General features: G+C 37.0%; 5 protein-coding genes and 2 non-coding genes across 12 annotated transcripts in view; 2 read left to right on the forward strand and 5 right to left on the reverse strand.

Moving 5' to 3' along the window:
- Positions 1-9,391: 9,391 nt before the first annotated feature.
- LOC146135591 (uncharacterized) lies at positions 9,392-16,718 on the reverse strand. The gene is made up of 2 exons (XM_083395328.1): positions 16,148-16,718; positions 9,392-14,246 (listed from the first exon to the last, which is right to left on the reverse strand). Exons 1-2 carry the CDS (start codon positions 16,587-16,589, stop codon positions 14,200-14,202), a joined length of 489 nt encoding a protein of 162 aa, XP_083251454.1. The 5' UTR covers positions 16,590-16,718; the 3' UTR covers positions 9,392-14,199.
- A 3,098-nt stretch (positions 16,719-19,816) lies between these two features.
- LOC146135592 (pumilio homolog 1-like) lies at positions 19,817-38,623 on the reverse strand. Of its 5 annotated transcripts, none has more exons than XM_083395949.1 (22): positions 37,965-38,623; positions 35,832-35,939; positions 35,219-35,437; positions 34,759-34,853; positions 34,272-34,435; positions 33,314-33,501; positions 32,766-32,913; positions 32,307-32,467; positions 31,656-31,800; positions 31,041-31,166; positions 30,569-30,646; positions 29,918-30,067; positions 29,528-29,791; positions 28,875-29,001; positions 28,546-28,689; positions 28,173-28,314; positions 27,474-27,590; positions 26,918-27,055; positions 26,436-26,540; positions 24,118-24,260; positions 22,823-22,988; positions 19,817-22,491 (listed from the first exon to the last, which is right to left on the reverse strand). In XM_083395949.1, exons 1-22 carry the CDS (start codon positions 38,034-38,036, stop codon positions 22,285-22,287), a joined length of 3,207 nt encoding a protein of 1,068 aa, XP_083252075.1. In that variant the 5' UTR covers positions 38,037-38,623; the 3' UTR covers positions 19,817-22,284. The 5 variants fall into 5 exon arrangements, with proteins under 5 accessions (XP_083252075.1, XP_083252077.1, XP_083252076.1 ...); XM_083395951.1 differs by having other exon boundaries at positions 28,875-28,998; positions 29,606-29,791; positions 34,272-34,438; XM_083395950.1 differs by having other exon boundaries at positions 29,606-29,791; positions 34,272-34,438.
- Positions 25,870-25,938, reverse strand: LOC146135593 (small nucleolar RNA SNORD72). Its single transcript, XR_014501646.1, has one exon. It is a non-coding gene; the product is annotated as a small nucleolar RNA SNORD72 (small nucleolar RNA).
- Positions 28,028-28,096, reverse strand: LOC146135594 (small nucleolar RNA SNORD72). Its single transcript, XR_014501647.1, has one exon. It is a non-coding gene; the product is annotated as a small nucleolar RNA SNORD72 (small nucleolar RNA).
- A 2,021-nt stretch (positions 38,624-40,644) lies between the features above and the next one.
- Positions 40,645-53,383, forward strand: LOC146135595 (selenoprotein N-like). Its single transcript, XM_083395091.1, has 12 exons — positions 40,645-42,362; positions 42,541-42,649; positions 42,733-42,905; positions 43,207-43,388; positions 44,210-44,362; positions 45,150-45,287; positions 47,648-47,800; positions 48,478-48,598; positions 49,120-49,301; positions 50,401-50,536; positions 51,356-51,423; positions 53,106-53,383. Exons 2-12 carry the CDS (start codon positions 42,613-42,615, stop codon positions 53,197-53,199), a joined length of 1,437 nt encoding a protein of 478 aa, XP_083251217.1. The 5' UTR covers positions 40,645-42,362; positions 42,541-42,612; the 3' UTR covers positions 53,200-53,383.
- Positions 53,384-56,957: 3,574 nt separating this feature from the next.
- LOC146135596 (multifunctional protein ADE2-like) lies at positions 56,958-60,182 on the forward strand. The gene is made up of 5 exons (XM_083395415.1): positions 56,958-57,411; positions 57,537-57,725; positions 58,052-58,171; positions 58,702-58,839; positions 59,371-60,182. The coding sequence occupies exons 1-5, from the start codon at positions 57,034-57,036 to the stop codon at positions 59,959-59,961; spliced, it is 1,416 nt and encodes a 471-aa protein (XP_083251541.1). The 5' UTR covers positions 56,958-57,033; the 3' UTR covers positions 59,962-60,182.
- A 1,591-nt stretch (positions 60,183-61,773) lies between these two features.
- The window catches only part of LOC146135597 (adenylyl cyclase-associated protein 1-like), a 10,481-nt gene continuing 987 nt past the window's right edge, over positions 61,774-71,267 (reverse strand). Inside the window, exons 2-11 of one of the 2 annotated variants that reach the window (XM_083395146.1) lie at positions 71,255-71,267; positions 70,875-70,949; positions 69,804-70,036; positions 69,207-69,318; positions 67,457-67,634; positions 65,436-65,611; positions 64,707-64,830; positions 63,997-64,079; positions 63,408-63,557; positions 61,774-62,713 (exon numbers count right to left, since the gene is read on the reverse strand). The exon at positions 71,255-71,267 is cut by the window's right edge and continues 82 nt beyond it. In XM_083395146.1, the coding sequence (XP_083251272.1) occupies positions 62,624-62,713; positions 63,408-63,557; positions 63,997-64,079; positions 64,707-64,830; positions 65,436-65,611; positions 67,457-67,634; positions 69,207-69,318; positions 69,804-70,036; positions 70,875-70,949; positions 71,255-71,267 (1,234 nt within the window). In that variant the 3' untranslated portion in view covers positions 61,774-62,623. Of the gene's footprint in view, positions 62,714-63,407; positions 63,558-63,996; positions 64,080-64,706; positions 64,831-65,435; positions 65,612-67,456; positions 67,635-68,525; positions 68,797-69,206; positions 69,319-69,803; positions 70,037-70,874; positions 70,950-71,254 lie in introns of both variants that reach the window. The other variant, XM_083395145.1, reaches the window with a different exon arrangement.

Consider the following 71,267-nt stretch of genomic DNA (forward strand, 5'->3'; position numbering starts at 1 on the left):
TAACTTCGTCTCCCAAATGTAAACCACCTTAAACGTTGAAAAGACAATACTATAACCTTAACCACACTCAACTTAACTGTAACTCCATAGCTCATCTGATGTAACGAACACATATCCAGGAATTAATAATATTCAACAACCACCACAAAAAAATATTTTCAAAAATTATGCAAACAAAGTCGCTGCCTATACTGCTCGTGCGCTGCTTCGGGCTGGTGCCTATTGTGTGGCTCTGAGGCACGCCCTCTGAGGGCCTAAGTTTTTCGAACACTGTTGCCAGCCCGAAGCAGCGACTTCTTGCCTGACTAAGCTGACATAGGAACCTTGCGGCTACCTAACCAGTGTTCTGACCTGTGTGCATTGAGGGTTTAACGTGACATGCAAGAAATTTTACCGGGCTAACCGAATCCTTCCACAGGCTGGGACAGGATTCGGCGACTCCTTGTTCATTGTGAGGTTGTTTATGGTTAATTCTACCATTAACAGAGATACGAAATTACAGTTAAGTTATCAGGTTCGAACCCATAGAAATCTATCGGCTACCGGGGAAAGATTTTACCTGTAACCGGGTTCGAACTCGGGCGTAGCGGTTTCTATCCAGAGTGCGTTTCCGCTACGCCACAACAAGGAGCTGAAAAACTGAGTTTAAGATGTTTAGATAAAAGCAATTTTAATGCTCCTTAAAGTTTAAGATTTTCACCTGGCCACATAAGCTTACTACAATTAATATCAAAGGTTCTAATAACCGATGAAAGGTTAGATCGGTTAACGTGATTTTCCATTACGGGCGATGGAGTTAGAACATGTGAGGTATGGAGTTCAGTCAGCTTAAGAATAAATTATAAGGAAATTTTACGTAAGGTGCTGTATATCGCATAACAATCACGCTGCGGCTAAGTACATCAGGTTTGATTATTCAGCCATTAAATTGGCAACTGAAGGGAATCGAACCATAGACCAATGAAACATAATGTTAGAAACCTACCACTAGGCCATACGAAACATAAAGCGCTGGTGAACCTTTTTCGGAATCTGACACCCTTTTTACGTTCACTCAAAACTTATACACCCCCAGTCCACGCAATACATCTGTAGTAATCCTAATCGGAATAAGGATAAGCAGGGCTGCAAGTATAGGAAATCCGTAGCATATATTTGTACAAATACAAATTTTCATCAGTCGGTTAATGCGCGCGTTGCTGTTGAATTTTTTTAGTCAGTTGTGTGAAGCGAAGTAGTAGCCTTGTTTCGAGTGCTCCTCTCATAAGCGTATAAGTTTTTTGCTTTTAAATTGAGGAAGAACAGAAAATCCTTGCTCGCAAAGGTATGTCGTCGGCATGCGAACAAGGATGGAAGTCGTTTTTTCATTGAGATTTTGGTATTTAGGATTGTTGAGGAGTGATGCCTAAAATTCAGTATAGTGTTTAAACCAGGGCTGCGGAGTCGGTTAAAAAAAAAACGAGTCCGACTCCGGCCAAAAAAATACACCCGAGTCCCGAGTCCGACTCCGGCCAAATGTAAGATTTTGTCGAGTCCCGGGTCCAGCTCTGACTCTACAGCCTGTATTTTACCCATTTACGCAACTAAATTAACGTGGATTTTCTGCAATCAACTCATATTGGTGTCATAATTGATCCGCCCGCGTTACATGGTTTAAAAATATTTCACCATTTGCTATTACACTTATACAACTTACATTTTGCCGTCTTAACGGTTCCAAAATTTGTTACTGCGCATGCGCACGTCGGAGTCGGGATTAGGGTAGTTTTACGCAGTCTTACTCGAGTCCCGAGTCCGAATCCGGCGAAACAAACGGACTCCATCGAATCCCGAGTCCCGAGTCCGACTCCGACTGCGCAGCCCTGGTTTAAACTATTTAATCTCTGCCTTTTAAAACAAATATGATCGTTCTTCAACAAGTTTACTGGTTGAGTAGCCCAAGTTACTCTTCCAAATGCGGGTTGCGGAACCAAAATGTTTTGGCCGCGGTGTTCTTAGGTTTTTACCCGCACCACAGAACATTCAGTTACAGGCATTTGAAATTGCTTCAGTGCATCGTTGCAACCATATTTTACTCCATACTTCAGATGAAAGGTACTATTTTGTGCTGGCAAACCTTTAACATGTACAGCAAAAAATGCAGATGCTTACTTTAACATGGTTTATGGTGAGTAGTTAAAAGGTCACGTCAAAACAACAGGTTACTACAGGTCAATCTGGTCGCACGAGGCACGATTATATATTATAATAGGAATATTACCTCATAATGGTCAGTGAGAGGCGCCAAAGAAGCGCAACTGCCCATCAGATAACTAATCATCGGCCTATTGTCATGCGTTATCTGGTACACCCCTGCAGGGCTCCGGAGTCGGAGTCGGACTCGGGACACGGGACTCGAGGAGTCGGTTTGTTTTTGCTGGAGTCGGACTCGGGACTCGAGTAAGACCTTGTAACTACCCGAGTCCCGAGTCCGACATGCGCATGCACAGTACCGAATTTTTAAACTGATATGGCCGCCAAATGGAAATTGTAAAGGTGGAATATTATATAGCGGAATATTTTCCAACCATGTATTGTGAGTGAATGAATTATACGACACCCCTAAAGTGGATTGCTGAATATCCACGTTTTTTTAGTTACGTAAATTAGTGAAATACAGGCTGTAGAGTCCGGGCCGGAATCGGGACTCGACAAAATCTTTTTGCTAGAACTAAGTAATACGAGCGAATAAACTTATTTCCAGAGAACTGTGGCTACATATGTGCACCAAAATGATTTCTTTCAGAAATTTTATGTAAAATAAGAATTCGAATTTAGCACACGAACGAACACAAATTTTTTTAATGTCTGCCATGCAGTTTTCGAAAACGGGGCTCCACTTTGCAAAGCATATAACTGTCATGATCTACTTTCGATTACGATGTTTTATTTTTAATATGCACATTGCTCTTAAGAGTTAAAAACACCTATTTTATGTAGAAGAAACAAAAGCTTATCTTTTCTATGTAATCAGTCACGTTTATTAGTATGACGTCTTTGTAAAGAAAACAAAATACGTAAATCGCACTACAACAGCAAAAAATATTGTAAGTTATGGCGACCCCATACAAATTTTAGGGGACCATGCTTGAGGTCGCGACCCACAGGTTGTAGACCACTGCCCTAAGGTGTACGATACATCCGGGTGAAAAGCACTGTGATAGACGACAGTGAAAAATACGTTAGAAACAGTAAACTATCTCTAATGCGATACGCAATTTTTCAACTCAAAAATCACTTATATACGGTGTTGGTGGGCGCTACAACCCCTGAAAAAAGTACGGGTACCGTAAGTGACAGGGTGACATCCAGGAAGTCAAAATTTTTTTTTTTCCAAACCTGGTCAATTGTCCATCCAAAACACAAATTATTAAAACAGTCTTGGCATTTGGACGAACGCTTACTAGCAATAAATTTCAACCTAGTTTCGATATAAGGGCAGTAAGAAGGCAGAAATGCAACAAAATAATAGGTAGGCCTACTGAGTTTTAGTGAATTTTTCAAGGAGATAAAGGCAGGTAAAAAACAATTTTTACGTTGAAACTTGCATAAAACGGTTAGTAAAAAATACTGCCTCGTATTTTATGAAAAAAAAAACATCTCGTCTCGTTAGACCGCTCTCTGCTTCTTTTTTGCCTCAAGTCTCTTAATTGTTTTAAAATCAGTCCGCTTTTTTTCAAAAGCATTCGTAGCTTATTTGCGCATATATAGGCCTTTTGGGTGTGAAAATCTATGAAAGGCCTTTCGAGTGGAACACTGGCCAATAACGCGCATTCATCGAGCGCTGCTGATATGTGAACCAGTCGGGCAAGTCCAGACTTGTCATTTTTTCTGCGTCATTTCGTTGCGCCATAATTATGCAAGTCAATGGGAAGCCGACTGGCGTATAGCTCAATAGTCGATTCCGGACTTAATTCCTGTTCCCGGCTAATCGTGCTCTACTGTATTTACTTAAGTAGCTCAATATGGTAGGCTTAAATAGCCTAATTTAAAACAAATACTTAATAAAAAAGGACACCAAAACAATCTCACACTATCAAAAAACACGAATCAACTGAGCTCTAACGCAAAGCCTATTTTGAAATGGTAAGCATGGTAACCTTGTTCGATTGTAGAGTTGCTGTTTTATTGCGTTTCTTGTCGGGTGTTAAATTTAATCGATTCGCTTTCTATGAATTTTACGATTTAAAACTTTGTTTCAACAATATATTTCTAGATAAAGCGTAAATATTGCATAGGTATTGTATTTTCGACATTTATTGTGAACCAATATACTATACACTTCTTGTGGTAAAGGTAAAACAAATGTTTGTTACACAATCGAAATTTAAAAAAGTAAATGTTAAAAAATAAACAACGCAACTAACTATTGACCCATTGTGAGAGAACAATCAATTTAAGTTCCACGTGAGGATTTCGTAATACTGTTACTGTGCATTGCTGTTTAGCAGTTAAGGGACAAATGAAGACCAATAAAATAAAAAGTATATAGACTGAGTATTGTTGTAAAGAGTATAGTGATTGTGTGTAGAGCAAATTACATTAAAGGGTCTTAAATGGCACGCATCCACATCGCTACAGTGTTTAGGTTACTGAGCTACTTATAGTATAATCAGCAGCTGTTTTACGCGTGTTATTTTCAACCACCGGTTTTTAACTTTCCAATTTGTTTTTTACCGCGGGTACGAGGATGATACTTTGTTGCGAAGACCTAACATAACTGACACACTTGGTTTTATACCTGAAATATAGACATATATCTTTGTAGAGCAGTCATAGTAGACAAACTGCTAGTGTGTAATGTCTTAATACACTGTTTTTAAACGACTTGGCTGTCTTTTAGAGTTAGACAATTACTGGATTTGACCAAAGATACTATATTATATAGTAAGTCATTTGTGTCAAATAACTTGGTTTAAAACGAACTGTTTCTTCATGAATAAAATCGGGTTGTTTATTTAAATTTTTGCAAGTAAAACAATTTGCTTGCTATAGGTTGCGTATTTTTTGGTTGAGGTATTGTTCATACACGGACCCGTTTACCAAATAAAACTGTTTAACGTTTTATTTTTAAGTCAATAATTTGACTTCGGAGTTGACTTGTTTCAATTATGACTTGACTTGTTATTTTTTGGCAAAACACTTGAATTGTTTAAAATGCCTCGACTGGGACTAAATTATTTTAAAGTGACTAGTTATAACACGACAAAGTGCGGCCTGTATGTCAGACGCGAAACGTTTCTTAATCAAGTACGGCTCGTCGACCATTTTACAATATCAAACATGGATGTGCTTTTTCAATTTCAAATTTCGCCTGTGACTTGGTATGAACCAGCGAGTTACTAAGTTGCAGTAGAGTTCAGTAATTTTTCGCACTTAGTGAAAGGAAGATTAAATTGAGAAACTTTCGATTTTCCGTTCATCCATTCCGCTTACAATATGAAACACAATTTTACCGCATCGTAAAAAGTGTGCCCACGCCTGATGTAGAGTGTAAACAAACTACTGTCATAAGGGTGCTTTTATTGTGGGCCCTGATATATTTTTTATGGCACACGCTAAAAAAGATGCCATTTTATCTTTCACGATTCTCTTTCAAGTTTTGCTTTTAGTAGCATTCGCAAAGTGAACATGCTTACAGCAGTATTTTAACTGGCAGCGGTCATTCGCAACGAAGATAGTACAGTACATAAATCGCCACACTTCCCGCTGTGCACAGTGTGATTAGATCTCCCGTTTTTTCGCAATTTTTTTGCGTGGTCAACAAAATCGTTAGCAATTTCCAGACAGTAGATTGCCGTGCAACGGATACCAGCGATATATTTGCAGACAAGTTTTACTTAGATCCGACTTAGATGTGTGTCTGTCGTCATTTATTGTTTAACTTTCGGTTCGAACAATAATCGTAACACAGCTATTTTTTGTGGACCTCACGAGATTAATATAATTTGGAAAAAAGTTTTAAATGTATCAACTAATGTTAGTACAACATGTTATAGCTTTACGCAGTAATTTCCTTGGCTACCAAAGGTTAACGACTTTTATTGGTACCATATTTTTATACTGACTTACTCTACGTACGAAGTCAGCAAACGCTATAGAAGTCGACATATTTCATGAGGTGTTATAAACAGTGTTTTAAAAACGAATGTCTAGCTTTAACTTAATTAAAGACCATTAAGCACCGAAAAAATGCGGAACCCAATTATTAAATGTACAAAAATGCTGGAGTATTTTTTTTTTTTAAGCTTTGTTTAGTTGTGCAGCTGTACGGCAAGGGCTCAAAGCACCTCCCATGTCTGTATATTGTACGCAAGGCGCATAAACTTACGCGTGTGTCTTATTAACCCATTTTCTTTGCAGAATTAAGTGTTTTTATAGGGTTTTACTTCTTCTACAGCAGAATGAGTGGCTTTCTATTGGGCGGCGGAGGGGCGCAGTCGGTGTCCGAGACGATCGAACTGACGATTTTGGGCCAGGACGGTGGATTGGTCAAATTCAGCGTCAACAAACGGGCTAGGTTGGGCAAAGCCATGGAGGAATACTGTCGTATGCGCGGCCTTGACATAAAAGGTTTGAGGTTCCGCTACGACGAGGCGGCTTTGCTGCCGAAAAGCACACCGCTGCAGATGAAAATGGAACCGCAGTCGACTATTGAGGTGTTTAGCGCTCAGATAAGCGGGTGCGCCATGATTTCTGATGGCGAACGGCGTCGCTTTTAGCAACTTTCGCTTCGGTCGCACGCATTTTGGAAGGGAGAGATAAGCTGAAGTTTTTTTTTTTGGATTTCATTTTTATCGTGACGGGCCTTTACCTTTAAACCCGGGCTCTTTTTCAAGCTCGGTCAAAATTTTATTGCCGTTTATGCTATGCTTTTAATTGGCAGATCAACCTACCTTTATTGGTGGATTGCTGCAAGCAATGGTCGTACCGCTTTTACAAGCGCGGATGTAAATTAGCACCGTAGGCCTTAACTTTTAACATTATAGCGAAAGGATGTTTTTCCAATTTGTATGTTTTGTCCGTTTTTTTGGTTTGTAGTTTAGTCAAACTCTTACGATTTTTAAGTTTAAATTGATTTTAGTCAAACTTGGGCCTATGCTGGCGTCTCTCTTGTTTTATTATATGGCATCCTTCATTGTGAAACTTTCTCGTGTTCGGTTTCTTTCACTGCTGCATAACTGCCTTTTTTCGATTTCGGTCATTAAATTTGACATCCAGTGTCATAGCGCAATAACTTGGATCAGCCAAACGCAATAGCTTAGACCAGTGGTTCTTAAACTGGTGGGCGCGCCCTCCTTGGGGGGCGTGCGAGGTTCACAAGGGGGGCGCGAAAATTGACAAAATCTGTATTAATTATAACTAAACTTTATGGTGATCATTGAATGGACAACATCGAGTTATCACACATTAGTTTTTTCTGTCGTGTAGAATATTCCTGTTGAGTTTAAGGTTAGTATTTTCGTTTTGTGAGGAGATGATTCCACAAAAACTTTATGCTAACGCATTAATCACGTGATTAAGTTACCCGCTCTGATCGGCCATTCGAGAAAAACACGGTGTGTGCCGCACGCACGCATGCGATTAAAAACGATAGCCTATTTGTTAATACCAAAATTTGTTTAATTTTTCGTACTGTTTAAAAAATAGCTGGAATATTCACAGAGAAAGTGCTAATACTGTTAATTGTTTGAAAATACCGTTCATTGTTACGTCACACACTACCAGGTTTATGGCTTTTTAATCATTTTGTTTTCGCTTTTGTAGAGTTTTTGCGTGTTTCAGATTTAACTTTTTTTTGAAAAATTATGTTTTCGGCTTGATTTCCTATTATGTGTCACATAAAAATCAGTTTCATAAGTTTACAAAACAATTGGACAAGATTTAGGGGCTCCGCAGACACTCCAAAATTACAACACTAAAATTGCTAAAATCTGGGACTAACACGATACTGTACGTTTTTCTTGAAAAACACAGAAACTTTGTAATTTTTATATTAAACAATGGCAAGAAAGCATCACTAATCTATTTTTCAGTTTTATGTAACTTAAAATGTATTCTAAAGCCCCCAAATCCATACTCCATCCCATTTTTAGAGATTTTTGAGTGTTTTTAAGGTCCCTGATCTGGAATTGGCCACTGAAACCGCGGTAAATTTGTCAGAAATTCCGCGTTTCAAAATATGGCAACCCTAGGTTAGGCTGGGTTAAAAACATTCTTTGCATTAATGCAACTTACCTAGAAATAAGTTGCTGTTATGCTTAATGTTTTTTTATTTAAAATTGTAAAAGGGGGGCGTGTCTCAAAAAGTGTAAGAACCACTGGCTTAGACCAGGGATGTCCAACATTTTATTATAGTGGGCCGCATTGACACTTGAAATAATTTAATGGGCCGCAGAACTGATTTTGGCCTTTAGAGTTATATATATATATTTTTACCCATATTATACTATTAGTGCGCCCCTAAAAGCTGACTGGTACATTTTAATTAGGCTAATATTGAACGTTTAAAATACTACTTGGAAGTAAAAATGACTAGCGGGCCGCACAAATATTTCAGGCGGGCCGCAGGTTGGACATCCCTGGTTTAGACCATCAGGGCTCAACAAACTTTTTTTTGTAATGGGACGGATAATTATAAATATTAAAAGTCGAGGGACGAAAATAAGATTTTGTATTGACCTTATTTTTTGACTTGGTTATTATTAAACGAAGAAACCAAAAAAGTAACAAAAAATAGTGAGTTTATGAAATTAGCTTTTAGTTTGAAATATTATTAAAATTTAGGTAAGCTTTGTGTTTGACAAACTTTCCTGTTTAAACATATATTAATAAATTTGTTTTTGGGAAATATGCTGCGGGCCGACTAAATCAAACTGACAAGCCGTAGCTTAGTGACGGCTAGCTTAGTAAGTCAGTGCTTTACACTTTTTTTTCGGTTTGCGTTTTCGGTACAAATTTAGCCTGTGCTGAAGCAACTTTAAAAAAATACCGGTACGGAGCCGAAGTCATTGGTTAAATGTTTAATGACTCCCAAAATTAGCCGGAGCCATTCTGTTTTACTGTGAGCCCTGTGTAAAAGGGTTATTTTTCTTCGTAGTGTGTTCCTCAAAAAAAGAAAATATAAAAATAAATTGGAAAAGTGGGAGGGGTCCAAGCTACACGTCATAAATACGACGTATTTAATCAAAAGTAGACTTTTTAACGTAAGGCTACATGACGGCTTAAAAAAGTAATATTAAAAAAACTCCGCTAGGGCAGTATGGCGCTGTGTTAAAGACGTTTAGGCAGACGGGACAAGAGCCTATCTATTGAATAAATAAAGAATAAAACACGCGTGATTTGGTTTATGTGGTGGTTGCATGTATAAAAGCACGGTCATCTGATTAGCGTACAACGGCGATAGATGTCACGACACAGTCGAAAGTAAAAGACGAGCGAACGATAAAGCGGAAAAAAGAAAGGCGCGTCATATCACAGTGAATCAAAACGACGACTACTATACCACGCAAATAACACGCACACGAGTAGATAGTAAGAGATGGAAGCCACAGACACTGTACGAACTTATAGTAAAGATATGTGCGGAACGCCGCAAAGCAAAAATAACGAAACATGGTCGGATTTGCACTTAACCTTTACAAAGCAATAACTAAAGTATAGGCGTCTGAATTTTTTTATTTAACCTGACTTATTTTGCGGAACATTTTCAGCTAACGTAGAGCGCCAGTAGATGAAAATTTAATAGTTTGTTTTTGAACATATTTTCTATGTAAAAAATGGGTCACACGGTCGTATTTGTACGTCGTGCTGAAAAAAAACGTGAGCGTCTTAATATTGCATCGGTCAGACGGGAAAACAGCAAAAAAATATCAAACGGGCGTATGGGATAACGCAACATGCGAAGTCGAATGCGCGATTTAAAATCATTGCAATCACCGGTAAAATACTGCTAAAAAGAATCCAGTCGACAAAGGAGTATGGTGCCACGTGGCTTGGAGGGCCAGATCACGCTTTCGTGGCGAACCGGCTAAGTTAGTGGAATTTTTTACGATTTGCACTAGAGATTGACCGATATATCAGTTTACCGATAACATTTTTAATTACTTTTTAATGTTTAATATTTATATAAAAAAACGGTATCGGGTATCGGTTGACAAAATTGTAAAAAATCGGGTATCAGTATCGACCAAAAAGTGATATCGGTCGATCTCTAATTTGTATACATGCCTCGATTGAGAACTCGTAGCGTCAATTTGCCCCTAGTTCAATGTGAAATTCCCCACAAGTTCAACTATTTTGAAACTTTAGAACGACTCTTGGAACGACTGTATGGTTGAGCTGGACTTGTTCACGCCGTTTAATTACTCGCCTTATTACACGCAACAGACGAATCAAAACTGGCGAAAGTAATTAGAACAAGCTGTATTAAATACAGATTTTTTTGTAAATTTTAGTCATTTTTCGACAATAGTGTCTGCAGGTTATTTTCTAAACATCTATACGAGGCGATAAAACTTTGCCAAGCTGCGTTTAAAAAATGATAAAAAAAATCGAGAAGGCGCAATTAATCCACTAACGATTAACTTTGGCCTAAAGCGATCGGAACATTACATATCGCAGTAGTTGCACTTTGTACAGGTTTTCATCGCAGTTTTTACATTTTTGCGTAATTTAACTGCAACTGGCTTATCATTATTTCGATCTGTTTTCGCTACACGCGTTGAACGCAATAGACTCGGCGCTGTCAGCCTCATCCGCCAAATTGCCTTGTAAAACAAGGACGCCAGCCGTGGCGCAGTAATCCGACGCGTTTCTTGCAATTTTGGCAGCGCGGAAGACGTTGGTTTACGGTGAGACTACCGCGGGAAACGACAGCGGGATTTCTGCGAAAGCGAGTTACACGCTTAAGTCTTCCTGTAGGAGAGCGCCCGTTTTTGGCGTTCGCGACAACAGAACAGGCGTTGCGCAAAACAGACAGGCACTCGGGATGCGTGCCAGGAAAATCCGTCCACAGTAGATCTCTGTACTGCAGGGGTCGGGAACCTTTTTATCTAAAGGGGCCATAAAACATCTAGTTATAGGTTGGCAAAAAATGTTATAGGTTGGCAAAAAAAAACGTTTTATTTTGTTCTTATTCAAAGGGCAGAACATGATATGCACCAAAAATAAATTAGCTAAGTTCGCACAAATTTGATTACGGAGTTCCGTTAAAAGAACAGGGCCTTTTGGATATTAAGACATTTCTTCCAATGGGATAACAGTCTAAAAAGCAAATAGGATTCGCGCGAAGCGCCGAAAATTTGCTACGGTATTATGTGTAATAAAAGGGAAATAAAAGGTTAGGAAAGCGGCCATTGACGCGTGCAGTTGTATTTAAAATCAGACTGAGAAATGATAACTAGGTTCCCGACCCCTGCTGTAGGGCACGAGAGCAACATAAAGTATCGCGCGGCGTTGTCGTACGCAATTTGAACGCACTTCACTCCAAGCGCGCACGTGTGATCGATATATTCGAGACCCTCGTCCCTAAAACAGCGAGCTAGCGCCAAAGTCACTAGCTTATTTAACTTCCAGCTCAGCGGCTTAAAAAAGAGCGTGTAGTAGGAGCGACGCGGGCTGAATCATGGCAAAGCACGGTTGCGGTTGGAATTGGTTGACATAATGGCGACACGCTTCCCAGTGATGTGATCGATCGTTGATGGGAGGTGCTAGCTCGCTTCGTACGCTCAATGCGCACTTGCGACACGTTTTTTGTTCAATAATGTGCAATAGTAGGGTACCGCAATGCAGGCACTGCTTGTATTTATTGTTTGCAACGCTTTTACCGTGAAGCTATTTGTTGAACCGGGTTGCAACCAAAGCAGTTGACAAATCACCAAACAGATATATCCGCGCAAAAAAATATATATTATTTTATTACACGATTTAAAAATCTATTTTTCTATAATATGCATATTTTGACTTAACCTACATTTTGCGTTCGGCAATTATAAAAAAAAAAGCCCAACAAGGCTTAATTATAGAACAGAATATGTGCGCCGCACGAAGTGTACAATTCTTTTGTCATAATCAGGATGTCGGACAAGTAACATATTGGGCATACAGCAAAACAAAATAAACAACAAGCGAATTAATTTATCGCTGAACACGAATGTTTTAATCAGCAAGCGTAAACGGACAAGCAATCCAGGCAAAATTCATGGTTTGCAAATAAAAGCAAGCTTAACAGATCGAGGCTTTATAGCTGTGTTCTACGTGGGCAACGCGTTCAACACACAAGTCTGAAAGGTTTCAGTTAATTTACGTTACCGCGAAATAATTAAGCCGGTAGCCCAATGAAAAGAAACTAATCATTCATGCGCTTGGCTTGTGACGATTTATATGTAATTCTAAACGCGACTCTATACTCGCTTTTAAACGTGACTTATGCGTACGCATTAATCGATATGACACTTCCTTGACATCGCTCAGCAATTGCAACACCGTCGCCCATATTGCCATGGTTTCGCAACTGGTTTGATAGGGTTTAGCTCATTTTAATACAACCGCGCTTTCGACCTTTTCGATCTATTTTGAAAAGCCTCCCTTTTGAGCGAAGAAAAAACGTACACAGATAAACGTAAGTTACTCAGCTGCTGTCCCCAAAACGTTCATTCGGCCGCTTAACGCTAATTCGAGGTAACGTTATTTATATTTTTACCACTATTACACGATTAAAGTTGTGACTAAACAGCACTGAAAATGCGTTTCCGCCAGACGAAAAAAACGGTGTCGCACTAATACTTGGCGCATATTGCAGAAGGCAAAACGAAACATGCGATTTGGGCCCGGCGGACACCAACACTGTGTTGTAGAAGTTATGATGACTGCGACAGCTACCATTCGCCGCGCGATGCTCAATACACTGAGCGCATGATGATCGACAAAATAAAAGCATAAATCAAAGCACATGAAAGTCACGTAGATCTACATGGATTTCTGCTATTATTAAAAACACGTAGGACACCCTTACGTATTCAGTCTTACAATGAAGCAAACAGTAACAATATATAGTCATGTAGTGAAAATCTGGTTAATGATTTTTTTTCCATGACTGGTTCTCCACTGTCTAACGAAATATATAACGAAATTATATTACACATATATTAATATATATATATATATATATATTTACTCACATTACATTTATATATAAAAAGCAAAAACGAACTGTACACATATCAAACGTCAAGCTCTAAAAAAATTAAAAGTTAGCTTCTTCGTTTTAACGAAAAGTCGCTGTTTAACGTGCAACGCCCTTCGGCCAATATACCACGGAGAACATTACAGTTATCTGGGTTTTTTCGAAGGCGTGTAGCATTTTTTACTTGTAAATGCACATATTTAAACGCGTATTCCCCATCGATTATACGGGATTCCCTAAAACATAAGTCGTTACTCTTAAAGGTGCAAAAAACAAGACGGGAAAAATGTACAACGTAAACAACGTAAGATCCAGACGAACACTGATTTTTTTATAGGAACTTGAAAGAAGTCGATTATAAACCTAGGACGTATCAACCTCTGACTGCCTTGTCAAAATGTAGAGCTACGCGCCAGAAACAGACAGGGAAAGTCTTACTTGCATATTGGCGACAATTTGTATCTTATTTTCCGGGTAAAAATTCTCAAGTCAATGGGAAAATAACATGTCAACGGCTACATAAAATAGGAACGCTTAGAATGAATACGACATCCCTCATGCAGGATGGACGATATTGCTTATTAAAAGTAATTGATATTTGTAAAACGCTGTTCTTTTCTGAAATATATTGCCATACAAATGACACGCGGCAAAAAGCAATATGTACTTTCCATATAAACTACGTGCCAATAGGTTGATCCTCTCCGGTCTTTGCTGTAAAGGAAAAACGATCGCAGAAAAAAATGGCAAGCGTAATAGGTGCCTCTTTATAATTTACGCGTGACATAAAACTAAATAGATAACTAGAAAATCGTAGTGCAAACAACCCAATGTATTCTAATATATATATAAGATAGTTATAGAAATCACATTGCGTGCAACAAACAACGTTGATAGCGGGCAAACTTAAGTCCCGGGCCTGCAGAAAGTCAGAACGGTTGCAAACTTTACCAATGGTTTGCTGCCTAGACAGTTCATTCTCTTTGTCTTCTCGGCGACTTCGGAGCAGGTCGATTTTCATCTTAAAAATACAAAAAAAGCTTAATAGAAATGGTTGAACCAGGATTTTCATTAAGGCCAGGCATTGCTCAATTATAGGCCTCGTTGAACGACTTAATGTTGAAGGGCAATTCCGCTTATGGTATTCTATTCAAAAAAGATACTCTTTGCTTACTCACTTTTAACTAAGCATGGTTAGTTTTGACATGGCGTTAATTAGGCGTAAATTATTGTCGTTGCTACAAAGTAATACCGGAAAGTAATTGCAAATGAGTATTTCTGATCTTAGGGTAAAAAACGTGTTACAATCGAACAATGACCAACCTGCGTACTGCATAATATGTATCGAACTGACATTGTACGCGAGTGGTTCTCGAACTCTGAGCGATTAATTCTCAAACTCTGAGCGAGACGCGAAGGTGCCGTATAAATTTTAGTAATTTAAAATAAAGTTGTATTATAAATAAGCATAGACGCAAGCATTTAAGCCTTGAACACGCACCATCCATTACAAAACTGATAGCATCAAGACATTTGCATGTGGTTTGCCGTGTGTTATGGGCGATTGTAACTTGTAAGGTAACTATATTGTTGTTCTGTTAAAAGTGGGCCGCAAAATATCTAAGATTTTTTTAGTGTGCCGTGCGCCAAAAAAGTTGGAGACCCACCGATGTACACCAATAGCGCTGAACACGTTTCGCGCAAAATGAGGCAAACTTAAATGAATCTATCGAAAACCGAAACACCGTGGGGTATTAGAACTAGCTATGCAGACAACTGGACCGAGCACAGGTTTACAACATCGGCTGTGCCCGGGCCTGTTAACACAGTGACAACACCGTTGAGGTGCACGTACGAGCGTCCTCACGCCACTTAAAAGCGTGGGCAAACAGAGGCCGGTCGTCAACCAGCTGACATTTAACTGGGCGAGGTAACCAGGCAACACCGAAGCGTAGTAAGCCTAGTCGAGCGTAGAAATGCAAACACGTGCTCGAAAAATTGAGCGCGCTGCTGGCAGCATTGTTTTTACTGCGTAAACTGCTGAAGTGTGTTTCGTCAAGGAACTGGTTAATTAATACATTACCGTTGGGCCATTGACGACCGGTTTGGAATTTATATAAAAGGAAAAAAACTAAGCCCTCCAACTAACTATTACTGTCAAGTGTGGACACGGGGAAAAGACGCAGCGAAAGCAGCACGAACTATTTGCATGAGAACAATGCAAAGAAACTAGAGCATGTAAATAAAGATGCCACGTAGGTATGAACTAAAACTGTCACCTAGTAAATGAGGCGTGGTGGGCTACAGGGGCTGAAAAAGCGGGCCAACTGGTGACAATGGAACGCATTTGAAGAACGCGAGCTGGCAAACAAATAACAGCTGACCCATTGACGACTCGGTTGGGAACATGACGCCTTAGCGTAGCATCTGTCGGGCGTAGTAGGGCCACGAAGCGCGGGCGTCGTTTAAATTGACAAAAGTGGCGTTGGCACACATTGGCAACAACTGGTGTGGTCCTGACTGTGGTTGCCAAGCGTTGCCTTACCTGGTTATGCCAAGTCAGGTTTTCTGGACCAATACAGTGAAGCATTTTAATAATCCCAGTCCTTTTATAATCTCAGCTTTGTGTGGGATTAGGTTCTTTTAATTTAATATTGTAAATTTACACTGTTGGACAGAAAATTCAATGTGCTCATCATAATACAAATTCTTAGTGATCACAAGAAATTTGTGACACAGAAAATACAAACTAAAGCATCAAGGTGGCACCTGTACAATCATTAGTTAAATTAAAATTAATACAAGCGCTCCTACAAATTCAAATCAAGTCACACCCTGCTTAAGAAACCAAGCCTCTAATTTAAGTTTTAATTTCGGAAAAAATCCTAAATTAGTAAAATAAAGTAAAATGCATATAGGTACCATTTGGGGATGGTGATCTTTGTCTTTTTGGTGCACTTCCCGTTCTTTCACGATATTGAGAAGTTTGCGGCGAAGAAGTATCGGAGGAGTTATCACTTGAACTACACCCAGCAGATGAAACGGCCAAGTTGGTGCCAATTGTGTCTCCTGAAGCCGGGTTCTTGCCATCTTGTGGAACATGGAGTACTGAAGAACTCCTCTGTTCTAGGGGTATGGCTTCACCCCATTTAAACCTGCCGGGAAGTTTGGTATCTGTTTCTGGGTCAAAATTCCACTTTTCTTTAAATCGTTCCCTTTCCCTTTGGTAAAGTTCATCTTTCTCTCGGGCCAAGCTGCTATCCTCAACATCTTGATCTCTTCCGAAGAGATTTTTCCGCACTGACTTGGCGCAGGGCACTTTTTCGAAACCCCTGCCACGTCCTGGGGGCCGGTTGTCAGTCATAACAACTTTGCATTCAGAGAAAGCAAGAGCAAAACTGCCTCATGGTATAGTATTGCTAAACCTGAATGCCTCACTCAAGGACTCTCATTCAAAATTGTGTGAGGCCTATTGGATTGTGGTACAGTACCACAGTTGACTTCTTAAAAAAGTGCGAATATATTTTCAATTTGGTAACTATAAGACACAACAAGAATAAATAACATAAAGTTTGTCAATTTTTAAATACCACTGCAACTGGCTTAAACAAAAGCACATAAAAACTTTCCACATGACAACCATGGTGCACACTGAATTTATACACCTTAAACATGCAAAAGTTGTGTAAAACTAAACTTTCCTTACTTCACAATTAAATCGATCAACAGGTATAGAATACGCAAACCGGCGCTTTAGCATATTACAACAACGAGCACCGGTTAACGATATGTCGCATCACAGGTTAGCTGCTCACAAAATGGAAGCGGCGATTCCATAATTAAGCTGGCGCAGGGCGAATGATTGAAAGCCTGTGCTTTGTATCGAACAGCTAAGTACTGCTGCTTCCGCAAGCCAAACGGATCCTCGTATTGTTTGCATCAGCATCCATGTTGTACCAACGTTGCTACAGCGGCTGCTGATAAGTAAATGAAACTGTTTGTGGCCTAGTTTGCGTGAACCTTTGTGGCGTAACCAAGCAACTCGCCAGTTTCAGTCGATTTTCATTCACGCGCAGCAATATTAGACGCCGCTCTCGTTTCAAATCAAAACTCCCGCCGAGCTAAAAACTGATACAAATGTTTACAACCGTGCTACGCACATTTAAAACAAAACGCTGATGCACTTTTGCTTTTCAAGTTAATGTTAGGGCACCCCACCTTTGCGATTGTCGCATCATAACGCTTACTTGTTTGCATTTCTAACTGCTCGCAAAATTTACGTTGGCAATATTTGCGAAAACTGCGCCTAATATCAATCAAGGCCGCGACTACGCTAGGCAACAGGCTGTCAGTACCTTCTTAACCTGTTCGGTTCGAGTTCGCAAGCGAGCAATTACGAGCAAACATAGCAACTTTACTACGATAGGTTGCTGTTTTAAGAAACAAGGTTGGAGCGAGCGGCCTTCTCTTTTCAGCACTCCGGGCCCGCTGCGGTTGTCATTCAGCGGCGCTTCTGATTGGTCGGTTTGGCGTCAGTGAGTTATCGCGCCTATTTGGAAAATCTGGTATCCGGTCATAGACCGAGGCATTATAACAAAAACAAGTGGCGTCGCGGTTAACAACAGGCCTTTCTATTTTGACACGCCAGATGGCTAAAATATAGATACAGTTATTAATCTAGTGTTTGTTTAACTTACTTGAACTGTACGACCTCTTTCGTTACCTATCGTTATCAATAATTTCGTCTCTAACTTTTCCAAATGTTTTTTTTTTCAAACGCCTCTTGTAAACCTATTTTACTCGAGTAGTATTTTAAGGCTGTGCTAGGCAAACAATAGGGTTGATATAATACAACAGTAGATGATCACTTAATAGTAACGAACAGTATTCAAGAAAAATTGTCCAAGACGACAATTCTAAAGACATCGTTGCGTTGTAGTTGTATATTAAAGGTCCAAAGGTCCAAGTGGTCAACTTTCACTTTGCAAACAGACGTTCGTGAAATTTTACAAACAGACGTTCGTGAAGCTAGCGTTACTTTTTACTGTTGTTGGTAGCTCTCTAATCGAACATAACAAATTATTAGTGCTATTTTATACTTAGTAAAACACAATTGTATTATTATTGACATGTTTATTTTTGGATGTATTTTTTGCGTTGTTTTTGCCTGATTACAACGTACCAAATTGTTAAACGCTGTTATTCCATAAAAATTGGGAATTTTACAGTGTTTTTATGACTTCACTGTTTTCAAAATGCTTCACTCGACGTAAGTCGTTCAGTAAAATGACTTGACTTGAATTTAGTCATTCGATCATAGGAGTTGTGTTAAAATTAAGTGTCTTATATTTTTTTAAATGTATCTCAATTTTTGCACTTAAAACAGTCAGCTTGCTATATGCTGTAGTTTGTTATATTTTAGTTGAGTTATTGCTTCAGGATGAGAGAAGTTTACCAATTTGAATACTTTAACGTCTTATTTTATTTGAGCTGACGTCTTGCTCCCATAATTACTTAACTGAGACTTGGCTTGAGCAACTGATAACTAGTACTGGAACAGGATTTAAAGTATTTTACAAATGACTTGTATACAACATTGTAAATTAATGATTTATCTTCAGTCATAATTGCATTTTAACTTAAAGATCAGAACCATTTCTTCTAGAATAGACATCTCGAACCCAGAGAAACTTCAAACTCAGTTCGAATCAACTTTTAAAAGATCCCAAACTACAGGCCCTAAACTTGGGTTGGACTGTTTCTATTCAAAAAAACCGGATGGTTTACTTCTGCTAGAATTTTCCAACTGCAATGCTCTATAGAATATTTATGTAATTTCAGTTTTAAAGATTTTACGCTAAACAGTCCGCTCTTTCTTACAAACTATGTTATATTAAGTCGCCTAACAGCCATACATAAAAGATCGCCTAACAGACATACATAACGCTGTGTTGCTCGACAACTTGACATAACCACAAATAAATCGCTAAGTAAACTGCATTCGTCACACCATTATATTGTAAGCAAAAAAATCAGACCAATATTATTAGGAAACGAATTTTTTATTTCCCTTAAAAACTACGCGAACACAATTGTTGCAGGAGTCAATCAGGGCGGGCGACAGAGTTGAAAACTAAAACTATTTTTATGTACATTTCGAGATCAGTGTCCATTCCCAACAAAGGTAGAAGGGTCATACGGTCGACGAAAGCGCCAGCGTACTAACGTTAGTTGTACATTGAGAAGGTTAGTGATAAACGGTTCCAGTTTCTGCCCTTAAGACGTCGGCTAAAGGCACACGCAACTGAGGTTTAAACGTGATTTGATAGAGGTCGCCGCGGAGAAAGCGGGTTACAAAGCATATTAAACACCGAGCCTAAAATCAAAGCAACTGCAACTAAACAGGTGTGTGGAAGGGTACTATGCAATTGACACGACGAGGCAGCCGCATTTAACGAATTAAAAAGAAGTATGTACACAGGAAAGGGTAAGAACAGAAACGATTCTAATTTCAAAAACAAGATGACAAAATTGGTTTAACTTTTCGAGTCCTAAAATGATTTCAGATATCTGCCTGCTTTATTTATTCAACAAAGATTTAAAAATGCTACTGCAATTGAGCTTCTAATACTAAACGTTTCGTGATTATAGAGGAAAACTGAATGTGTCCATAATTCAATTTGACGATCCATTCGAGAAGTAATGTTATACTTTACGGTTTCGTCAATAAAAAAAAAAAAATAAATAAAAAAAAAAATTTTTTTTACTGATGTTCTTTTAAAGGGCTGGTTTAGTGCCAATACCATGTAACAGTAATCGCCAGTTGATCAAATTAAAAGCTACATGGCCGCCAGAATTTGGTAATGACATACACGATAAAAAGGAAAACGCTGGGCGATAATCAAAATACATAAATGGATTCTAAGACACACTACAACGCATATAAGTTTGTCTACACTAGCCCGACATATACATTTATATGACTCTTGAGCGTAGCAGAGAAAAATGCGACGGAATGTAACCAAAAAAGCGGTTTTCTGTACAGGAAAGAGCTTTAGAGCTAGAGAGAAATGTGACAGAGATAGAAGAAAGAAAAAAAGGATGCTGTGCTGCTCGTTTTGCACAGCATTAGTCAAATTGGTATACACATGGGTAATATACAATTTTTACATGGAAGTTATCGAGGAAAGGTAAGAGGGTGAAAGGGGTAGTATGGGGGACATCAAAATGATATTTAACTAAAGAAGTTTCTGAATTTTAAATATGTACTGAAAACAAAAGGTTGATTTTACAACAGGAAAACCGGGTACATCAAAAGTCTTCTTCAGCAACTAACAAGTGCCCCCAACTCCACGGTAATCGCCGTTACACATTTTACCCCTTTACAATAACGCAGTTGGTTTACTGTACAGGGGTCACTGATAAAAAGCAATATTGCATTGCGCAAACTAAAACCGACCCATATTTACATTAAAGGTGAACAATGTACAACATATACTTATAACGTTGCAACTCGGTAGAAAAGGGGATTTGACCAAAAATATTATCTGTTCAATGTACAATTTTTACAGGGAAGAAAGTGAAACAAAACAAAAACACAAAAAAAACGATCGCGTTTAACTTTTCCGAAAGAGGCTGCCGAAAAACGAATTGAGGAAATTAGACTGTGGGCTCCTATTTTTCACTAACTTGATGAAGTTGTGAATGCATTAACCCCAAAAGCTTAACTTTAGTCCACTTTTAAAAAGTACTTAAACTGGTAATTACACCAACGTTTCATGATAAAATGACCATATCGCTTTTTACAAAATTTTCTATACAGTTAGAATTATGTAAACAAATTATACTTAGTATAGAAACACATATATAAATGTAAATTTAGTCTAAATATGTTAGCTTTAAAGCAACTTTGATTAAGGATGGATAACTGCACAGTATCCTTCTACGGTATGCAGTCAACCTAAAAGTTTGTCTGCTCAAGTTTAAGGTAATTGGAAACACCTGGTAGACTATTTACTGTGGTGGTGGCGAATTGGTGATGAATTGATTAAATTAATTTGTATTTTTAATCTTTTTTACTTAAATGGTAGAAACTGAGCGCAGTGACATTTTTGATAATCAAGATAATTAACAACTGTTTTCACTATACAGTCAACAACAACACATTTAATAAGAACAGAGCCACAAAGATGAACCGTATACTACATGTATCTATAATAATTGTACTAAGAAATATACTAGAAACTAATAAACAATTTTATACTATATATGTTCTAATACTCTGTTCAAGGACTTTTCTAATGCTCTTGTGTTAGGTCGATAATATTTAACAGGGGTAAAATATTTTTACAGGCTTCATTCATTCGATTTTACAATCACCCCTCCCACACACATTCCACTGTACATGCCATATCTACACGTCTGCAGTTTTTGGTCACATTGGCAGGTTTTTGCAGCGCCAAGCACATCACAAACATTGATCCTAACTGCAAACTGCCAAAAAATTCAAGTTTTCTTGGCAGTCCGTCCTACAAATGACAAAAACACAGGCAGTGTGACTGCATTGGTATTGCAGCACATGCAACACATTCAAGTCGCCACAAGAAACCTGTACATGTATTGTACATTACACAACATCGTCCTGCCCGGACCTGGTATTTACACATTACAACTCCATCGCTCTCAAACAATGGAGGGCTAATCGCTTAGACCTGGGTAAAAATGCTCTATGTACACGGTTGCTTGCTTCTTTGCAATTTTCTTCAAAGGTGAAAACCATTAAAGTGGTAGCATGTTTTTTTGTATGAGTGAAAAGTCAGGCTTTATTCCACCGGTTCACCTGCCTATCAGCTATAGAAAAATAGAGGGTAGGAGAGGTATGGAGACCAAAAAAATAGAAATTGTGACAAAAGAAGTAAAATGGCATCTATGTACACATGTACAATACAGGGAAAAGAAAAAATTAAACCAACGAACAATAAAACAAGTAAAAGAAAAAGAAAAAAAGCGACAACATAATGTCTTATCGGTTTATAGTAACCTGCAACCACGGCTCTTGTCTATTCTGTATTTTCCAGAACCCAGTTTGCTGTAGCAATTTGACTGCCACTGAGCTCTGCAGTAGGGCCAGACGGCCTGGCCGCTGAACCAGGGCTTGTGCCACCGCCGTTGGTCTTAAAGAACTTTTCCAGTTTGGTGATGATGTGCTTGCCGTAAGTGAACTTGCGCAGAGCTATTGTGTGTGGCCGTATCTTGTCTATCAATAGCTAATGCGTAAGGACAAAAATGGTTAGGAATCCAATTTCGCTATGCTTGGTAGACTCGGACAAGTAATACCAACAAATTTCAACACCAGTTTGGGTGCTGCATTTTAAAGCTATTTTAACTAAAATTTTATGCTATGTAAGTAGAACAGCCAAAGTATCAGTCCTTTTAATAACAATGACAAACATTAGCAGAACTTTTAGCAAGAAATTTAATTTATTCTGAACAAATCTTGTGTTTTTATTTTTTTTAAATTAGTGCAAATATAAAACAAAAAATCTAAGCACAGTATAAAATAAATTGTTTACTCCTAAGATTTTAAGCGGAAATTACCTTTTTCTGAGTAGGCTCAGCAACATCCAGCATCTTTTGCACAACATAGTTGGCATACTGATCCTTCATCATTATGAACAGGGCATCGGGCTCCTGGCAAACCTCCTCGATCAGCCAAGCTCTAGTAGCAGGTGTAGAGTGGCTCACACACTTCTCAATCACATTACTGCAAGACGACAGATTAAAAGCGTTTGAAAAATCCTATCATGTAGGTAAGGAACTTTTACTTATACAAGATTTCAAAGAGTCACAAAAGTTAAAAAGGGTTGGAAACAATTCTATTAAATTCATTAGAATTAAGTTTAGCAATTAACTAATGATGTCATTTTCGGCGTAAATATTCTGTCTTTTAGTAAAGTTGTTAACCGATGTGGTTCTTTTGGATCTTATTAAATGGATAGAAGATCAACAACTGGCGGTGTTGGGACAGGCAGATATAAATCCAAATATAAAAACAATAATCACAATAGCATTTTTATTTTTGTTTTTACAATCACTCAACAGTTTAAAAAAAGAGATTCGGGTAATGAAATTGTCAAACAAAAAAATTCACCACTTGTGCAGTGCCCCCCTAATTGGATTTAAAACAAGTATTACAAGCGGTTGCGGCAAAGCTTTTTCAGAATATTTTATGACATGCAGGGCATGCCATAGCTGTTGAGAGCTTCACGCCGTTCCATAAATGCAAGATGTGTGAACCTGAATTTGCATGCAACTAGGTTTACACAGTTGCACTTTGGGTACAGCTGAACTTAATAAGAGACTTCCATGTAACTTAAGCCAAACAGTGTAAGCAAATAAGCTTTTTCCACATTTGTGTTGTTGCTGTCTACCTTAAGTCTTGTCTACCTTAAGTCTTGTCAATAACATTTTTATGTTTAAAGTCAGTTGCGAATTACAAATGTTCAACAATGACTGCAATTTCAAGTACAAACTTAATTGCATGTTAGATATGTCACTTTATTAAGTCTAGGATGCTTATCGTGTATTGCTGTATCACTAAAAAAAATTGTATTTAGTTTCATTTTAATTTAATAAACAAAACTGGTGATTGTTCATGTTTTTCTGGAGTAAATGGCATTAAGTGGGACCACGAATTTTGAAGCAGCTTAATTTCCTGAAAACAGTGACATTATGATTTGGCATATATTATGTATGGCAATTTACATATATAGCATCAATTGTAAATGACTATATTGTTCATAATGTGCTTTAAAACACTACACAACTTTGTTCAAATAATTTGAATGGAAAACATCCTTACTAACAAAATAATATAAAACTTTAAAAATGACCTTGCAAATTTATGCTGACTAAGTGATAGAATCTTGCCCCTCAGCTCATTGACGATTTGGTTCTTATTCTCAGTCTTTCCATGCTCGAGGATGTGTTGAATAACATAGTTGCCATACTGATCCTTCACCAAGATCTCAGAGTGCTGTCAAACAAAAATTGGGGCTAGTTTAAGTAGGTATCATTTAATATAACATTTGAGGCAACACCAATGCCAACAGGTAGTATTATTATACTTGCTAGTGCAGGGACGCTTTTTTTTATTAATGAGCCGTGAAAACTAATGGATCCGATCCGATACTGAAGTCTTTATCAGTGTACAGGAATTTATTTATAACTCAAAGGCTTAGACAAGTGGATTCAAATAGAATACAAAACAATGTTATTAAAACAGAAACAGCATCATTGTAAGGCAGGCGTGTCCAACTCAAACATGCCGGCGTGCCAATTTTTATTCTATAACTTCTTCCCGTGCCAAAGTTTAGTAATATAATTCTTTCTAATAATCAAATCATTTTTTACAAATAATAAAAACGTGTAGTTAGCAGTGCGCATTACTGCATCTAAGTGTCCGTCGGTGAGCTGACTTTATATTTGTGTGAATGTTAGCCTCCACTACAATATAATGTTATAGAAGTAATTGTTAGTTGTCGTGATTGCAGCGATTGTTTTATATTGTGAATAAACAATGGCAATTACTGTATAAACAATTTGGTGTTTTTTACGATTGGCTGAATAGCAAATTAAGTAATTTAGGGGGGGGCTTGCGTGCCATTTTGTATTTGGTCGCGTGCCACATTTGGCATGCGTGCCACTTGTTGGACACCCCTGTTGTAAGGTAATTATCATGGCCAAACACTTACAAGTAACTAACAATATGAGCTCTTACCACTACAAGGTAGTAACATCAACTGCCGTAAGAACAACTACAATGTCAAGGCACCATGTGCTCAGTGACCTTTAACCGTTTGACCGCAAGTAATAGATCCTTATACAATTAAATGGGTCATATTAAAGCACTTACAACAAAATGAACTTGATCAAACTCACTGCTAATGTTAAAAACCTGGATATCTGTCACTTGAAGGTTTCGGGCCAGATACAAGATTTAGTTTCAACCCAATTTGACCAGATAATTATTCAACAGAGGAAACATGAAACAAAGATTATTTAACAAAATAGTAAATGCACTAGATGAAATTGTGGTTTAGTTTAAAACTTTTAAGTAAAATAGGATCATTAGAGAAATGTGTTGCAGGCAGAAAGAATTCAACTGGGAGAGCCGATCTAGTCTGCAGGTCATAGTTTTATGACACCTGGTCTTGTGATTCATAGAAATGGAATGAAGTACATCTTATTAAAAGGTCAGGCATGTAACACTAATTGATGGTATGTACTAGGTCAGAAATACCACTGTCCCCATTAAGAATAAAATTTTAAAATTTTAAAATTTACAGATGAAATATGCTGATTTGTGGCGATTTAATGAGCAGGGCTGCTAAAACATTTAAAAAAATGCTAACATAAAAAATTGATTCTGTTGCGCACCCATGATGGTTTACAATCATACTGCTAGTGAAACTTGTTATTTCTTACATTTAACTAAGGCTTACCAAAACTGTTAGTTCATGAATACAAAGTTTGGTGAATTATCACTATTTTTTTTAATGAAACGATTTTCACTATGGATCTTACAAACATCCACTACAAGGCTTGCTTCAAATTTAGGCAAAAAACCTAGGTTATAAAACTGAAAATGGTCTCAGTAAAAAATTGAATCATATGAAATTCATGTCAGACATTTAGTGCATCATTGACCACTTTTTAAAAAACTTACTGTAGGAATTGACCAAAAAGCATTCACATTACAGGTGATTCAAGTTAGAATAAAATTTTGAATTACCATATTCGTCAAGCACATCTGTCCTACACAGTTAATCATGTGGAAAGTCTATTGAAAAGCACAATCAAAACATAAAATTACATTTATCAGTGACTAAAGCCAATTTGGCAGACATTCTAATTCCTTTGTGTCAAAAACCACATCATTAAGTCAATCATAATGAGTAGATTTCATAATACACATGGGTTAGGCTTTTTGTTTGGTATTTCCAAATACATAATATACATGGGTACACTATGCACGGACCTGTAATGTAGCTTAATAATAAATTTCAAAGCCAGTGTGGGCACTAACTGAAGATGATACAAGTTCGTATCGAAACGTCTTAATCAAGATGCTGTCGATCTACTCGACCTTTTTGGCTTTGAAATTTATTATTAAGCTACATAATATACATGATTTACAATTGTAGCCAACCTGGTGTAGCTCTTCCAAAATGGGTGCAGTCTGCTCTTCGATACAATGTTCAAGAATACGCTGAACCACTCTGCATCCATAGGTGTGAGAAGACAGACCAACAACCTATAAGCAATTATTTCAAACACAGCATTAGCATAGTTTGGTATGACAGACAAATTCCATGAAGCTAATGAAGCCGATTTTTTAATGGAAATTTAAACTTTATTTCGAATAGAAATGAATCAATGAGTGCATCAGAACCAAAGACACATCAAGTATGATCAGTAGTATCCATTGGGTAATGACATCACTTTGCACTCAAATGAATGGTGGAAAAAAGTTGTAAATGTAAAACTATGTCAGGTAAACATGACTAGACAATAGAAAAAACTTTTGAAACATTTTTCCGGATATAAATCTTTATATTTCACATACAAAAACAAAAGCAAATATTAAAGTTTAAATAGTTTATTGCACATTTCGATTATTTTCATGTATACCTGGCCTTTAAAACCATCCACAATAAACTGCAAATGTGCAGGTGGGACACATTCAATGCACTTTTGTACAACATGGTTTCCATTTTGGTCCTTGACACACTTTAGTAAATGACCGTTTAGCTCTTTTACAATTTCAACCTAAACAAGTTAAGAGGCAACATTAAAAACATGAGCTTCTTTACAATAAGTGGAGAAAATAGCATGATGTGAATGAATTTATTTTAACGAATAAAAAGAGGAAAAACTAAGGAATTTTAGGCATATGTATCAGAACCAATGACACATCATATGATCAGTAGTATCCATTGGGTAATGACATCATAACATATGCAAACATTGCCAGTTACATGAAATTTTAAAGTCCAGTAACTCTACATATTAAACCCCAAATCAACCGAACCAAAACCTAAGAAAAAAACTGATAAAATTACTGTTTGGTAATCTAAGGTGTACTTGAATTATTCTACTTACTACTTTTTAACCCAATTATCTTGTGCACTGTGATATTACATCAAAAATCTCGCATCAAGTTTTTACATAAAAAGCTATGAAATACCTGTTGCTCCTGTGGTATGCATTCCAGTGCCTTTTGTATCACACGGCATCCATACATTTGCAGGGCAAGAGGCAAAACATGGCCTCGGATGCGATTGGCCAGAGCCAGTTTGTGGTCCTAAGGAAAGAAGGTACAAATTAATAGGTATTCATGTGTTGTATATATGCTATTTACAGACAAAGTTTGGTTTTATTTTTACAACAAAAAGGGTAAAGCAGGGTTTTTTTAACTCTGTTATGTGGAACATGTGGATATGTTAACCGGTTTTACGGTTTCATGAAGGTCCACTTGAAATAATTTTTTTAATTTTTTAGCCGTACATTTTTTTGACAGAAAACAGCATATTTCTCAAAGCCTACTTTATTGTAACATCAATTTATAAAAATGGCTTTAAAGATTTTATGCTGTTTTTAGAGGTTTATGTTAATAAAGGTTAAATTCCCCAGAGTTCCAGAAACTATCTGTACTGTTTTATTTAGGTATTAAGGGTATGTCTAATTAAAAACATATCACAAACAGTAAGACACTTTAATTGTAGATTATCCAGAAGCTGAAAGTAGTCTCAGTAAAAAATTGAATCATATCAAATTCATGTCAGACATTTAGTGCATCATTGACCACTTGCGAAGTTTATCATGTAAATTACCTTACAAAAAAACATTGTGTAACTGTAAATCGATAAAAAAGCATTCAACTTACAGGTGATCCAAATTCAAAAAACTTTTGAATAACATAATTGCCAAACACATCAGTCATAAGTTGGTAAGCAGAACCGACGATTTCATTAAAAACATGTTGCTTTTCTAAAGGTGTAGCCCGTTCAAGTTTTTGTTGAATAAATCTGAAAATAAATAAACTCAGTTAAAAAACTTTTTGGAATAGAATTTTTTTTAAGCTTTTATCATGCAGAAGAGTTCCTCCAATAGATAACAATAAACATTATATAAAGTGCATCAGAACCAAAGGCACATCAAGTTTGATCAGTAGTATCCATTGGGTAATGACATCACACTGCACTTTAGTTAGACTGTAAAATATACCAAGTTCAAATACACAAACAAAACGGTTTTACCTGGATCCATGCTGATCCTGGGAGAACTCAACGATGTGGTTGCTTAGTTCATGCAGTTGGGGATTTGGAAGTCTGTTGTTACGGAAGTCGTCCAGCAATTTACTTCGGCCTTGCGAAACAAGCAAATCCTTTCCAGTCGGTGGTCTAAATTGTTTGATCGGTTAAGAACATGTTTGTATATTTGGGATACTTGTCAAAAATAATACTGATAGTGAAAAAAACATTCACATTGAAAGTAAAATTTTCTTAATTAAAAATGGGAAACCAAAAAAATAATTAGAATAAATATATATTTATTATTGGAAATATAAAGGCAACCTAATTACTACCTTATCCTTGTCGGCGGAAAAAGAGAGCTTCCAGTGCTGCCGAAGATATTTGAACTAACGTAGGAGCCATTGCGGTATTTTGCTTCAGCACCAGGTGCAGCAGAGAACATTCGACTGTTACCTCCTGCTAGTAGAAACGGGTTTGGCTTGTTGATTCTGTTGGGTTATATACTAAAAGTAACACATTGTGTTACTGTAGTAATTTTACAACCGAAAATATGCACCAGAACATAATACACAAACAGAATTCCCTGAGTAAAGACAACACATTACAAGTTGCACCCTAATAAAATGAATTGTAAAAAAAATTGCACCACAACAAATTTTTAGGGCAGGGGTGTGCAAACTGTGACCAACAGGGCAAAGCAGACAAGGGACATGACAATTTCACCTAATTATATATAATATGCTGTCACCCACTTTGTTATCGCTTCAGTATAATGGCCTCTTAACTACTGTAAACTTGGAAGTATTTTTGTTTTAAACTAGGGATTATACAAAATCCCCTTTTTATCTAGAGCTGACAACAAACAACAAGTAAATGCAGTGGTTTATACGAAATACACAAATTTCACACCAAGATATAAAAAGGTTGCACAGCCCTGATTTAGGGATTAGGATTAGTAGTTGGCATATGTTTAAGTTTTACATACCCAACACAAGGTTAGTGGTGGGTGACGACATTGAGGGTGGGGGTGAACTGAAACCGGGGTAACTTTGGGTCATCATACCGCTCAGGGGTCCAGGGGATGGTGACATGGTGCTCATTCCCATGCCACTGGCACTTGGTGACATCCCAAGCGAGCTGTAGAACTGCGACATGTTGCCACTGTACTGCGACATGTTGCCAGGAGGGTGCTTGGCGTAGTCGGAGAAAGAGTCGCGACGCTGTGGGGTTGAGCTTGAGCTGCCAATGCCTAAAAAATTAAACCATGGTTGCCATCAAACTCAAACTGTTTTTTTATACTAGCTTACCAGCATTGACAAAACATTTTGATGAAAACATCTATTAAGACAACTATTTTTTTGATGAGTTTTATTACCTGTGCCAAGTCCACCAATGCCGAGACTGCTTATGTTGCTCGCACTTCCAAACGCCCCACCAGGTGGCACCGCAGGGTTGTACGGTTGGCTTATTGGAACCGGTGTGCTCCCACCACTTACACTTTGCTGATTGGCATAAAGGTTACCAGCTATAATAAAGAAAACAAGGTAAGAATTGAAATTTTTTTAGATGGTTTAGGTCAGTGCTTCTCAACCATTGGTGGGTCGCGTATTTTCTAAATGTTACTGTTTTCTATCAGATTGGAAAATGATTGCATTATAAATACGTAACAATTATATGTGTTGTGTCGCATTAACTATTTCAGTGTGTATTACACATGTATACATTGTTATTTTTCTCATTAAATTGTTTTTTATTTGTTTGGTCATATCTCATTGTGGGTCGCACAATAAAACTTGCATTAAAAGTGGGTCGCGAACTGAAAAAGGTTGGAAGCATTGGTTTAGGTGGATATGTAAAACTGCCATTTCCACATCACTATGATAAAAATCGTTGTATACGCACTTAAAAGTTCTCTACCGATCTGTTTTGACTTGGTTTTTAAAGTACAGAAGTATCTTGCAGAATACACAAAATGCACTTAAAGAGTAGTCAATAGCCCCCCAAAACACTGCTGCAGTTCACTCACATGCAACAGGCTGCTGTGGTGCCTGGGCTTGATTGAATCTGTACACTGAACCACCAGGACCAAGCTGGGGAGCCATCACTGCAAGAAAGTTAAAACAAAGTTTCAAAAAAAAAGAAACTCCTAGCTTAAATTTACCATACATTTGACTTTTTAAAGTTTATTAGTCACAAAGCGCAAAATGCTATATTATCCGTAGCACTTTTTTTAAAAACATAGTAAAACGGCTACAGTTCGCACGATGAGCGAAAAAATGAAAATAAAACTTTGTTTAACTACTAGAAACAACTGAAAATAAACTATATTTTATTAAAATATACTAGAAAAGTATTATTAGATTACAAATCACATTTCAGGGCTAAAAATAAATTTGTGGATTGCAAATAAAAAGAACAGGTCTGATTCCGGTTTCAAGCAAGGTAGCCAATATGAGTGTAATTTGTGATATCTTATTAAGCTTAACAATAAACCTTACGTTGTTGAGAGCCATTTAGAAACATTGGGCCTGGTGTAACAAGGCGAACTGGACCACCAGTGCGACCGTTGTTGATGATCAATGCACCAGACTGGTCGTAATACGCTGAAGGAATCATGGGATATCCTGGCAAACAATAAAATTTGGTAAACAAGTTACATAACGGCCAAGTATTTGCAATTTGTGTATAGTCAAGTGGGGTTAAAAAGCTAACTTGTCTGCCTAACTTTTGTTTTTAGCAACAGAAGTGCAATTTTTTATTTTAATTGAGCTGGCGTGTCCACCTTTCCAATCACATAAAGGATTTTAAATCTATTACAAAATATAAAAAATATTTTACAAAATCTGTTGTTTTTCACCCCATGTTATCAAATTTTTCTACCCCAAGTGACTATAATTTAAAACACAATTTTGAAATTGGCTTTGGATAATAAATGGATTGTTTGGCAAAGCACAATCCTAAAACTGTGGTGTACACTGTACATAACACAATGGTGTCGAGATATTAAAGAGAGTGATATGGGTAAAGTTTAAATTTTACAACACTAGGTAAATATCATTTAATGTAAAGTCATAAGACCAGGCAAATAACAACAGGGTTCAGCTTGAGCATACCTGCCATTGCCATTGCATTTGTGATGTTCGACTGTTGTTGCATAGCTGCAACATTTGTGAGGAAATCTTGCTGGTTTCCTTCAGGTGGCTGGGAAGACGGACTCTGTGGTCGTGATTGGGAGCCTTGTGAAGTTACCCTGTTTGCCTGTGTATTGCATTCAATTTTTTTAATTTGAATAACTGAACACTTGCTATGGAAAGGGAAGTTAATATAATCATTCAATTTGAAGCAAAAAACATATTTTATTTGGGTGAATAATGCTTTACTTTTATGACCTTTTATTTTACTGTGTAGAAATGCAAGGGAAAATAATTTTTAATACAGCACATAGGACAATGTAATTTTTGAGTCAACTCAAAATAACATTTAAAGTTGAGTGAGGCTTCTTATCTGTCATCATATTTATTTCAATCACCAGTAAAAAGTCTGTATCTGGTAAAGCAATAAGATATAATCATATTGACAGAAGAATATTTTTATGGAGTGAGTAACATTAAAAGTCGCAATAAAAAATTAAATTAAATTAAATTAAAAATCCCCATTATTTGCCTATAGCCAAAATTTTAAGGCTACTGGTGTAATGTTGAGTAAAAGATTCAGTTTCACAAGTAGCATTGGTAAACAAGTGCCTTAACTTTTAGACTACAAACCTGACTAGTTGGCGAGGTTCCTGTTTGAGAACTGGATGATACGGCCGCTGCCACCATCTGCTGTTGTAGGATGGAGGGGTACATGCTGGCAGGCCAACCACCGTATGGGTTGTAGCCTGCCGGAAACATTGGAAGCATTCCAGTGTTTGGGTCAGCATAACCTGTGGAAGGATATGGGAGGAAATTAAGTCGTCCTAAAATTAAAAGTGATTCTTAAAAATTAAGTGAACGCATAAAGCAATGTTGGTAAAATTTTACATGCATTAAATCTAGTTAGATACAACAAATCTAGTTTATTTAAAGTTGAACATAAACACAAGATAAACATAAATGTATAAACCAATGTGGGTAGAAAATTACATACATTAAAACCTAATTTGTTTATTAGATTAAGCCAGTTAGAATTTTATCAGCATAGACAATACTTGATATTTTTTATTAATATTAAAAAACACTGACCTGCGGCCATGTTAGCTTGAGCGGGAATAAAGTAGGGGTTTGGGAGAAACATTCCCTGCCCTGCGGACAGCTGTTGTTGGGCAGCGAGTGCATATTGATGCTGCATAGCTGCAAGCTGATGATAGCCAGTTAGTTGAGCAGCAAAATTCTGCATTAAAACGATAAAGTTGAACAGCAACAGTATATATTTGGGAAGATTGTTTTATGCTATGCTTCATCTCAATTATTTTCTGTCTTCATATTGATTTGTAAATCACCAGTAAGGTCTGTATCTGGTAAAGCAATAGATATAATCATGACAGAAAACATATATAGTTTCATGGATTTTGTTTTTGATTTGTAATATTTTGTTGGAAACAAAACAGTAACCGTTCAGACTTTGTATTAATGCACTTAGGTGTGCAGACAAAACCTGTCATATAACTAGAAAATACATTGTACAATGTACAGCCAACACTCAACAGTGTCTGCCAGCAAAAAGTCATACCCGACAAAATGTAAAACATGGAATCACAGGCAGCCTTTGAAAGAAGTATAAGTTGATTTACCTGTTGTGAGGCGTAATCCAGGTTGAGTTGCTGCAGTTGTTCAATGGTCTCGCCAACTGAAACAGCAGGGTCTGCCGCTGTATCCTGATTCGCTGGGTCTGCAGTATTTGTCTGTTGGTCACCGTCAGTGGTTTCTTCTCCTTCGTCTCCTTCGACAGTTTTTGGGGCACTTACTGTGGTTTCTGCATCTGTTAAGAAAATATATAACACTATTCACGGAATATTTTGTTACATTTTGTCTAAAACATAAAATCATTAAAAAGCTCAACTTTAGAGTTAGGTAAAATGTGATACTATGAAAAGGATATCAATTATCAACATCTAAGATTTTTCCGTAGGTAATTCACTATAAACGCAACTAAGAACAATTTAATAAACTGTACTGGAACAATATACATCAACACTACACAGTGGCGTATCCAGGGGGAGGGGGGGGGGGGTTGGGGGTTGGATTTACCAAAATCCATCACATATATTTCTCCTGAAGTTAACGATTGCACACTAAGCGGTTTTGCAGCTGGCGCCTCGCAGGATTGTCGGCGACACATGTGTGTGTTTTGCGTCTAAAAGTTTGCTTTTGCTGGGCGTTAATTGGCTGTTTCTGATGATTTTTTTATTATTTATGATGTCATTACAATGGCTGTTTTATGACGTTATATCTGTCACTATTTTATGACGTCATTAACGTCAGACAGAAAATTCCTGAAATTGAAAATTCGGGACCCCCCTTTTTGGATTTCTGGATACGCCCCTGACTCTACACATTGTACAAAGTTAGAATTGGATCGATTCCACTCTTATGGCACCCCGTTTAAGAACCACTGATCTAACATTTAAAAGACCATCATCATTTAACATTTAAAAGATCATCAACACTCCACCATTTAAAATACCATCATCATTTAACATTTGAAAGATCATCAACACTCCACCATTTAAAAGATCATTAATAGTATACCATTTGAGGTATCTGGACTCGCCGCTGCATCTTGCATGTCTTCAGGGGGCGGAGTAGAACTTTTTTCAGTGGCCGCTGCTTCGGGTTCCAACACTTGTGTCTCTGCGGCAGTCGACTTTGCTGCTTCTTCGACAGGAGAGGCGTCACGGCTGGTCGACTTCCCGCTGCTGAAACATAATAAAACCGGTTTGAAATTTTCAAACACATAAGAATGAGTTTTTATTTTTTTTTATTACAGGTCTTTGAAAGTGAGCATGTGAGTTGTGCTTCTAAATTTAAACGACTTACTTATTCAAATAAAACTTGTTTCAAGGTAATAATGAATCATTAGGATACTCAACCTGGACGTTCTTAACCAAACAAGCACCATCTGTAGTCAACAAAAATTGCTCTGCAAGAGCATGGTGTGTTTGGGGTTACATTCGAATGGATCCGACTTTTCTGGATGATACACAGCAAATTTAAAGTAGCAACGTAATACCGTTACCTTAATTTCTCTCCAAGGCTTTCAACATCCTGATTCTCTTCAGAGGGACTTTGAGTTGTTGACTCAGTCTTCGACTCCCCTGATCCTTCTGCCTGCTATAAGATATTACAATAGTTTAATTGCAAATAAACCTAATTTTAGAAACATGAATAAAAATATTTATTTAATTTTTAGTTGTCTGCCATCATAAAAAGTTAAATCACCAGTATAGGGTCTGTATCTGGTAAAGCAAAGATATAATCATTTTGGCAGTAAGGATTACCTACCCCCCCCCCCTCACCCCCCAAAAATATTGTTTATCATGCCCATAACGACAAGATATTTATAAACCCAAGACCTGGAAGATGACTATATATTATAAATAAGCAAAGAATAAATAAAAAATCACAACACCTTGACTAGCATAATTTGAATAAAATCAAAACTAAAACAGTTATTAGTGTTAAGCCAAAATTGTTACCTGAAATGCTGGTGACATTCTGGCAAGCCAAGGGTCACGGGTACCAAACACATTCGGATCTGTGGGGCCACCCTGGACATTGGGGGGTTCGCCGTGTGAGGAGCCCCATGGTGCACCCCCAGATTCTCTGCCCCACTGTTCAGTGCCAAGAAAGGATCGTGATTGGTCGCCACCAGAACCTTGAGTTGTTTGTGCGTCACTTGTCCACAAGGAGGAATGCTATATAAAAATATATTAGCAATATAGACAGCTTACAGTGGAATTAGACAATTTAGGAAAAACACGTATTTGCTATTTAATTGAATAAAAAACACATAAAAAAGCAACATAAATTTATATAAACCAAAATTACCTGATATTAATTAAACATACATTAAGAGCTTTATAGTATTTATCTAAAAATGTTGCAGGGTTGAAAAAGATTCAAAATTTGCATTTGTTGCTGCATGTTTTTCTGCTAAATTATTCAACTATGATTATTTGCCATAATGCACTTGTTAATTTGTTGTGCTCAAGCTTGAATTGTTTCACGGTTTAACAAAAACCTTTATAGTGTACTTAACCCAGTAAAATTACGAGGCATTTCATGGGTTTGACATTTTTTTTTCTTTACCTGCTGTGCTGCAACATCTGCATCTGGACCCCAGCCCGGGGCATAATGGGGCGGATTTGCTGGGGACTGTGGGTTCATCGTTGGGAATCTAAATACAGTGTCACGCCCCTGCAAAAAACAAACAAACAAAAATCAAGGCGAAATTAGGACAATTGTACTACAACATACTTTAATAGTTTCCCAAGTGTTACAAGGTGACACACACTCAACTGATTTGACTAGGGCCCCCAAAACTTTTCTTTTTTGATTAAATGATAAAAAAAATTTATTAAGTAAAAATTGATTGAACTTGCTTTTTAGATATACTGAATTTGTTGGATGTATGAGTGGGCAATCATGTTTTATAACATATCTGTGGTTAGGAATCCTACCACAATTCAAACATTTACAAAATTTACTAATTCAGGTGTGCACACAAACTTAGTTAGAAACAATATCAGGGGAAAATGCTGATGTTCATCTGCCACAGAACCAGTCTGCATTCTGTGCCATACCAGTCTGCATTTTATGGCACTTCATGCCAAGATTTGGGTGTAGGTTGGAAATCCTACCCCACTTCAGATTTTTTTCAAAATTTAAGATCGCAATATAGCGCTTCAAGTGTGCACAAAACTTTCTTTAGAAAAAATATTAGATGTGCACCTGCCAAGGAATGCAGACTGGGCGTCAGGTGCACATTACAATTTTATAAGGCAATTGGTGTGCACACTTGGAAACACTACGTACTACCAGATCTGCATTTCAAATGGCACTTAATGCCGAGATGTCAGGTGTGCAGCACCAAATTTTGAGGTGTTCATGTGTGCAATCATGTTTATTTGCACACCTTAGGTTGCAAACCCATCCACAGTTTATATTTGGTTTTCTTCTAAGTTCAAGCGTTTTTTTCAAACAATAAGTCTACAATATATATACCATTTCAGGGGTGCCCACAAACTGCTTTCGAAAAAATATCGGCTGTTCACCTGCCACAGAATTCAGACTCAGTGAACTACACGCTTGAATTTCATAAAAGGTTAAATTTTGGTATGATTACTCCAGATTGGAAACTTTGGATAATGCGCAGGGGAGATGTTTTGCAACTGAAAAATTGCGCGCAAATAAAATTTCGACTTGAATTTGCGCGGCTGAAAATAAACCACCAGGCTACCGAACGTTGTAAGTTGCGACATTATAATAAACTTACAGGTTTACAGCGTTCGTGGAATACGGAATACTCGAAGCACTGAGCAATTTTTGGTTGGTGTGCGGGCGCAGCTAAATATTTAAAAAGTTTGATAGTGTAGCTTTTGATATGCAATATTACTCGATATTGCCTAATTTGACGTCACTAAACACGTGACCGTTGTCCACTGATGCGTGACCAAAACGCCGAACTGTGCGTTTTTAGTGTTTTGCAGGGGATTCTATATGATGCATTATATTATATACGTCTTATAGACTAGCGTTTAAAAATGTTATGCAACTTCAGTATGCGGCCCGCAATTTTTTTTGTGCTTGTTGTGGCCCTTGTACCATTTTAGTTGTGCAGGCCTGATTTAAGGTGACACATTTTCGGTCATACACAAGTGATGAGGGAATAAATGTGACGTCAGTATTACAGGAGCCATACTAACGTTTCTATTACGTTAACATACTTCTCGTAAATAGTAAAGTTTGGTAAAGCCCGTATTTATATTTTAGTAGTATTACTCATTTTTAGGTAATTTAGTTCCATACAGAAGTTTGCGCGGCTGAAGTTTTGCGCGTTTGCTTGAGTCAGATTTGTGCGGCTGAACACATTTTCTATAAAATGCGCGGCTGTGACCGCGGCTGAAGGTGCTGCTGCGCAGCAGGCCAAACTTTCCAACCTGGTGATTACTAATATCAAAGTGACACATCATTACACAGCAGTATACCTCAATGTTTTGGCTGCAATAAGACTTCACATAAAAAGCTATGAAATGAAGGCTGTGGCTAAGGCCTTATAAAGAAGATTATTAATATTTAAATAAAGCAGCAAAAAAATAAAAGATGCACTTTAAACCTCAATCCATTTTTATGCTTTACAGAAAATTTCTTTAATTGTGATACACAGTAACCTACATGTGTTATTCAATAACAGAAACAATGTTAGCCAATTTTAAAACTTACATAACCAGGATTTGTCGGCATATCCCACAATGCGCCACTGTGTCCACCAGTATTACTTGGTCTTTGCTGCATTGTACACTATTTACAAATACCTACAAAAAGACATTACTACAATCGCTTTTAAAACATCTGCAAACAAAAGCAGTGAAGGTGTGTGCCCCTTATTGCAGAACATCCAAAAAACTAAAGATCTGGAGTCAGCATTACATAAAAAAACAATGATTGCGAAACAACACCACAACTATTAAAATTATGACACCTTTTCCAAATTATAGCAAAAATAAAACAATATATCACTATAAATGTTTTTTGGAGAAGAGTAGGGAAAAATAAATTCAATTGTTTTCTTTAGCGATTTTCATTAATTCATATGAATTCGTAACTAATAAAACTTATAAACACTTTCCGTAACAGAAACTTAAAATTATTTAATTATCGTAAGGCTCCGTTTGCATTTAACCAAACTTTTATATGCTGAATTTACTTTTGGCGCGAAACTCTGTTGTAATTAACAAAAAATCTTGGTTAAACGAATAAAAACTACATTTTAGTGCATAAAATAGACTTAGCAATTTAACTGCTTCGCAAATCCTTTTCAATTTAATTACTCTGCATCAGCGAGCCTTGATTAAAAGCGATTAAACTTTTCACATACACAAGCCCACCTTCACCATCAAAACAAGAAACATGGCGTATTGTTGTTTTCCAGACTGGCCGCAATGCATTATGGGTACCATGTGAGCGTGACGTAAGCACCGAGACAAACAAAACAAAACGATGTGGTCTCGTCCCTGCGTCGATAATTATCTTCTCACGATTTTGAAATTTCTTTAAGAAACAGCAACACATCGCTGTTCAGCAGGTCCTGCAAATTACAAAACCTAACGCATTAAATTCGTTATAAATTCAACGCGGTGCTGTGTTTCTTTCTCGCATTAGCTCCATGAACATCGTATGGAGAAAAGGACATTGAATTAAACAAAAGCACTGCAGGTAATAGAGGCCAAGTTGTCCTAGCCGTGTTGGTAGTGCTATTTAGCAGTGTAGTAAACAAGTCTCTTTGAAATGACCAAATCCCAGTTAAGTAATTCGCAAAATAACTGAAGTCCAGTTTTAAGTCTTTTCATCAAATAAATAACAAGTCAAGTCCCAGTCGAAGTCATCGGTTGCTCAAGTCAAGTCCCAGTCAAGTCATTATTAGATCAAGACAAGTTAAGGTAATGTCCTTGTCATTGCAATAAAACTTGAAAGTATTAAAAATGGTGAACTTGTCCGATTATGAGCAATATCTCAAGTAAAACTAGAATAAATGCAGCATATAGAAAGCAATGTGTTTTACGTAGGCTACCTATATAGCCTACAAAAATTTAGATAAATAACCAAATTTTCTCATAAAAACACTTCACTTTTACCTAGGTTGGTCATAAAACGTTGCCCAAGTCAAGTCATTTGTTTAAAAGCCTTAAGTCATTTAAAAACAGTGTCTTAAGTGCACTTACGTCAAGTCATTGACTTAATCATTAGGCCTACAACACTGCTATTTAGCGTGACATGTTTTTTTTTAATTCTACGAAACCAATGCCGAGTTCCCCATTTAAACTGGCCAACATCACATGCCGCGAACGCTGGGCAGCGTATTTTTTACTTCGCAGTTTCAATTTTAGTGTAGGCCTAACCTGTTAAAATTACTGGCCCAGTAGATCTATAGATGAAAATGCCGAAACCCCAAACTAATTACGACAAAAGTTTTTTATTCATTTATGACCCGGGGGTGCCAAGAACTGCCAAAAAAACCCGGAAAAATACCGAAACTCGAGTTTGGTCGGATCTGATAGGCTACTTGACATTTTATTTTAGGCTAATACCGATGCCTGTTGAGGGATCACCGGGTTAAATTGTCAAAATAACAATTTAGTAGAAGCATAGACGCTATTTAGGCCTATGTGCGATGCCTCACATTTTATTCCGATTTACTGATACACGATATTTTAGAAAAAAACTATCGCGATCCGTCACGATAATAAATGACGTCAATAACCTACTATTCCAAAACAAGCAAAATAGATTCAATTGAAACGTAGCCTATTGCAGATTATTTCAGTTTAATATGACAAAATTTACGTTAGTGTTAGGAGGATTAGTTACCCCCAGTTGTTAGTTTACGGCTTTTTGTAGTTTACCGTTCTAACTAGAAAACGCTAAATTTGAACACAAATCATCGCGAAAATTATCGTATTAAATTAATATCGAAACGACCCTGACACCGCCTTAGTTTCGGATGAGTACCGATATAAACAAAATGGCATCGGACATCGCGGCTCCGATCCGTTATTTCCAGGCATACCTAATATACACAACTTAAAAAATTAGCGCAATGCGCAAAAAGTCCTACTTTCAACTGTCAGTATAAAAAAGTACCATTGGACGAACGGGATATTTTTGAAAAAAACAAACAAGTGGATTCCAACATAACAACACGTAAAATGAGATTCGCAAAAAAACAAAAATGACATACTGCATGAGAAAAACGGAAACGATTTTTTTTTATACTAAACTAAATGATTAAAATTAAAATGGGAAAAAACAGATTGGGACATGACCTTTTAAAAAAATAACATATTTTTACTATTAGGTTCCTAAACCCGTTCTGGCAGTACTACTCTTACCGGAACACCATTTTAACCGCTGTGCTTGTAGTAAGTCTATAGCCTACATTCTTGGTGAAAGAGATTTAGTGGGAGTTTGTTGTAAAAGTGTCTGTTTAACTTGATCGAGGTTTTTGATTTAGTCTTTTAAAGAAACTTAAGAAACCGCTTTCGTCTTTCATCGACCTAAACCCTTGTGTAGGATACGTATAAGAGACTTGCAATTCACTTCAAGGGTCAATTTTTTATTTTTCGGAGAATACCAAACCTGAATTTAGTATAATTACACTAAACGCTGTAACGAACGTGTTCCTAAATTAATCACATAAGACATAACATACCAAAAAACTATATTTTTCGCAAAATTGTCGATTTGTGTCCGGTATCACAACGTTGCAATAGATACGCTTAACAGTGACTCGAAAGACGACATTTTGTCTGCGGTAAAAAAATACAGATTCCACAAACTTTTATTCTCTTACTATGTCTTTTTTTTAAGTTTGTCGGGAAAAAACTTCAAAACAATAAGCGTTGCTCGAGTGTGTTATTCGATTTCGAGGTACTTTCTGAGGTCTTGTTCTTAGTTTTTCGCAGATCGGCCATTTTAGCCTTATAATAAATGTGAGCAAAAAGTTTATGAAAATTATTTTCCTCCCTCCACCGTGTTTATATGGTACTCTTGCTTTTCGTGTTTGATAAGATTCCCTACTTTTCCAATTAGCATTAAAAAAATTTAGGGGCTAATAAACATAGGGCTAATATGCTTCTATACCGTACTAACATGCCTGGTAGCTCTCCAATCTTAATTTACCAAATCCACTCATGTAATTCAGTTTTTGTTCGATCATCCAGACTGGATACTGAAGCGATGTTACACACAATTTCATTTGTTAATATAACGGAAAAGGGCTACCGCTACACAGAATATATAGTGAACACTTTTTGCGAATGTTGACGGTCCTGTGTACATTTTGCATTTATTGTAAAGTTTCTGTCAGGTTTATAATTTTCCTTTTTTTGCTGTCTTCCGCTTTTTCACATTAATATTTTACCACTCGCCCTGTAGATCCGCCAACGCCCATCTACGGATAACCCACTCTCAAAGGTTTGTTTGTGGGTATTTCCCTGTTTAATGCACGTTATATTGTTATGATTGTTGTTTGTTATTCGTCGCTTGTGCTGTTAGTGCAATAGTGTTATCTTCTCGTAAGGATTGGTAAATATTTAATTAACTTTTCTAAATGATTTACCTTGTCTATGGCTCGTTTTAATTTACAACACCCAATTTACATGGGTGATTTGTATTAGACTATTGACTTCATTGTTTTATTGTTTTCATCTTATTAGAGTAAAATACTGATTTCAGAGTAGTTTTTTGATTAAAGATGTAGGTTTACAAACAAATAGAAATGGCACACCAGAAAAGTGTCAAAAAAGGTAAGGGTTTTATAGTTATGAATTGGCCTTAAACTTTAAGTAATGAGTTTTTAAGGCTATAAATTACAGAATATTTGTTTAGCTTTAATAATATATAACCAGACAACTGATACTAATTAAATTAACATAAAGCAGAGTTCAATTTGTGGATGTACTTCTTTTCAAACTTAATTATATTTTTGCAGATGGTGTAAGGCAACAAAAAAGCGATTTATCTAAAGGCGATAAATATTTTCACTGGATTGGAGCAATAGCATTTTTTGGTATTTTCTGTGCCATAGCATTGAAAATCTTTTTTATAAATGTTTCACAAAATGTAAGACCTATTTCATCTTTAGCTAAAAGTGTAGCTATAGTAATAAAATATGTATATTTTGTAATCAATAAAGTTAAAGTAAATTTGGTTGTATGACATACATGAAATGGCAAAAAGTTATAGACTATGTAAAATAATACATACTTTATCAACTAAAAACATATAATATGTTGTTTAGATTTTATCGGAGAAAGAAAACTACCTTGATCTTTTTAAGAAATATGATAAAGATGGGAATAATGCCATTTCTATGGAAGAATTCAAATTTATAGCTCAAGATTTACTAGGTATACACACTTTGTGTTAAGAGTAGTAGACTGGGTTGTTTCATTAAAAAATCTCATAAAAAAAATTGACAAACATTTTTTAGAAAACGTTCAAAACAATCCTGCAACATTTACTGGGGCACCTTTGTCTGAAAAACAAGAAAAGAAACATAATCCACTTGTAGATGAAATATTACTTGTAAAATCTTCTATGAGCCCTTTGGTGTTATCGTCAATGAGTCAGACCACAAAGGATCCTCAATTTGGATCACCAATGGTATGTTTTACTGATGTTATCATGAAAATTAGTTTTAGACTTTTTAATTGAATTTTATAGTGTAGTGTTATCTGGATGGATTACTTCGGGGCTATAAGCACATAAGCTTAACGGAAATCTATTTATTTGTGAGAGTTATATCAATAATGAAAACTGTTTTGATACAAACTTCTTAAAGTATGCAAATTAAGCTATTTATTATTTGGTCCTTATATTGTTGGTTAAAGACACCTCAGTGTCTTTACTCACAGGAAATTTTACTTGTTTAAATACTAGTAGGTTTATAGGCTGTTTTTTGCAGTTTAAATACTCAAGGGAGTTTGAAGGGTTGACAAGCTGGAGGAAAGTTAATCAACAATATTTGGAACTTTATGCTGAGGATTTCAGCTGTTTTTTGCCTTTCAACGAGCGTGCTCTTGAAGTTGGGAAGCCTTATTGGTTAATACCTCAAACGTCTGAGGAATTGTCAAGTTCAAGATTTGAGTAAGGAAAAATATGACCAAGTAAAATAAGTAGTCAGTTCTTTAAAAGTTAAACTAAGCAAACGTTTTTACTGATTTGGATAGCATCTGCAATTTTTTTATTACAAATTATACCCATTAATTCCAAACTTTGTTAAGCATTAAAAAATGAAAGTTTTAGTTTTACCATTTGTTATAGTAAGGTTCACGTTTTGTTTTGTTTAATGGTGAGTTAAAACACTCCTGTATCTGTCAAACTATATGCATTTCATTTAAATCCTGGGTTTTCCTCAAAGGTCTATGGCAGTGTTTTTAACAGGTGGGTAATCACTAGAAAATAGAGTAAATTGGCAATTTTATGGGGGTTATTTTACAATGGTATGAGTTCACAAAGGAGAAATTTCCAGCCTTTCAAATTGTTTAAATTTTTGATAATTTTAAATCGAATTATTATTGTTAGCGGACTCAAGAACCTCAGGGTGACTTGTCAAGATTAATTATTGCTATTTCTTCTTTGGTTCGACCCATCATAAGCCTTTGTTTATTTATTAAAGTGGCGAAAAGTTCTTAGTTCATTTGAGTTTTATTTATTCATATATCAACCGAAAAAAATTCTAAAGAGGGAATTTGAACCTTGAAAAAACAAAAATAAATTACTTAAAAAATAAAATTAAAAACAAAGTTTTTCTCAGGAGTAGCGATACTAAAAGTTAAAAAAACACCAAGCTAGGGTTGCAGGATTTTTGTTCCAGGGCGCAGCAAAAGCCAGCCTGTACACCTTTTGTATTTCAAGCTCTGTGTGCATACCGGACACCGTTCATCACGCTTTGTTGCTGTGTCTAGGCCTCCTGCGCCACAGACGGAGATTGAATCGTTGGCACACAAACTACTGTCAACATTTCACCCGCAACCCTTCGTCACAATGCGATTTCCTCCACAAGGTGGCGTGGCGGTTGTCAAGGCCGAAAGTCCGGTTTATTTGGATATTTACTTCAGGTGCGCGAACGTCGACTTCGTATTATTTCGGCTGTGAAAAACGGGATAGTCGGCATATCAACTGCGAATTTTAAACATTTATTATTTGGATTTATTCAGTATAATGGTTGAAGGTGACGCGAAGGCAAACATGGAGCGCTTACAAAATTAGAGATCGTTCAACAAATCTTAAAAAAATATTAAAGGTTCTTGACCTTTTTTACTTTATTTGTTTTCGTTAAGATTTATACACACCATTCATACAATTCTTTCCACTTCTGTATGGGATTTAATATGTTTCTCGTTAAAAGATTATGGCCACAATTAGTCGTACTTTTTTACCTGGTACGTCCAAAACTTTATATTATATTTCAAACCGTTACTTCGTATTTTAGATAGGAAGTGCTGCAATTTCGATACCTAAAGAATGACTATTACTATTGAAATAAGCAATTAAATTGAAGCGTTCGCCCGTAATGTTTTAGGAAAACTTTGTTAGGCTGTGGTAACCTTTACAGTTGATGTACTATTTTGTGTAAAAACGTTTCTTTCAAAGTGAAAAACTCTCAGTTCAATCGCAAACCAGGACTGAAATGCTCAAATTTAATTTATATCGGCACCGAAACCACTACAGAGTACCGATAGTCCGATAATAACACCAGGCAATCGGCTATAATCTCACATTACCTCATATCACTACTTTTACGGATTTTTTTTCGACCAAAACGTTTTAAGTCCTGTGTAAATTTCTCTCCCACCACTCTACGACTTATAGATTCAGCGAACATTATACGTTAACCTTTTTAAGGTTCCACTGCGAGTTCCAGCTCAACAAACCGCCCCGCAAACCCTTCTGGTTCACCCCTTCCCAGTTCACCGGGCACCTCGTGATTTCCAGAGACGCCTCGCACGTTCGAGACTTTCACTTCTACGTGCCCAACCAACAGTAAGCGTAAAGTATCCAAAAGTCCAAACTTTCGAACTACAGTTCGCTTATTTAAAGCTGTCTCTTTTGTACGGGAATTGTGCAAAATTAAACTTAATACTGTTCATAAGGTTAAAATATGTACCTTGAAAATATGAAGCATTTTGTTAAGTATTGAAATCTAAGCTGTATTGTATTTAAAAATGGGTTCATTTTGTAATCGTTGTCTATATTACAAAAGGGCCATGTTTCACGCTTTTGATAACAATTAGGTGGCATGTTAGGCAACCTTCTTACCGCCGTAAACTTGGCGAAGTGTACCTTATCAGCTTGAGGTACCTTACAGAGAAAAGATAGACTGCTGCACTCTAACTGACACTTTCGCTAAGTTGCCTACTGTAATCTCGCAACAAACCATTTAAAACACGCCTATTAGATGTTACAATGTACATAAAAGTTATTGATTTATCTTTAATCGTACAAAATGGAAAAAAGCTAACTAATATAAAGTAAAAATAGAGTTAGCTCCAACAGGCAACATATCAATAGATAGAAATCGCTCTTCTGGTGTAAACGAAGTATAAACCGACGTTTCGGCCGAGATATTTAGAAAAGTAACGCATTCAGATCGCTATTTGAATTTCAGATCGGACCACCCTAAAACGCTCGGTTGTGAACACGCTGCTACATCGAGCTTCAAAACTTTGCAGTAACCATAAACACGAGGCCAACGAAATTAAACATGTTAAGAAAGCCATGAGATTAAACGGATACCCCGATTGGTTGTTCAAACCGCATAACAAAACTAACCACTTAACAGCTAAACCAGAACCTAAAGGTATGGCCATTATTCCTTGCATTCCAGGTCTGGGAGAAAAACTAAAACGTATTTTTAAAAGCCACGACATTTCTACAGCCTTCAAACCGGCCAGAAAAATTGGAAACATTTTACCCTCACCTGAAGATCCAGTTAAACCAGAAAAACGTCAAGGAGCTGTTTATGAAATTCCCTGTGGAGGTTGTTCAGCAACATACATAGGGGAAACTAAACGTTCCTTTCATACCAGAAAACTGGAACATATGCGTGATGTCCGCCACGAAAGGGCATCCCGGTCAGCTTTGGCAGAGCATGCGGTTGAATTTCGACACGGAATTGATTGGGATAATTGTAAAATTCTAGACTGGGAACCGCACTATTACAAAAGACGGTTCATTGAATCATTCCGGATTGACAAATCTCCTAACACCATGAATAAAAAGGATTCATGCTATCCGGCAATCTATTCGTCGCTGTAGTTATAACGCAATAGCTGATAATCGCTCGCTGTCCGACGGCGCAGTCCTGCACCGGATGACGCGTCACAGCTTATCGCATACTTCAGCGACGTCTAGAATTATTAAAAAAAAAAATTTATCTACATTTTTTTCAATTTTTTGCTTCTGCAGTATAAGATGGCTAACGCACTTTCGTTTTAATTATTAACCCTGAGGAGGTCAGCTGGTATCTGCTGCCGAAACGTCGGTTTATACTTCGTTTACACCAGAAGAGCGATTTCTATTTATTAATATAAAGTAAAATTAACTAAAAAAATTAATTTTGTTTTGAACCTTTGAGGATAAAACGGCACCCCAGTGGGAAACCTGGATGTTAGGGCATAACTTTTGGTGTTGGGAATGGCAAACTTTCCGTACAAATGACAAACTTTCTGTATAAAAATGTGGTGTAAGGTTTACGTTATATTAGAATCAGCTAATAAGAAAGAAATGTATTTTTAGCTATCGAAAAAGAAAAGAAAAACTAAATATCAAAAGACTCTTCGCCCGAGAAAACAATCGTGCCTAATTAAAAATGTCAAATAAATAGATTTCGCGTATGCAAAGAATGCCATTTTATATGTGAATATAAAAGTGCTAGCTCGACACCTCTTACTTTTACCGAACTTCCAAGTGCTTCTTCCGCTCACTATACCCACGTAGCAAAACGACTAACTTTTGTCCCCCAACCCGAGAAATTAATCTACCCTCTAACGCAGGGGTTCTTAAACTGGGGTCTATGGACCTCTTGGTGGTCCGTGAACTAGTTTAAGGGGGTCCATGAATGCCTGATTGAAATATAAGTGTATATTTAAGAAGTAATTAATTTTTCAAAGAAAACAGTTTAATGAAAAATAAAACGGTTTAGCACTGACTGTATTTATGCGCTTTTTCACTTTCACATTTTTTGGACCGAAATCAACAGATTTATAGAGTCTCTTCGTATTGTGACGTCAATCAATGTCGTACTTTTTGAAATTGCCTTGCCTACCCTGGTGCACGCAAAGCAAAAAAATCTTTAGGGGTCCGCGGTAAAAAAATTAAGAACCCCTGCTCTAACTTGGCAGCAAGTTGAACGTGGACATGGAGTGGGAAACGGAAGGCATCTTCGGGAACATGGAAGTCGACATCGGATTTATCCCGCTCATGGAAATCAAGCAGGTGGCTCCGTCCAGTCCGGAGCATCTGAGGAACGCGGACGACAGCATCCTGGATCGAAGGTGGGTCATTTTGTCGTTAAGTGGCGCGTGTGTTTAAAGTCACAAATCTTATTGTGTTACTCTCTAAACCAGCCTTTCTTGACCTGAGGTACTTGTTTTAGGAGATAAATTAGCTTTTAATCAAATTATTCACTTTAGTTGACGGAGCAGAAAGATTGTGCCAGCTGTAGGTATTGGTGGCCAACTTTCCTAGTTTAGATTAACTGTTAATTCAAAGCTAGCCTATAGTAGCCTATTGATTCTTTATCATCTAGTGTCGGTAACGTTATTTGTCGCTAACGGTACCGACACTAGATTTTGATATGTTCTTAGTTAATTAGAAACATCCTTATCTTTTCTTTATTTTATTGTTACGTTATAACTGATTTAATTTGTTACTTTCGTTTAAAAAAAAAATTAGAACCATTTTTACTGGGGGTAAATCTGGTATTCATCTTTGTTGAAAGGATAAAACATACAAAAAGGATAGTAAGCCTTGCTCAAAAGGGCACTTTAGTTTATAAATTTTTCAATTAGATAATGTTCACGTGTTTTAAAAAAACATAGCGGCTCTAATCACGCGATAGGGAAACTTAAAGGAAGCCTTTCCTTTTGTATTGTTACAGTCAGTTAGCGTCTCATCGACATTGAGAAATAATGAATGATGTCCCATATGTGTAAAACACGTTTTTCACCAGGGAAATGTGGGCGAGGGGCGAGGACTTTCCACTGGAATTGGATCGCATTGTTTGGCGCCAACAGATGGAAGAACAAGAAGCTATGAGCGCGATTGAGAAGCTGTTCTTTCCCTTCAAACAGGTCTGTCACCCTTCTAGCCTAAAAACTGTCATTTTAGAAATCGTTTGCCTTTACAAGTTTGCTAATCACTGTATGATTTTTGTTTTCAAATTACGGCACGTTTGCCAATATTGCTACCCTTAAAGTACTTATAATTTATTTGTATTTGTGAGGTATGACGGAGAGATTAGGAGAAATCACTTAAGAAAATACAACGTAATCATCTAAGTGCTCAGATAAAGCTTTTTGCTTTCAATTGCCTTGTACTTTCGTTTTTGAAATAATATATTTTCTACAAAACACATTTTAAATGCCTATTTTGCTAGAATGCTATAAATCGAATGGTTTTAACCGCATATTATCCCTACTCACTGGCAGTGAAAATCTGATTCTGAATTTGTTTAACTATAGTGATGATAGTGTTTCCACAGTATATTTTTTAAATTTAAGTATTTAACGCACTTTAGATAATTAACTCTAAGTCATTCATAAAACAAATAATTTTCAAGCTTAAAACCCTCACCAAAACCTTTAAAACGTAGGTCGAATACCTGGAGTTCTCTGGCGCCTTTGAGCTGGCAAAGGCGGAGAAAAAGTTGGTCCACCAGGTGGTGCTCTGGGGCGCCCTGGATGACCAGTCTTGCTGAGGTTCGGGGCGGACTCTGAGGGAAACTGCCCTTGAGAGTTCGCCCGTTATGGCGCTGCTGCAGGAATCCTTTGTCAGGTATACGAAGCGCCAGTGTTGTAAACCAGTCATTTTGAAATGACTCAAGTCCCAGTCAAGTCGCATGAAAAATAAATTAAGTCTAAGTAAATTATTTTGCAAACTTAACTAGTCAAGTCCCAGTCCAAGTCATCGGTTGCTCAAGTCAAGTCCCAGTTAAGTCATTGTGATAGCAAGTCAATGTCAAGTCATGTTATTGAAACAAAAGTAAACTGGTAAACTATTAAAATTAGTAAATTCGTCCTGTTATAAGCGACAACTCAACAAAAAAATGACACAAACGCATTATACAGCATTAAAAGTGTTTTATGTGCAAAACTTGAGATGAGTTTGAAAAAAACTTAATTCAATCCCAAGGTATTTGACAAAATGAATTTAGTCCAATTCAAGTGATTTGTCCAAAGGACTTAAGTCAAATCAAGTCATTTTGGTCAAAAGACTTAAGTCAAGTCAAGCCAAGTCTTTCGAAAACAAGGACTTAAGTTCACTTAAGTCAAGTCAATGACTTAAGTTATTACAACACTGCGAAACGCAAATATTTTTTGTGTTTCACCGCATGGTTATATATCCCATGGGGTTTCCAGACTTTTCAGTCTGTGTCCCCTTTTAATTTGATTAAATTTTTCGCCACCCCTTTACGTTTGGCAATGATAAATAGAACACTTTTATGTTATCTGTTTCGACATATGTGAGTTATGTGTATTTCAAGGATTTTGTTTCTAAGCTTGACGATTGCATAACGAAAGGCAGACAAACTGCAATTTGTATCGATGTGATACTTGTGTCAAATTGATGATACCCCACAACACTCGTTTGATCTTGACAGAGGCGTAGCCAGGGTATTCAAACTATAAAATTGGCACCCCTCCTTCATGTTTAATCACATTTTCTATTACAACAACATAATATACCTTACTTTATACGAAAAAACGATTCAAATTGTAATACAACATCGTATTTGAAGAAAAATCCCATTTTGGCTTTTGAAAGCCTAATTTTGGCGCCCCTGTACCTTGGCGCCCGGGTACATGTGTACCCCACCACACACATTTAACTGCTTTGAATTTTGACCAACTGAAAGCATTTTCTCTCGTTCTAGCACTTGGTCGCTGGTTACAAGCCTGGAGACGATACGAGACGACAAGGCGGACCCTTTCAGCCGCATCGCCAACCTAACTCTTAGCGCGTACACCTTCCCTGTTCAAATGATGGTCGTTATGCCCAACGGAACGGTGGTGCGTTAACGTTGAAAAACATTGTGTTTTTTCTCATTATTAAGACTTTAAATGGCCCTCTGTATGAGCCCTAATCCGTTTTTGTATTAAAATATAACCTGTGAAATCTTCAAAAATATCGTGAATTTAATCCATGAACGAACACTTCTGGCATTTATTCGTTAATTTAGGAATGTTGGCCGAAAATATCTTGGTAAACCATAGAAACAACTGATTCTGTGGCCATTTTTTGACTGAAGCCCTATTAGGTTATGCTAATTAGCATTGGTAACACCGAAAGAACTCAATGAATTTCCATAAGCACTTTTTTAATTTATGATGTTCCATAATAAATGATAAAACGACGCATAAATGTCAGAAGTGTATTCAACCAAAATTAAATGTAATGATATCTATATATTTATATATTTTAATGGACAATCTAAATGTAATTATTTTCACAAATTTAGCTGTGGTCCAATAGTGCATTGCATATTACTGTCAAAATTACATCGTAGAAATGTGTTTTGGCTGTAATTACCAACAGTTTAAAAAAAAACGAGTATAAACCGGTTGTTTGTATATCAGAAAAATATTCTTGGGAAAATAACGCATTCCGTCACATGACAAATAAAAGTACACCTATTTAATGCACTTTACTTGTATTTTTGTTTGAATACCTATATATTGGTAGTAAAATACCAATAAAAGCATTCGCAGTCATTTGTTCAAGTGTCTTGTCTTTGACAGATGTAAACAGTAGTAGGATCACTGCTGATGTGCTTTTAACTACAATTAAATTGAAATGCTAACTTTCATCTGTTCATTACTTGTACGCAGGTTTCGTCGTGGAACGCGAACGATTGGATGGCAGATACTATGGGGAACGCGACGTTAGAAGAACCCTGGTAAAACAGTTTTTTTTTTTGCTCAGTGTTGTAAAAAGGTCATTTTAAAAGTACTGAAATCTTTTTAAATAAATAACAAGCCAAGTCACACTCAAATCATCATTAGACCAAGTCAATTTTGAGTCACGTCCATATTAGACATTTTAAACACGTACGATTATGAGCAGTAACTGAATGAAAAAATAATAAAGAAAACGCAACATATAACAAACAAATTTTTTATGTGCGAAGATTAGTATAAAATTAAAACGCTTTATTTCAACCCAAGTCATTTGTCCAAAAACTTAAGTCAAGTAATTTTGCTCAAATGACTGAAGTCAAGTCAAGTCAAGACATTTGAAAACAGTGACTTAAGTACACTTAAGTTAAGTCATTGACCTAAGCCATTACAACACTTAGTATAATTGTAAAAAAAATCAGGTCGCATGTAAAAGAAGCTATTGGTCTTAGGTTTGGGTTCATATGAGCTTAAAGCAAACGGTTATTTTTGGTTCATATTAAATTTTGCTTATGGAATATGACATGCATTTTATTTAAAATTTCAGTCAACAACACAGGGTTTAACGTTAAGGTTTGACAAGTAGCGTCAAGTGATCACGTGTGATTCGAACAAATTATACGTATAATTCGAAGTACTTCATGACAGCCAAAGGCGCGAACTCAAAGCAGGGTCAACAGCCATCTGTCACCGATTTTTGGTTAAACCGAGTTTGCGTGACATTTCACGTCGCTCTGAGTTCTGCCAAAAAACATAATCGTTGTTTTTTCGAGGACGTCCAACCCGAAAACACTTACGCCGGCATGATTTTGTCCGAACGCCTATTAAAGCAAAAAAGGATACCTTTTAAAGCAAAATAGAAAGCGCAATTAATTAGAGCAAAAATTAGAAAACGCGAATTTTCTTTTCTCAACGCTTGCCGTATAGTGCTCTTAAAAGCGTAAATCTCCACAACGTTTGCCGTTTAAAGTGCAACGACATCATATGATAGTTGTTTGCTTTCACACTAAATTTCGTTTTTAGGAATGTCGCAAAAAAACAGGGGTATAGTCATCAATATGGCCTAAGCAAGTCGCCACTGTAGCATGTGCTAAAACATGACGGATATTCGTTTATTGTGCCTTTGTCCTACAGTTTGTCCCTCTCTTACGAATTCAATATTATATTATAACAAACATCAAAAAATTTAAATTGTCAAAAAGTTAATTATACATGGCGAGAAAACACGGCAACAACCTAACCACGTAATAAACGCACTTGTTTTACATGTCATGTTTTAGATTAATTTATTTCACCGTGCCTATGTCTGAACCTTGTTAACATGCCAGGAATAGTAATAACCAATATGTGAATGTAAACTGGTGTCGGGCAATGGCATGGTGTTGTGGCAATCACAACTGCTGTTGTAAAAGGGTAAATGTTACTGTTTACTGTCGTATCCATTTTTGTCTAAAAGGAACATTTTTTAAAAGGACTTTTACCAACATATAAGGTATTTGGTGATTCAATTTGAAAAAAACTATATAAATATAAATTCTTTGTCGGTTCGAAGTGCTTTAATTGACAGACAAAAATCAACGTTCAAAGTAAGAATATTCTAACATAGAAACACATAGAAACATGTAGTGGCATTAAGTATGGTGTCGTTTTTGGTGTTTATGTTGCTGCATTTTATTTCCATTAGGACAACACCCGGTTCAAAGGAGTACCACGAATTTCTGACCAACGCCCAGCAAAAAGCAGAACCCTGGCTGCAGCAGCTCTTTGCGGAAGTTTAGTTGCTTTGCCGTTGACTGTTTATCGCGCCAGTTTGGCAACTTAATCACGCTTGTATCGTAGCGATTTAATTACGCTTGCTTTTGCAATAATTACCCGCTTGATCCAATTGATTTACCTTTGTACGCTACGATTATCGGTTACTAGCATTTATTAGTTATCTTCACGCGTTGAACCTGAAAAATGTGCCTATGAAAATATGTTTCAATAAGAGACCATGCAGTGCATAGAGTTGAATTTCATGTGTAAGTTTAAATCGGTGGTTCTCGAAACATTTAAATTCTTGACACAATAAGATAAGTGCAGATCGTTTGAATTTTTTTATTAAGAAAGTCGAATGTTCGCTGATTTACCATGGTATGTTTTCCCAATATTTTTAAACCGAATTCTCTCTTATATTAAGCTTACAGCTTCTGCATCATGCTGAGAACCACTGGTTTAGGTTGATTGTTTTTTCGTAACTGATTTATCATAAAGCACGTGTTCTTCCGCCAAAATTGGCATCGTCCTTTATTATACGAATGCTTAACATCATTTTCTACTTTGAAGCTTTTCTAATCAAGTTTTGCACCCTTTTTATATTTCGAATGCGCTGCCTTATCAGAAGCAACGATTAGTAGCATTCCATGTCGCATTGCCGCTGTTACTTCTTATTTCCTCATCGCGAAGTGTTTGTTTTTTCAAATTGTGCTTGTTCCGCCGGTAACAAATTTTCGAAATCGTGTTTTTCTTACGCAATCACGATGTACGCCGCGGCACGAACTTTGCCACAAAGCGCATTTACCCACACACAAAAAAAGCAAAATTTAATTAAACTTTGGGCGGCGAGGCCTTGGAATAATCACGCCGACATTGCTCTATTCGAAATGTCGCGGGCATCGTTCGAATTAGAAGGCGATTCCAGCAATATAGGGGTTTTAAAAAATGCTCGATTACCGAAGCACAAAATGTCATGCTGACACGCAAACTATAGCCTAGGCCAGTGGTCGGCAAACTGTGGGCCGCGGCCCAAATGTGGGCCGCAGAGCCGTTTTTAGTGGGCCGCGAGTTACTTTTTAGTAGCTAAGTGTTGTCATGTAGTTGTTGGCCGCTACATTCATTGCACTTTATTGTAAATGTTGGTGTGGCTTAGAATTTTTAATTTGGCAGTTTGAAAAGACTCACGTGCCCAATGTGGAAAATTTTTTCGCGCTTCGCGCGTGTATTCTTTGTTGTATAGTATGTTTTATAATATGGTATGGCAGAGTTTTGAGCATAAAAGCGCCGTGTAATATTTCACCTAAAAAACAAATCTCCTGAATCCGCCAGTGTTTTCGTAGTGGTTTTACGTAGTGGGCCTCAATGGCTCTGAAAAAAATACTTTGGGCCGCGACAAAAAAGTTTGCCGACCACTGGCCTAGGAACTGGCTTGCTTTACATCGAAAGTTAGAATTGTGAAATCGCGCGCCATACATGGTAAGCAGCTTGGCGTATAGTTGTATTTTGTTGGCCTCTAATACGCGGTCGAATCGCAGCTTTGTGCAAATGATCTGCGATTTGCATGTACGCGCGTGCGGCGATCCAATTTCGCAATTTTTTTAGGGAGGCTGCCCTTTCCTTTAATGGTGCCAAATTTCAGCATTTTTTTCTGATTTATTGTTATCTGCCCTTATGTAGACGCTTATGAAGTCGTGTCGTATCTTGCAGCCAACTTTTTTCTTTCTGTCCTTGGCCAGGTTGGCGTTTTGATAATGACGTGCTGGGCCTAAAGTTTGGCCCAGGACTGAACACAATTGTGCAAAACGTCACCCTCAAAGAAAAAAAAGAATGTGTAACGCGAAATGTACGCCAATAAAGCATTATCCAACATAAGAAACGGCTGTTTGTAAAATTGATAAAGTCCAAACCAAGTTAAGCACAATAGCCGCACGCGGCCCACGTAACTTTCAGTTTTCACGGTCAGGACAAAGCGAAAGTAGATTTGTTTTAAAAACAAGTCGAACTATTTTTAAACATAAAGATAAAGTGTATAAAATGAGCTACAAATTAACTGTTACAAATAACAAAAAAACTCATTTTAGTGTCGTAAAGGGAAAGCTTCTAAGTTTCAATAAACAACGTTTCGTTTTGTTTGCAAGAGGTTCGATAATCCGGTGAACAGAGGTCAAGAGAGCTCTTAAGTCGAAGAAAACAGGTATGACCCAATTACCGGCGCTTGATAAATTGACAGTGGTGACCTGCTTTGGTGAAAGATTTGGCGCGCCCAACATAAAACCAGCAGCTACAAAGCCTGCTCGGAAATAAATTCGCAGTGAGTTCGAGCTCACTTGTCAAACTTGTCGCTCGTGACATGCCGTCATTTGCGTGATGCTGTTGTGCGTTCGGTGCTTTGTAGTGTGCTGCGAAACAAAGACATAATATAGCGTGCGAAAGCGTTGCGTGAGAGGCCTCAGAAATGAGGTGGCACGTCGTGACAGGTCAGGAGGCATTTTTTTGGTTTGTTTCAGTGCACGAAGACGAAACCTTGTAGGCGATGCTTATTAAAGTCGCAACAGCTCTTGATTCTCATTTTTTAGACAATGGACAGTTGCAAAAGCATTCTAGGAAATAATGTTGAGCGCGCGAGGGAAATTTTCGAGCCGTCTATGTCGCTAAACTAATTTTCTTTTCGTGGAACACATTGACGCAGTCCCAGTCATTGTGCGTAACTTGAGATTAAAATAATTGATCTTCAACTGTTCTCGTTGAAACCTAGTTACACATTAATTTTAAATTATGTGCGAAAGTTTGTCGAGAATTCAATACAATTTGTCTTTATACAGTGCCATCTGATTCCTCTATTTAAAATTATGTATTTCGTTTTTTTATTGGAAACAACGGTTACTAACATTTCAGTTTAGCGCACACGTGCTTAATGAGCAATTGTTTAAGAAAATTGGCGATAAAGGTGCCCGTTTGGCGCGAAAAATAAATAAACAAAGGCGACACGTGGGTTATCAAATGCTGGAGAATTTGCCTAGCAGCAACTGTTACGGTTGACTACTGAGTGAGCATTTAACTAGGTCAAGTTAATGCGTTTAGCAAGTTTGTAGTCTGACCTGCAAAGGCATCCACTTAGCATTTTATTGTGGTTACTGAGATGTAATTCATTTATACTAAAGCTTTTTCAGGCGCTGGTCTAGAATCCTACCACAGTTCTAAAATCAACGCACAAAATTTGAGTTAGGGTGCGGGTTAGCGTTTGGGTGTGGGTGGGTCAATTATTATTATATTTAATAATAATACTTGACCCACCTTAACCCAAACGCTAACCCGCACCCTAACCCAAATGGTGTTTCGTTGTGGTAGGATTCTAGACCAGCGCCCTTTTTTATTTCAAAATATTAAGCTTTTTATTTATTTTATGTATATTTCTCGTTACACCAGATGTGCCAAACAAAAATTTGACGGCTGACATTCTTCGTATGTCGGACTAAAATGTTAACCCCAAATAGTTGAAATTAAGCAAAGTTTCTTTTGTAGCCAAAAAGACGATTTTTGTCGCTGATCTAGAATCCTACATATTTTTTTTACACTAACAACCTGAGTTGTCAAAAATTGAAATTGCAATAAATAAATGAATATAATAATAATACTTGACCCACCCTAACCCAAATAATGTTAGCAATATAAACCCCCGGACGAAAAATGTGGAAGGATTCTAGACCAGCCCCGATTTTTTCATTAGGAAAATTCCAAACTTGTTCATTATTGTCCTGTTCTGTTGTATTTTTAGGCTTTCTATCAGTTTTCTAAGTATTACTTTGCTTAGTTTTTGTTTAACAATTGGCTTCTTACCTCTAATAAAATAGAAAATAATGGCAACTACCCACAAACTCCCAACTAACGGCAATGAAGGCCCAGTTTGCAAATACCCGAAAGCTGCCGCTGAAGGTTTGATGATGGAATCAAACGGGGGTCCAACAACTCAGTTTGAGCTAAGCGGTGGAAAGAAATTGTGCGACGATGCCTTCACCATGGGTAAGATGGTGAACCAAGGAAAAACAAAAATCATCTATGACATTAAGTCGAAGGTTCCAGGCCGCTGCCTGATTGTCTCTAAAGACATCATAACAGCTCATAATGGAGCCAAGAAAACTGACATGGAAGGCAAAGCAACTCTTTCAACAGCAACCAATGGCTCAGTGATGGAGATTCTGAGTGTTGCTGGTGTGAAAACAGCCTACATAAAATCGGTAAACTTTGAGCGTGTGAGGATTATAATATATATATAATATAGGCATAGGTGCCAAACTTTCAAAATTCCGGGGCATAATTTTCTAGACAGTATTTTTTTTCATTTTTATAATCTACTTTCAAGGTCAGTCCACAGTCATTTTTGGCCTGGAAATGCAACATGATCCCAATTGAATGGGTAGCACGGCGAATAGCTACCGGATCTTTTTTGCGAAGGCACAAAGGGGTGCAGGAGGGATACCGATTCTATCCTCCAAAAATGGAAACATTCTACAAAGATGATGAAAACGATGACCCACAGTGGAGCAGAGAGGTACACTTTTGTGGTAAAACTAAAGATATCATGCTGATGTTTATTGTGTAAAAATACATTCAATTGAAATGACACACAAAAGTTAGACAACACAACTTTTTGGGGCAATCAAATTAGTTGTTACTTATTACATTTGTTTAGTTTGAGCAATGAGGAGAGTGTCTCCTCAGTGTATGGGTGTAAAGATAGGTTTGATTTAAGATGGTTCTAGTTGAAATTTTGTTAGCAGAATTCATAGCAAATAGTTAATTTAAACTTCCTAAAGCATTGCACTTGTAGAGCTGGAACTGACGTTAAAAGTCTGTTTATTTACTATTTTTCATAAGGTTTTGGAAGAAGCAAAGCTGGAATGTGGCGGCGTCACTATTACACCCGATAAGATCGACATAATGGAGAAGATGACTGTGGCTATTTTTGAGATATTGGAAAGAGCTTGGAATATCAAGGTAGTTTTTTAGTGTGGTAATGATTTAATAGATTGACTTGACTTCAGGCTTATCGGCAAAATTACTTGACTTGATTTAAGTCATTCAATCAAATAACTTGACGTAGACTTAGGTGTTTTAAATAATTTTTGGTAAAATTTTATTAGTTTTATAAACAAAACAAATATCTGCGAATCAAAATATCATTCAAAATCGACTAAGTTTACCAGTTTTTATAATTTAACTTTTTGTTTTGATGCAAATGACTTGACTAGAAATTGGGATCCAGCTTTAGTTATTCCAAATGACTGGTTTACAACACTGGTATTATCCAAACAAAAATTCTTATCAGAAAAAAATTGTTTGTCATATTCAGGTAAACAAAATTGTTTATAACCAACCAACTTTATTGAACTGTGGGTCATTTTCTGACAAAGTATTGTTTTCTAGGGTAAATAAAAATAAAAATTGGTATTGTCAATTTAAGAAATTGCTTTCTTTCATTGACACTAAAGACCTAATATATAAATGTTAAACTGTATCCTGTGCAGGATGTAAGCTTGGTTGATATGAAGATTGAGTTCGGGGTGAGAGAGGACACAAAAGAAATTGTGTTGGCCGATGTAATTGACAATGACTCCTGGAGAATTTGGCCAAAGGGTGACAAAACACAAATGAAAGACAAACAGGTAAGTTATCGCTGATTTAAGTTTAGAAAACTGATTGTTGTGATAGTAAACAAAATTGAATGTACCAAATTTCTTACTGTAAACCCTTTTTTGGGACATGTTGCAGTTTCAGGGGGAATGAAGTATGTTTTGACCAGAACCAGCAGTTTGGTCAAGAACGTGTATGTTGTGTTAATGGAGACTTGTTTATGTGGCTATTATGCCCCCCCCCCCCAATACTTTTGAAAAGTGATATTGATTTAATGAGCATGTTAAAGATTAAATATACTTTCTTAAATCCAAATTATCAAGGTTTACTGTTGATTCAATAAGCCAGTTTTTAGTTAATACTGTTAACCCATTTTTTGTTCTATTGTTGCTGTATTCCCCCAAGATCATTTATCATCCAAACACAAACAGCCAATTCCAAGTTTTAAACTTTTTGGTTAACTAACAAATATTTAGAAAACCACTCTGTATCTCAAATATTTAACATCGCTATTTTAATAGAAAAAGGTTGTTGGATAGCTATTAATGTTGCTATTAACGCAGGTCTACAGAAACCTAAAACAGATCACGGCCAGCGACATGAAGAGCCTGAAAGAGAACTACAAATGGGTCTCCGATCAGCTCCACGACCTTTCCGATTTCTGCCAGACCAACAACGGTCAAGTGAAAATCGTCATGGGATCGGCCAGCGACAAAGAACACTGCAATAAGATCAAATCGGCCTGCGAGAAACTGGGCATGCAATGCGACCTGCACGTTTCCTCCGCCCACAAGTCGACAGACGCAACCCTGAAGTGGCTAGCTCGGATTGAAGGCCAGGCTGTTAGCGTTCCAACCGCTATAATAGCGGTCGCTGGACGCAGTAACGGTTTGGGCCCAGTGCTTAGCGGGAACACTGTTCTCCCGGTTATCAACTGCCCGCCTATGTCCGCCCAGTGGGGATCGTCTGACCTCTGGTCCTCTCTTCGACTGCCTTCCGGACTTGGTTGTGCCACTGTGCTCAGTCCCGACGCGGCCGCGCTGGCAGCAGGGCAAATCCTGGCCCAGAACAACTTTTCAATTTGGGGCAAGATACGCAGTCTTCAGCTCAACAATTGGATTACTTTGATGCAGTCGAATGACGAATTGTGCTGAAGAGTGTCACGTCTTAGGTTTTTTTTGTGCAAACCCTAAAAATTGTGTAATTGTACATTTCAGTTACTTCGCTGCCGCTGCAATTTTTTGTTATTTTGTTGTTTGAACTGATTTTGACGACTTCTCACACGAGACAGTCTTTTGACGTTGATTTTGTAAGTACTTTACGTTGTTGCTGATTTACTTAGTGTATGGAACCTAGTCTCTTAACACTGTACAATGCCAAATAAACTGTCGAAAGTATTATTCAGAGGGTGATTTTGTATTGTTCTCAATTTCCGAACTATTTGGAAAAATCTGCTAAAAACAAGATAAGTCACCATTTTTATCTTTCCGAAGTACGCCACACTTTTAAGTCAATTTTAGTTTCCTTAAGTGAGGATGTCCGATGATATCGAAGCCAGTGGTTCTCAACTTTTTTCTTTCGTGGCCCATTTTTCTTGCACAAAAACGATGTGTCCCAATAAATTTTTATGAAAAAAACAACTATGAAATAGGTTTCAAACAAAAAAACAGCACAACATGTTTCAAACCAGATTATTTCTTGAACCGTGCATTAGTGAGATACTAGCTGTTGAACAATAAATTTACATTCCTTCCCAAGCCATTATTTCTGCAAAATTAAGTGTAGTGACACAAATAAATCGTAATTCTTGATTAAATCTAGCTTTATAAATTTGGTCTGTGGCCCACTCAAAATGTTCCCATGGCCCACTGGTTGAGAACCGGCAGCTAGTATCGGTACTCGTCCGATACAAGATTCCCAAAATTAATATTGGTATTTCAACCATGATTTGCCATGCAATTTTTACCTTGAAAGGTAAATTCAGCCATAGTTAACAACTTAATTTAACTTCAATTTTTGGCCCAATTATCGTTGAGTGTTTTAAATCAATAATTTTTTGTTTGTTCCAGCATAGTAATTAGGGATTTTCGATAATCTCAAATCAAAGCCGATACTCGATGCCAAGTGGCAATACTGGTACTCGTTCGATACTAGAGGTGGTAGTGGTATCGGTGCTGATCCGATAATAAATAAATATGCAAATTTTAACGATGCTTTGCGTTCAAACTCAGCGATTCTTCATTGAAACATAAATTTATCAATAAGTAGGGTTAAAACTGGAGGTAACTTGGACTCTTTTTGACTCTACAGCATATTTGGCCTAAAGCCCTGGAAGATACCTTTGTACGTTTCAATTTTATCGATCTTGCTTAATTGAGAAATGGCGTCATTTGGTTATAAATTACAAAGTCTCAGACATTAGTATCCTAAAGATTTTTGCAGTTAGACCGTACCGCTACAAATGTTTTATTTGTACCAGGTCATGTACTTTTCCCACCAGAACTTTCGTCGCCTCCTTCAATGTATTTAAACTAAGATTTCAGTTGCATGTTCATGCATTACTTTGAACAAAATAACCCCAGTTTTTCTGAGGTTACTTGTTTTAGACGTCCCGCTGTGACGTCATGTCGAAAAATTAGTCATGCGTGTTATTAAACAAATATTTTCATCTTTTTCAGTAAGAAATTTCTTCTTTCACCCCTGATTGTAGGCGAAGACGGGTTTAATCAGGGACATTAAACACTAACTACAAATACTTTAAAAGTCTGTGTGAACTTATTTTTTTTTTTATAAAAGTCAATATCTTGAAGTAAAAAAAACTACTAAAATCGAGTTGTGCTTTGGTACCTTAATTTTTAAATTTAATCTACGTCTTTTACCGTCCAAAATATTTTTTTCCAAATTGTCAAACAATTTGGGAAATTTTGAGTCTTATAAGTTTTTAACAAGTAATAAACGGCAATAGCTCAAAATAGCTTATTTTATTCTGTGTACAAGATAGGATTGCGCCAAAACCTGTTTATTGAAGTTATATCTACACAAGGGCTGTGTCCATTCAGGCGTCACATGCCAAAAAGAATAGCGCAATTTGCTAGAAATTAGGTTGAAATGGCTTGCAGAAATGTCAAAGCGTTGCACTAGGTTTTGCGACAAGCGAGTAAGGCACACAGTCATGGTCGATTGTTGGTGTTAACTGGAGACGTCTGCGTTAGTTCTGAGATTGAAAAGAGCGCGATAATTTCAGCAACTTCTCGGCGGTCGCGGTAAGTGCATAACACACGCAGGACACCATGCACATTATAATCATCTGTATACAGCGGATTAAAAAAGCAAACAATTCTTCAGAAAATAAATAGTGGTTCCCAAACCTGTCCTAATGCTTAAGCGTGCGCAGAGAGGTTCTGCAAAAATATTTTTTAGTCTAATTTTTGCTCTATTTGAAAGCCTCTTGATTTAACTCTTTTTGACATTTAGAGTACATTAAATCTAATTACATTTTTCTCATAGTTTTTTGGGGTGCTGTAAGTTATAGAAGGCTGGGAACCACTGTAATAGATAGATGTTTGAAATATATACTAAAGCTTTTTTTTACATAAAAAACGACGTTTGAGCTTCGTTTAAATCAATGTGCCTATGCATTTCATGCAAAGAACTATACTGCCAAAATAAATGTCAGGTGTAACTGTCAAAACTAACAAAAAAAATAGGTTTGCAAAAACAGCGAACGATAGCTTTTCCTTGATTACGTGTTTCGATGGAAAATTATGTTGCATGATTGTGTTGGGGGGAGAGCAGCCATCAGAAAAAAGGCAAAAGTTATCCGAGGGAATCGGCTGCCTCCGAAGTAATCTTCTTCTGGTCTTTGTTGTATCGAATGCGAAACTGCTCCGGAAGAGGGTGTTCGTCCTGTCAATCAAATCGATGACATCAACATTTTTTTTCGAGTGTTTTTGTTTTCTATCGTAATTTGGCCCAGCCTTTTTTGGAGGCGGCGCGTAACACCAATGGCTAACTTTTAAAGTAAATTGGCATTTGCAATATGTCTGTCATTTTAGCCTTCTAAAAATGCGTTTGGGGGGAATTTGGCAATCTTAAATTTGGCAAACAACCCGTATGAAAAAACTAAACTAAAAGACAAATAATTTAAATAGGCTGGGTTGAACAACTGGCTAAAAATAAACGATTATAAGATATTTGGTTTACGTTTTCGGCTATTATTTGTCTTTGAAAAGAAGAAAGTATGTTTCCATTTAAAGTGGTGTAACAAAGTATTGTATGTCAAAGGCCATGTTTGAATAACCTGACAGAAAGGTTAGCGTGTCAGTCGCCTCTCTAAATATCCAAAACGAAACAGCCTGAATATAGTTGATGTCGAAAGTGAATAAAAAAATACTCGCTATATAACTACTTCTGTATGGGCTGTGATATTCATTTTAAGTCAAGTACAACCCCATCCATCATGCTCCAAACTTTTACAGCCATTTCTCAGTAAAACACCCAAGTACGTTTAAGAGAAAACCAACCCACGTTTTAAAAAACTGTGATTAAACAGTGATCGCGTAATCCCGTGGCTTTCGGGCCCTGCTCTATGAGCACTTACGAATTCGCCGCTTCCGTCGTTTTTCGGGACCGATATGTTCATTTCGGATGACTTGGCGCAAACGATCTCGCAGTCCAAGCACTCGCTGCTCAGGTAAATGAGACATCCGTCGGTCTTGTCGATAGAAGCGCACGGCATCGTGCCTTGACACTGGAAAAATTGAAAAATTGTCACTTGAGACTAGGAAAAATAAAAAATTCGCTCTTGAAAAAAAAAACGTGATTTATTACTGAAAAAAAGTGCTTGTAATCTCGAAAACAAACCTAATATTTTCCATAAAAAAAAAAAAAATTAAAAAAAAAAAAAAATCCAAAGCAACACTTTATTGGATTGTTAGAAATGTTGTCAATTTTCAAGGGAAGGTTGAATTGATGACCAAAATGGTCATCAAGTTATGTTTCTCTAATCTCACAAAATAAAATGACTCTGCATCTATCACTCAAAAAAAGAAACTTAATCAGCTTCTTGAATTTTGAGAAAATCTTTAAGCCAGCAAGGATAAACAAAACGTAAGTACAAAATACAAGTGCCTATTTTTTTATAGTAAGAATAGTTAAAAAAAATAGGGCCTTAAATGTTTTTTGTTTACCTGGACAGTAGCCGACTGGCAGTTGATGATTTCGATGCCGGAGACCACGGACTCAAAAACAACGCCCATCTTCTTGCAGTTGTCTGTAGATAAAAATTGTAAGTGGCGAAACTATAGGTTTGTTTTTACATTTTTTTGTTTCGTCTATAGTTTGGTATAGTTGGCAGCACTATAGAAGAATGATGGCGACTTGGAGGCTATGTCGGCCGGAGAATAATCAGCCAGAAAACCATAGAAATTGGCAAAACTTCTGACACCACTTATACATTCGTTAGTAGGCGAACACAGCATTTGACTTTAGAGACTAAACCCCAAAACGAAGAATTTAGGCCCAAAATGCTTGTCACCAGAAGGTTGACAAGATTCTACAAGCCTGGTTGGCAGTTATAATTTATTGTATGATAATTTGATATAAATATACGTGTGAGTTTGGACAGGAGTAGCAGTTGTAGAAGAGTGGATTTCACAAAAAAAAACATAATAGCTTTGCTTGGTAGTCTGAGTGTGCATGTATTGTAAACATACTACTAATAAGATAGGAACGCAGAATTGGAATGGGCAAAAAATACATAATTGGCAAAACAATTTCATGTGACAACATAAAATTCATATTTTTCGTAGTGAAAAAAAAAAAAAAACTAAAAAAACGTATTTTTGACATTAGGTTATCTTAAAATAAACAAATGTTCATGGGCTTTTGCGACACCTACCCAAAACAATCGAGTTGATTTTTCCTTTGACTGTCAAAGTACTCTTAACACAATTGTAGATGTAAACAGTATGCGACATCTCTGTTCCCTCAATGACCAGTGCACTTGCATTCTCTTGGTGTTCCTGTGTAAAAATCAACGTCGTGTAAAGAGTAAAATGTAAGGGCATTATAATAAGTAAATCGGTGCGTCCCCGCGCATAATTCCTAGCTTCTTTTATCTTACTTCATGCCTATGGACTAGGCGTTAGATTTGTATAAATGTTAATTTTTTAGTTAATGATTATCCTTTGTAATTAAATTACTATGTTTTTGAATATCTTGCTTTATTCCAAAAATGAAGTGCTTCATATTGGTTTTGAAAAAAGACATTTTTATCTGAAAAGGCCAATATCAGATTAGAGAGTCAATACTTTTTACCAAAACGTAGTACTGTAATTCGTACACTATTCAAATGGTAGCGGTGCCGGTAGAAAAACAATTTTCTTTCGCTTCTCAACAAAGGTTGGCGTTTCAAATGCGACGTATTCTACCGTAAAAAACTTGTCAATAGAAAAACATACTAAATCAACAATCAAAGCTTTTCACACTAAAGCTTAGACCTTCGCAATTTTATCAATTTTGCTCATTTGATCATAGTAATGGCATCATTTGGTTTCGGATAAAAAGTCTATCTTTCCCTACAAACTAGGGTATCGGAAAAAAACAGAGAACGTATCTAAGTACTTACAACGATCCATTTTTTGCCGTGCAGTGCAAGCTGTGGCGGCTTCTTGGCAGGCTTGGGTTTGCCGGCGGTGACTGGCTTGAACCCTGGGCTTGAGCTGGCCTTGTAAGGAACGGCAGAGTGCTTGCGAAGATCTGGGTTCTTGTGCGTTTTCATGTCGTTCGACACCTTCTTGAGGCCTGAAGCAACGTCACAAGGTTGCATATGTATGCTTATTTATTTGTGGCTTTTCATTGGCTCCTTTGTATTTCGCAACTATAGATTTTACTGTAGCTGTGGCGGACGCTGTACTTCTACTATATGTGCATTTTTTAGCTTTATTACCAGTTTTACGTTTGAAGGCGACGATGTTACTGTGAGCGGATTCTGTGTTTTCTCTTGTTAATTTAAGGAAGTTAAAATTACACTAGTTTCTGTCAATTTTTATTTATACGGTATATACATGGAGACCTATACGAGCCACATGGATTTGCCTACTTTTTCTCTTCATAGGTGACACATCATAGATTGTCAAATGGTTTTGCTTGTTCAGTAGAGACTTTTCTCATTTTGCGACGCCCATTACTCATGATGTAACGTTAGTTAGGTTAAATGTTTTCCTAATCTTTAGTTAACCGTCATAAGGCAACCCGTATTTGTCAAACATGTTTTCCTTTTTTAGTTCGCCCGATGGTTTAAGATGACATATTCCAAACTTTAGATATACATTTTTTGTTGAAATGGTTAAGTGCTCTAGATTTGCAGTTATTTGTCATTTGATGTCGTCGAGGTTGCTTTTCACATTAGGAGTAAACGCAAATCCGAGACATACAATATTGATGCCTTAACGGTTTCGCTGTTGACTCACACGAGATTAGTTTCGCAGGCGGAGGTCGTTAAAAGGTTTGTTGCTTTGTTGGGCAAGTCTGAAAGTCTGTGACGCCATTTGAACCGCTCTATTTAGTTAATGTACACTTCCGTGTTCTTAAAGCCAGTTAAACGTGTTACTTGGACCAAATATGGTGTCGGATCTAACAAGGGTGTCTCGAATAGGGCAGGTGAGTAAACAACTGAATACGTAAGGTTGTAGTGTTTACGCCTTACAAATAGATCCAATACTTCCAAATATGGTCGCGTTTTTTACAAGTGAATAGGGCAGGCAAGTGATAAGTTATCTGTGTGGCCCTGTGGGGGATTCATTTTGAATGATAAGTCTAACACATGAGGGTTGCCACGCATTTTTATAAATAAAGTCAATAAAATTTGAAGACTTAAGACCTAAAGTTATGTTTTAAACAAAAATTATAAAAAATGATGTGGTCAGCATAAATAAAAAAGTTTATAAATTGTTTTAATACGGCATTTTTTAAACACATAGCTTGAACCACTTTGCCCAGATAGGGTGGCGAAACTCGAATAGGGCATGCAGGTAAAGAAGTGATCTACGTAAGGAATTGTTTGTGGTGTGTTACGCCTCGGAAATGTACGCCAATCACACAACACACGGTCTATTTCGATTTGCACAACACATGCAAAACGAAAATGTTGAAGCATAAACGCAGAAGTTGAAATCATGCAGGGTGCACGCAACCTTTATCGATACAGCATTAAAAAACACAAGCACACGACTGTTTGATATACACAGACAATAGTTTAACTGTAGTTCGTGCCAATAATTCCTACGTATTAAGAAAGCGTTCAATTCAAAAGATTTGTAGGTTAATACCGACAAAAAAGCATATAGACACGAAAAAAGTTATTCCTTGAGTTAATTTCATATTTTTTGCTGAATTCTTGTGAACAATCCGAAAATTGGAAGCAGTTCATACAAACAAACCGTAAGTTCAACAACAAATATTAACTAACTTTATTAATTAGATTAAGGTCCTACAAACTTTTTCCTTGTTCACAAGACATCAATATAGGTTAATATCGACAAGGCAGCAAATAGACAACAACCCAATATTACCAAACTTAACTGATTAGAAAAAAAATCCTACAAACTCAGCGTTTCCTAGTTTAAAAGGTACATATGTAATAGTTACCCTTCGTAATGTCGGTTCCTTTTTTCAGGTCATTAAACAAGGCGTTCATCGGAGAGGGGCCGGCCGGAGCAGGGGCTGGCATACTGGCCCCAGGGGGTGGGGGAGGGGGAACTCCCTGGGGTGGGGGCGGTGGGACTGCAGGGGCACCCCCGCAACTGTTTGCAGTCGCCTCTGGAGCCTAAACGGTTTCGGATTTTTGTAAGCCTAAAGTTTTCCGTCGGAATTGTCTATTGAGAAATATTGAGAGTCGGTGAAACGTAGGCAAAGGTAAAGAAAAAAGTAGAGATAGCAAGGATTTTTTGGAAAGTCATAGAATATGTTTTGGAAATCACCTCTACCCGACAAAAACTGATTTTGGTCTCTTCCGACATAAACTTACGGTTGAGCATGGTTTGGACTTTGCGATGTATTTCAAACTAATCAGTCTGTCAGCTTTCATTTTATTATGCTGCGCACGTATTTTTTTTATTTTAGCAACAAACAACTCGTTAGCTGTTGAGTTTTAAATTCAAATCGGCCCATTGCTCTGTCAATGCTACAAATTGAACACCTGGCGAACTTGCTTGTATTACAATCCTGGGCAAACCAAAACTTTACGGTATAAAGAAAAAAACACCACTTTTGTGGCGAACGCTACAACTATCATCGACGGTAGCAAAAACTTTACCGTTGCAGAATTCACTTTGTCCATCTATTAACAGCAACTTATTTGTTCAGAACGTATCACGCTCGATATACAGGGTGTTTTACTAATAATGTTATGAGAGACAAATTAATATCTTACGGTAACTAAATTGCTTCGGGGCTTTTTAGGTTTTAGTTGGTTGTATTAGGGAGAAACAGCATATTAATAACCTCTCCACCTCTATACCGTGTTTTTGCGATAGTGGACAATTGGTTTGGCTGTAAAAGCAAGATAACTGGGCACAGCTGGTCAACGAACCGTCAAAGAGTAAGCTAAAAAACAGGTAAACGACGTTGGGCAGCTGTTCATGCATTGGTCTGCGTGCACATTCGATAAACACCATGCCGTGGTGTCGTGTATTGTTTTCACGTATCCTTAACATACCGCCTGCGATTCCCAAACCCTTGGTGTTAATTTCAGCAAAGAGCGCCAGTGGGGCGGCGTCCGCTTTGGAGAAGTCGATTCCGGCGGGGGGCAAAATGCCCGGGGGAGGGGGTGGCGGAATATTACCCACTGACCCAGGGGGCGCCTGGCCGAGGTGGGTGGCCGAAAGGGGCGGTGGGGGTGGAGGAAAATTGGGGTCGCGTTTAAGGTGTTCTGGTTTGGGGGGAGGCTGGGGTTTGGGGGAAGAAGACGGGGACTGAGGATGCGTTTCCTGTAGAAAGAGAAATTGCGAGGAGTTGGAAAAGAAAGTTTAGGCAGAATATGAGGGAGAAAAAAGTAAGAGAGCATAAATACAGAGAAGCAAAATGAGAAAACTTGAAAAACGGTCACAGAGAAAAGGATGCCTTTTAAATTTGTGTACTTTTTTTAAATGTTGTGAACATGGCCTAAAGCAATCGTATTTAAATGTACAATTTTTTGTCATTTTTACGATGTTATTTTAAATATTATCAATATGTTCTACAAACAAGCAAGCAATACTATTTTAAACGCACAAATTTAGGTAATTTTATCTTAACGTATCCATTTTTGTGCAACAAGTTAACAATGAAACAAGAGGGCAATTGAAAACTTGAAGCGTGTTGTCAATTGGCATTCAATTTTGAAAGAGACTTAACATACCGATGCATTCCAGCTCAGACCAGTTCTGTGGTGTTCCTTGATGTAGCCGTGAAGCGAATCGAATATGTTAATGAATGAGTCTACCCATGCCTTGTGCTCAGCTTTTTTGTCCCTGTAAAATCGGTTAAAATTTGAGCATCGTTTGTATTGTATATAATCCATAAATGTTTTATCACACAGATTTAGAAGAAATACCCCACAGTTGGAAACATTTGGCATATTTTTGCATAGCACTAATTTAAAGAAAGCGAAGATATTTTGAGCTCTTACTAACTCAGTTGTTATATTGTCAAGTTACCAGAGCTAAAAAGCATCAACTAGTTAAAATTGATTTTTTTAATGTACAAGACAGTTTACAACTGTGGTTCTAAGTAGATAGTATGTTGCTACTAGTTCAATTCAAATATTTATAAACAGTGTGGATAGAATTTAAACAATAAAAATAATTTCAAAACCACCTATCTATAGACTACTTAAAAGCAAAAAAGTGGGAAGGGATTTTTTAATCGATTTTTTAGTTCAAAAGTCCTCAATCATATGTATGAGCTTAAAAAAGGGCAGTGATTAGGTATAGAACACATTTAGCAATAGGCTTACCCATTTTTGGTTGCCATCAAAACCTTGTTGGTGTAGAACTTGACAGATTCACGACACTCCTCAACATGCTTCATTGGCGTTTTAGGGTAACCTACCCAGCCAAAAACAGGATAGCCCTCACAAACCGCTAGGACATGGTTCTTTTCGTCGTTTGTCATCTTTTTCCTGAAATCCTCAAACTCTCCCATTAGTTTACTCATTGCAGCCATAAGCTTGCCTAAAACTGCCTGGTCCTGAAAAAAAAAAATTGGATTCAGCATAGAGACTGTTGGATGTGATTAAAATACACTTAAGCTACAATTAAATCAAGGCAACAATTCTTTACTTTGTTCTTTCTTACAATTTTAACTTCAATTAATTGAAAAAAAAAATGGATTTGCACAAATATTAGGAAACAATAAAGCTAACGAAGCCACAGAAAAATACTTCAATGGTTTTACATTAATTGAAAGAAAGGCCATGATTTTATGAAACTGCACTTTAACATGGTTTCACATAAGTGCTTTATTACAAGTTTCTGGTTGAATATTTATTCTTTTCTCAATATTTGGTCGTATTTAACTAAAATATTACAATGGGTTACGGGGTTAGGTACTTGTCAGCGTTCTCCAGGCAGCAAGTAAAGAAAAATAACATTCAAGTGGAGATTTTAACATACTATTTAAGCCTATATCAAAATAAGGTTGGTGATATAGTTTTACTTTTTATAAAATTGTATTGTTGGTAGACAAAAACCTATGGAAAAGTGATATTTATAGACAATTGCCAAAAGATAAAATTAATTTGTTTGTTATTTAAATGCAATCATCAGTGCTATATATATATTAGTAAGTTAGTATACATTGCATGTTGCATCTGACACATTGCATACCTAGAGTAAACCAAATAATATTAAGGTTTAAAATTCTTTAAAAACTAAAAAGACCAGATTGTGAATATAAAGGCTACGTTTTTCTCAACAAAGGTTATGTAGGAAGTTTAAAAATGTTTCAGAGGCTACACATGTCAGGTTTAACTTTTTTGTTAAGCAAATAGGTCGCCTTTGGTTTATTTCAAACATTAAAAAAATACCTTTGGCTGGGAGCACTTGGAAGCAATCACAAGAAACTTAGTTTGCTCATCACACACTGCCTTGAGATTTTTGGCCTGAATTTAAGAAAATGTAATAAAAAAATGAATACAATTAAAAAGGGGTATAAACAGTAAAAATAAAGTAATGTTAATTTATCAACTTAATGTTATACAAGTTTCTTTATTATTAGATAAATATAAATTAGAAAGAATTTCTAAAATTAACATTATGCAAATTATTACACTGTTGTAAAAAGTAACTCATAACTGGGACAAACATAAATGTTGATACCTGATTTAAAATTTTCACAAAAAACATTAACCTTGTTGCTAATTGCCAATATTGTTTTACAGAAGTTTTAATGCTTAAGTTTTCTGACCTGGCCATCAATA

The sequence above is a fragment of the Ascidiella aspersa genome, chromosome 8 (assembly GCF_963924565.1).
Source record: "Ascidiella aspersa chromosome 8, kaAscAspe10.2, whole genome shotgun sequence".
Taxonomy (NCBI): domain Eukaryota; kingdom Metazoa; phylum Chordata; class Ascidiacea; order Phlebobranchia; family Ascidiidae; genus Ascidiella; species Ascidiella aspersa.

Excerpts from the sequence above, each read along its gene's own strand:
- LOC146135591 (XM_083395328.1), bottom strand. The coding sequence starts at position 16,589 with ATGACTGACAACCGGCCCCCAGGACGTGGCAGGGGTTTCGAAAAAGTG. Across the intron at positions 14,247-16,147 it reads AAGATCACCATCCCCAAATG|ATGAAAATCGACCTGCTCCG; the intron begins GTACCTATATGC and ends TGTATTTTTAAG.
- LOC146135596 (XM_083395415.1), top strand. The coding sequence starts at position 57,034 with ATGGCAACTACCCACAAACTCCCAACTAACGGCAATGAAGGCCCAGTT. Across the intron at positions 57,412-57,536 it reads AAACAGCCTACATAAAATCG|GTCAGTCCACAGTCATTTTT; the intron begins GTAAACTTTGAG and ends TCTACTTTCAAG. Across the intron at positions 58,840-59,370 it reads CACAAATGAAAGACAAACAG|GTCTACAGAAACCTAAAACA; the intron begins GTAAGTTATCGC and ends CTATTAACGCAG.
- LOC146135592 (XM_083395947.1), bottom strand. The coding sequence starts at position 38,036 with ATGCAGCAAAGACCAAGTAATACTGGTGGACACAGTGGCGCATTGTGG. Across the intron at positions 32,468-32,765 it reads TCAAGCTAACATGGCCGCAG|GTTATGCTGACCCAAACACT; the intron begins GTCAGTGTTTTT and ends ATCCTTCCACAG. Across the intron at positions 27,591-28,172 it reads TTTTTGAATTTGGATCACCT|GACCACAAACTGGCTCTGGC; the intron begins GTAAGTTGAATG and ends TTCTTTCCTTAG.